This window comes from Vombatus ursinus, unplaced genomic scaffold, assembly GCF_900497805.2.
Source record: "Vombatus ursinus unplaced genomic scaffold, bare-nosed wombat genome assembly UNPS02014179.1, whole genome shotgun sequence".
Classification (NCBI taxonomy): Eukaryota; Metazoa; Chordata; class Mammalia; order Diprotodontia; family Vombatidae; genus Vombatus; species Vombatus ursinus.
In genome coordinates, this window is record NW_020953957.1 from 1,786,105 (window position 1) to 1,858,193 (window position 72,089).

Sequence of the window (72,089 nt, forward strand, 5' to 3'; positions counted from 1 at the left end):
GGGGTGAGGTGGAAGGAGAATAAAAGAAGGGACGCTACTACCGCACGGGGTGCAAGGTGCAGTAATTACAGATGACTAAGAGAAGGTAGAACTACCCAAGTCTTATTTGATTCTGTTTTTTCTCTAAGGAGAAAATTCTTGAAAAGACAGAACAAAAATGGATAATAGAGAGTTGAAACGCAGGACAAGTAGGGAAAGAATATGAATACACTTGCTGCTTTTGTTCAAGTCAGTAGGCCCTCAGACCAGGGTGCTGAAAGAAAGGGAAGGTGTGATTGCTCAATCAGTCAGTTTGCTTTGAGAAATCAAGTAGGAGGGAGGGACTGCAGGATTGGAGAAGGGCAAGTGTTCCAATTTTCCCCAAAAGGGAAGAGGGTAGAATATGTAAACTTTAGGCCTATGGGCTTGATTCAATTCCTGGAAAAATTCTGGAATATATTATTTTTACAAAGATGATTAGTGAGGTTCTAGGAAAAGGAAGGAATGATTTCAAAAAGTCAGCACTGCTTTAAGGACAGGTCTTGACAGATCAATTTCATTTCCTTTTTTGATGAGGTTTCCCTGACTCACAAAATGCTTCACGTATAGTTTGCTCGGCTGTTGGCTACACATTTTACAAAATCTCTTATCAAATCCTTGCAGGTGAGATGAAGTCATGTGGGTGATATGATACCACAATTAGGAAACTGCTAAGTGGTGGTGTGGTTAGAGTGCTGGGCTTGGAGTCCAGAGGACCTGACTCAAATCTTGACTCAGATACTTACTTGCTGTATGATGCTGGGCAATCAGATTAACCTCTGTCTGCTTCAGTTTTCTCACTTGCAAAACAGGGATGATAATAGAAGCCAATATCAGAGGGCTGCTGTGTGTATCAAATGAGATAATATATGTATAGTGCTTTGCAAACAAACCGGACATCCCAGTTGAGGAATGACACTGATTATGTGATGGGTGACCAGGATGGTGCAGGTGCTTGAGTCTATGTCATGAAGAACATTTGAAAGAACTGGGTATATTTAACCTGGAGAAAACAAGACTCCAGGGGAACGTGACAGTGAATATGTCAAGAATATGGTCACGGAGGGAGGGGTTACTCTTGTTCTGTTTAAACCTGAAAGGCAGAACCAAGAGGAGTGGGTGGAAGTTGTAAAAAGGACACTTTAGTAAAAACCAAACCAAACCAAACTTACTCTACCAAAACAACAACAAAAAAACTGCTTAAAATTAGAAATGGGCTACCTCCAGAGGTGGCAGCCCTCCTTGTCCTTGGAAGTCTTCAAGCAGACACTAGGTGACCATATGTCAGGTATGGCGTGCATGGGATTCTTCTCAACAAGATCTCTCACATCTGCTACCTTTTCTCACCTGACTCTGGTGCAGGCCCTCATCACCTCTTGCCTGGACTATCGCCATAGCCGCTGATAGGTCTGCTTGGCTCAAGTCTCTCTCCTCTCCATTCCATCCTCCATTCACCCTCTAAAGTGATTTTCCTAAAGCACAGGTCTGACCACGTCACCCCCAATCCCCTTCTCAATAAACTCTTTCGGCTTCCTACTGCCTTCAGGATCAAATACACAATGCTGTGTTTGACATTCAAAGTCCTTCATAACCTAGCTCCCTCCTACCTTTCCACCCTGACACATATTCTTTGATCCAGTGGCACTGGCCTCCTGGTCTTTTCATGAACAAGACACTCCATTCATCAGCTCTGGACATTTTTTCTGGCAATCTCTCAGGCCTAGAATGCTTTCTCTTCTCCACTTCAACTACTGACCTTCCTAGTTTCCTCTAAGCCCCAATGAAAATCCCCCTTCTACAGGAAGCTTCCCCCAACACCTCTTAATTACAGTGCCTTCCTTCTGTTAATTATCTCCTACTAATCTTGTATATAGCTGGCTTTGTATATATTTGTTTGCAAGTTTCTTTTCCTATTACATTGTAAGCTTTTTGAGGGCAGGGACTCTCTTTCGCCTCTTTTTGTATCCCCAGCTCTTAATTCAGTGCCTGGCATATAATAAAGGCTCTTAATAAAAAAGGATGGGGCAGCTAGGTGGCACAGTGGAGAGAGAGCACCGGCCCTGGAGTCAGGAGGACCTGAGTTCCAATCTGGCCTCAGACACATAACACTTACTAGCTGTGTGACTCTGGGCAAGTCACCTAACCCCAACTGTCTCACTAAAATAAATAAATATGGATTTATTTTCATGTATGGGCTGCACTAGACTATAGCTTTTGCTGTAACAATTCTGTACAGCTCTCACCTGCCTATCTTGTTATTTCATCCAGATGAGGAATTCCCACTTAGAAACTTCCTCTACCAATGCAAACTGACCTCTTCTCAAAATTTGTGCTTTTAAGACTTTAAGTTGCCTAAGAGTACTAAGAGGTTAGCCTATAGTCTCAAAGCCAGTATGTGTTGGAAGAGTTACTTAAACTCAACTCTTCCAGACTCCAAGGCCAACCCTCTCTATTCTAACATGGCCGCCATGTTCAGTAACTGGAGGCTAATTAGGAAGAAGGCACCTGAACTGCTCCTCCACATTGCTTATACTACTGATCTTTCCCTTCAAGGCTTCCCCAACCAATTAACCTGTTAGGATCTTCCCCTTACCCCACCCCCAGTCTGACCTGCCTCGTAGCATTCTGTACCTTGTCTAGTTACATTCTAATTTGTACTGCAGTTTTATGTTGCTGTCTTATCTAGTCTGCTAGATAGACTTTGAACTCCCACTGACTAATGCCTAATGAAGAGCTTTACACACAGCAGACAACGGACAAACTTTTGCTGTAAATATTTTTGTTAATGGCAAGAATCTGTTCTTTTACTTTGCATCCCTTGACTCCTCGGAACAATGCCTGGCCTGGCTGACAGCAGCAGCTCTGTTTTAAGAATCTATAATGGCTCTTGCTGTGGGAAGTGTGGAGTAGTGGACAGAGGGCCCGTCACGGGGTCGACTAGAACAGCATCCACCCCCTGCCTTTTGTCACATATTGGGGACATGACCTTGGAGAAACCTCTGAAATCTCTTGAATCCCAGGCAACTTTCTAAAACTAAATTAACAGAAGAGTTTAGTTTTCAGAAGAGGAAGATATCTCTATATCTAAAGCTCCCAACACCGATGAAATCACATGTTCTAACCAAAAAATGACGTAACACCTCACATCCAAATTCTTCTGCCTATTTTTTTGCTTTAGATTTAAAATTTTTAATTTATTCAATACGAACCAAATGATCTAGTAGTAATAGCTAGCATTGATATAGCACTTTATAGTTTGCAAAGGCCTTTACAAATATCTCATTTGAGCCCCATAACAACCTTATGAGAGTGGTGCTATTATTGTACTGATATACATTTTAAAGATGAAGAAACTGTGCCTGGGGAAGTCAAGTGATTTCCCCTGGGGCCATACATACAACCAGTGTTGAAGGCTGGATTTGAACTTAGGTCTTCTTGACTCGAGGTCCAGCACTCTCCCTCCACTGTTCCTCCTAGCTGCCCAAGTTTTCTGTTTTTCTGACCCTAAGGAGGGAACTAAAGTCCAAGATTCATGAATAGAAAACACCAGATACATAAAGGTCTGGCAAAATCTGGCCAAACCCACAAAAGAATCATCGAGTGGGGCAGAATTCCCTTCTCACTGGCCACTGCTGGAAGTCAGTACTTCTGTCCTTCACTGATGTGGTCACAACAGCCACTCTGCCTCATTGTGAAATGATCTTGACTTGGGTTCTGGGAGAAACTTTTCGCACCCATAGGTCGGTCAAAAAGTATCTGCACAATGGCAGCATCCCCAGATTTTGGGGCCTTGGGGATTGTTCTCCAGCTTGCCAACATTTTGAGTCAATCTTTTACAACTCAGCAAACCTGAACGAGAGGTGAGCCATACGGTAACATAACAATGGAGAGAACAGGCAGCTAAGTGACTCGGTGTCAAGAGCATGGGGCCTGGAGTCAGGAAGACCCAAGTTCAAATCCAGCCTCAGACACTCGCCAGCTGTGTGACCCTCAGAAAGTCCCTTAACCTATGTTTGCCCCAATCCACTGGCGAAGGAAATGGCAAACATTCCAGTGCCAAGAAAATCCCACGGACAGTGGGGTCACTAAGAGTCAGACCTGACTGGACACCAGCACCACTGAAGAGTAGACAGCCTGGACCTGGCCTGGCTGGGTTAAATGATCATCTGCACCACAGAACTGCAGACCTCTACCAGGGTTTTCCATCATTCCTAATGTCTCTAGTTACTTTACTCTGCTGACAAGATCTTCACCTTAAAATCCACATTTGCTGTGTTGAAGAATTTCTCAACCTGAGCTCCTAGAGAGCCCAGGGAGCATCTCACCCACTGGCCAGATCACATGGCTGAAGGTCAAACGGAGAGAGCGGCCAAACTGACAGGATACCACTTGTGGCCAGCAGCATTTGCAGCATTTGAATGGACTCATGGGATACACTGTCCCCACAGAAAAGTTAGACAGGGAATTCTCTAGTTGTGGGTTAAGTGCAGTATTTGCAGGGTCCAGTGCAGCAGGGTTTTGTATATTCAGCCTAAGGTGGATGGAGATAGTTGGGTCAGATTCTGTTACTCATTCTACGGTTTTTGTTATTTAGTCTGTAGTAGAATGGGTGGTAATTTGGTCAAGCAGCACATCCTGATGACCAGGTTATTTTTCCTCCAGAAAAAGCCTCATGGCTCATCTACCGAGCCCTGACTCTATGGTAGCATTTCTGGGAGTGAAGGTTACCATCATGTCTGTCTTCAAGAAACCAGTCTTCACCCTGCCAACAGGCACAGTGGTAATACCTCTGCTCTGGTAGGCATCCTACGGAGGCAACTGGAGATAATTTGATGGAGGAATGATAGAGTCCAGGGCTTCTATCAAATGAAGTCCACCGGCATTGCCCTTGTACACTGCTGCCAGCCAGAGATGGGCGTGAAGGTGGCAGAGGCTGGGGTAGAGCTAATATTGCTAAGTAAGTGCTTACTTCCATGGCAATCTGCTGGAAAGGTTTCTAATGTATGTGGACCTGGTGGAGTACATCTTAGCAGCAGCTTTAATGACTGGCTTCACATAGTGTAGGTCAAGGAGATGTGCTCTTAAAGGGTGAGAGAGGATTACACTGGGAGAAGGAGAAAGGGAAAGGTCGAATGGGTAAGTTATCTCACATAAAACAGACAAGAAAAAGCTTTGACAGTGGAAGGGAAGTGGGGGAAGGTGACAGGGAACAAGGGAATCTCACTCTCATCAGATTTGGCTTGAGGAGGGAATAACATACACACTTAATTGGGTAAGAAAATCTATCTTACCCTGCAGGAAAATAGGGAGGATGGAGATAAGAGAGGAGGGGATGATAGAAGGGAGGGCAGATTGGGGGAGGGGTAATCAGATGCAAATACTTTTGAGGAGGGACAGGGTCAAAGGAGAGAATAGAATAAATGGGGGTGGGGATAGGATGAAGAGAAATATAGTTAGTTTTTCACTGCATGTGTATTATGGAAGTGTTTTTGCATGACTACACACAAATAACCTGTATCCAGTTGCTTGCTTTCTCAATGGAGGTGAGTGTGGAGGGAAGAAGGGAGAGAAATTTGGAACCCAAAGTTTTAAAAACAAATGTTAAAAATTGTTTTTACATGCAACTGGGAAATGAGATATACAGGCAATGGGGGTATAGAAATTTATCCTGCCCTACAGGAAAATAGAAGTGGAAGGGGATAAGAGAAGGGGAGGGTTTTAGAAGGGAGGACAGATTAGAGGAAGGGATATTCAAAATGGACGCTTTCTTGGAGTAGGAGGGAGGGAGAGATAGGGAGAAAATTTGGAACTCAAAATCTTGTGGAAGTGAATGTTGAAAACTAAAACTAAATAAATAAATTAAAAAAAAAAAAGGAGACATGCTCTCCCAGGTCTGCCCTTTTTTGGAGATGCCTCCTTCATACTCAGCACTACACAACTGGCCTATCAGAGACCAAGGGCCACACATGTTTTCTCCCTGTCTCCTCCAGTAGTCCCAAATTCATTCGAGCAGCCACTAAGGGCCCTTCTCTCCTTGCCCTCTGTCTTAGACCAGGCTGCTGGACTATTCCCAGGAATTGGCTGGGATGGGAGTCCACAACTCTCAAGTGGAGATAAAGGACCACCACCTCTCCACCTTCTCTGTCTCTAACCTCTGAAGTCTCCTGGTACTGTCATTGGACTTACTTATGTAACCTAAGGACCTTTTCATCCAACTGACTTCGGAACCTTCAGAATTTCCAGGCCTTTCCAGCTGTGGTGCAGTAGGACTTTCTCTTCTATGTCCTCTCCCCCAAGCAGAGGGGGAGCTCCTGGAGAACTAGCGACTCTTTGTAACCCCAGCATTTAGCCCAGAGTTTGACACGCAGTAAGTGCTTTTTTATTAATTCATTCATTAACTCATTCAATCTTGATGACATTCGGGTGGCCTGGGGCATCCCTTGCTGGTGATGAAACACTTACTAGTCTTAAATTTCCACAAGGAGACGGATGTCTGTGGAGGTGTGGTGGTCCTGCTGATTCTCCATTTACATCACACCGCATGGCTACGGTGTCCCTTCAAGGCTCTGTCTTAGTACTTTTCTTTTTCCTTCTCTACTGGGGGTTTTTGGGGTCTGTAAATTTGTGTATTTTAAAATATACATATGTATGTATATATACATATATACACATGTATTTATAATTGTATTTCAATGTAATCAGTTTCCTTTGCAATCCTATGTATTTTATTTTGTGCATTCAAAAATATTATTCTGAGAAGGGGCCCAGAGCTAAGAACTATGGCTCACTCAGTCACCTCCTCAGCTCCTATCGGTTCAACTGTCATCTCCATGGAGACTCACAGATTTATGTAAAGCCCTTGTCTCTCTCCTGAGATCAAGTCTCTCAAATCTCAAACTAAGTGCTTTTTGGACTTTTTGAACGGGATGTCGTGTAGTCACCTTCAACCCAACCTATCCAAAACAGAACTCATTATCTTTTCCCCAAAATCCTCTCCTCTGCCAAATTCACATGAGCCCACTTTCCAGGGCACCCAGGTTTCCAACCCCAGTGTCATCCTTTCCTCTTCCTTCCCACTCATCCCTCGTATCCAATCAGTTGCCAAATCTTACTGTTTCTCCCATCCATCCCCTTCTCTTCACTCACATAGCTGCCGCCCTGGTTCAGCCTCTTATCATATCCCATCTGGACTACTGAAATAACCTTCTAATTGGTCTGAATGAAATCAGTCCCCACATTTAGGTGTCAAAGTGATTTTCCTAAAGTGTGGCTCTGATCATGTTACACTCTCCCCGCCCCCCCTCCCATTCACTAAACTCCAGTAATCCCCAACTACCTCCGGGATCAGAAGATAAAACCTTCACAAGCTGGATCTTCCCAGCATTCCTATATTTTGCTCCCGTCCAGAAACTCTGTGGTCCAGGAAGACCGCCACACGTTCTGCTGCTCACTCGCTGAGGTCAGTCCATCTCCCGTCTCCAGAATTTTGCATCGCCTGTCCCCCTCCTCCCCATGCCTGGAATACTCCACCCCCTTTTTCCCCTGGGCGTCTTTCCAGACTCCTTTCCCTGGCATCCTTCCAGACTCGGTCCAAGCCCCCCATTCAAATGCTCGTGTTTTCTCCTCTCAGATGACTTTCCTTCTACTGGGGCGGCTAGGTGGGCCTAGCTAGCACCGGTCTGGAGTCAGGAAGACTTGGGTTCAAATCCGACCTCAGACACTTACTAGCTGTGTAATCCTGGGCAAGTCCCTTCACCTTGTTTGCCTCAGTTTCCTCGTCTGTAAAATGGGCTGGGAAGGAAATGGTAAACCACCCCTCCCCCGTGTCTTTGCCAAGAAACCTCCAAATGGGGTCTCCAAGAGTGGGACAACAACTCTGTTATCTACCTGGTATGCACCTATTTAGACGCAGTTGTTTGCAGTTAAAAGGCGAGCTCCCGGAGGGCAGCGGCTGTTCTTTTGCTTTCCTTTGTAACGCAGGGCTCTGAGCACGAGCCAGGCTCGCCGTAGGCGCTTAATGATTGTGGATTGTCCTGCAGAGCCCGCCGGTCCACACGGTCCACGCAGTGTCTTCCTCCTCGGGGATTCTCCCGTAATGCTCCTTCTCGGAACATCCACCCGTGCAAACTCTCCCTTCTGTGCGGGGGTGGGCTTACCGGCGATTCTCCGTGGGGACCGGTGTAGACATTAAGTGACTTCAAGCTGGGAGGGGGGTTAAGCAGCTACGCCAAGCACACCCCGAGCAGAGGCGGATTGGGAGCTGAGGCTTTCTCCCCAGGCTCCTCCATCTCGCGTCTCTCGGCAGCAGAGGAGGCCCCGCGCGTGGGGGCGGGGGTGACGGGAAGCCCAGCCGGGATCACGTGGCAGGGCCGTGGGGAGACGCTTGTGAGTGTGGATGTGTGAGTCGTCCTGGGCGGGGGTGCGGAGGTGTGTGTGTGTGTGTGTGTGTGTGTGTGTGCGTGTGTGCGTGTGTGCGTGTGTGCGTGTGTGTGTGTGTGTGTGTGTTGAGGAGCGGTGGGCGGGGCGGCGGGGGAAGCTCCGCCCCCTTGCGCATGCTCCCGCCCCGGGCACATTATAAGGCAGGGGCAAGCGCTCTAACGGGCAGAGCTGCGCGGGCGCTTCGAAGGGGTCGGGGTGCCGGGCTCTCGGGGCTGCTGCTGCTGCTGCTGCTGCCGCTGCCGCCGCTGGGGGAGGGAGCGAGCGAGCGGGTGACGTGAGCCAAGCCTGGAACCGGGGCCCAGCGGAGCGCGAGCCCGCCCCTCACACCCTCGCTCCCGCTCGCTCCGGATCCGGGCACATAACGGTTAGTCGGGTAACGACCGTCTCGGAGCGTTCCTTGGTTCGGTCCGCGCGCGCGCCTCGGCTCCGCTCGGAGCGGGCGGGGGAGGGGGGACGAGGAGCCGATCGCGCTGCTGCTCTGGGGGGTTGCCGGGGAGGTCCGCGCCCGCCCGCGCGCGCGAGCACAAAGGGCTTAGCTCCGCGTGGGGATGCGGCGTGGACGGGCACCTGTGGAGCGGCGGGGGGCTCCGCGGGGCCCTGGGGCGGTGCGGCCGTGGAGAAGTCAATGCCCCTGGGACAAGGGAAAGAGTCTAGGACATGGGTGCTACGTCCCTCGTCAAGGAAGGCGGGATGGCGTTCATTCACCCAGGCCCTCCAGCCAGAACTGGGGGCCAGCCCCGCGCGGGCCTTCCCCACGTGGCGCCCGTCCTGGGCTCTGGCATTGCCTGGCCCAGCGTTGGCAGCGAGGCTTTGCCCGGGACCGAGGTGGGCTGATCCAGGCCGGTGCCCGGGACCCCCCGCGGAGGGCTGTTTGTCATTGCCCCTCGTGAGCGCGGGGCTCTACGGATCTGGAGCTGGAAGGCTTCCTTGGACGCTCGAGCAAACTGAAGGGGCTCGCCCACGGTCCCTCGGGGAATGAATGGCAAAGGGTAGATCTGACACCAGAGCTAGTAGTCATCTTTGCGTGTCACGAGAACGCTGCTTCCGAGCCATCCTGGGAATGGATTTTAGTGACTGTGCGGCCCCGCCGAATCTGATGGAGCTGGCAATCTCTGCAGTTAGAACCGGGTCCGAAGAGTGCGAATGAGAAATCCCTAGACCTGGTTGCGTTATTGCAGTTTGCACGGCGTCTTTGCCTTGGGCTGGAACCAGTTACCGTTGTTGTACTACACGAGGAGTACCTCGTGGCCCCACTTGGGGTTTTCTTGGCAAAGATGCTGGAGTGGTTTGCCGTTTCCTTCTCCAGCTTATTTTACAGACGGGGAAACTGAGGCAGACAGGGTTAAGTGACTCACCCAGGGTCACACAGCTCGGAAGTGTCTGAGGCCAGATTTGGACTCAGGAAGTCCAGGCCCAGCGCCTTATTCACTGTGCCACCTAACTTCTTCAGGTTACTTTATTTTCCATGACTATAACTTCTAAATACACGTGCCCGCTTAATGGGGACCTGGCTGTGTCAGGACTTGATAGAACCTTTTTCTTTATTCAAATGGCAGCTTTCGGACGTTGTCACTTGTTACTGCCCTTGTAGTGAGATGAGGTATTTGCCGCTGAAGTTGAGTTTAACAGTTAGGGGAGTTGTTATTGCTTTATAGTTTACCTAAACTGCCAGTTAACAGTGTTTGCTAATGAAAATGAAACCTTTGTAAATTCTTACTTTGCTTTCTTTGGGAGATAATTCTGTGCTTATTTTCACCAGTCTTAATTAACATTTCCAAAAGCAACACAGTGTGACCTTTTTGTTGAAGATTGTTTATGCTTTAGGAATAATACCATTTTAATAGCACAGTTTTGGAGTAATGGTGATTGGAGTCAAAACTGTTGCTGCAATTTAGTAATAGTGGGGTGGACTCTAAATTCTGTATTCTAGTGGGTCTTAGTATAGCTAATATAAGTCCTGTGAGGGGAGCCTACCTATCTACCCAAGCTCAGCTTGAGGTATGTATAACTTTACATGCCTTCAAGTAGGTTGATAAAGTTTCAAAATCCAGTTACTTACAGTTTTGCCATAATTAGCCTGTCTCCATCATTCTCAACAACAAAAATGCCAGAAGGAAAATTCCAAATGTCTTAATTACTTTCTAGAGGCATAGTGGATTGAGTGCTGAACTGGAATTAGGAAGGGATGGGTTGAAATTCTGACACTGCCCATTACTAGGTGGGTGGGGGTGGCCCTCAATAAGTTACTTAACTTATGAATTTGTTTCCTCTTCTTAAAATAGATATGATATGCTTATAATAGCCACTTCTAGGATTTGTGAGGTTCAAATGGAAAAATTAAGGTGCCCTGCTAATTTTAAAGTCTACATAAATCTAATATTATTTTAAAACACACGCTTTTTGTTGGTAGCAATATCCATTTCTTTTTGTCTTTATAATATTAATCAAAATCATCTTGGAATTTCTCAATCTTGAAAAAACTGAATTCAAAGTCCAAATCCTTGATTTTACATGTGAGAAAATAGATCCCACCCCTGACTTCTCTTTAAAAATTGCCTTTCTTACTAGATCTTGATTCAGTTACTAAGTATATTCATTCAGAAAATATTAGATGCCTTTTAATATGCAGAGCTCTCCCTGTGAGCTCCTAGAAATGAATGTGCCTTAGTGTGATAATTCCCCTAAAACTCTTGTTTTAGTTTAAACTGTTTTGAATATGTGAACATTCGAAGTCACTTGGTCTTTGAAAGTTTGAAATGCTTAGAGGATATGCAAAACGTAGGGGTGGGGTAGGTCTTTTTTTTATCACTGATTTTTAACTACCTTTTGGGGGCCTCTATGGTCCTAGGGAGAAGCATAAGCATTACAGGGGGCTGAACATGGGTCCTTTTCTGGAGCATTTTCAAAAGTAGACTTGATCCCCCACAAACTGTGATCCCCTAGCATTCTAATTACTATTAGAGGCAAAATTTAGCAGCCAGTATTTTACCTTATTTCCTTTTCTACTTCACTAAAATCCATCCAGCTCTTCTGCTAGGTCCGTCTATCTTTTTCTCTTGTCTGTGTGAAGTTAGCTCCAGGCTATGATGCAACACAGAAGAGTCTTACTTGCTGTGTCATATGGGAGTGGTATAGATTTGTTAAGCAGATATTCATTGGTCATTGATTTATGTGGTAGATTATTTATGAATCTGACTTTTAAAAGCAAATGATATGAAAAATACTAATGAACCTTTGTCAGAGAAGTGAAGGTGGCTCTGGCTAGAAAGGCTTCCAAGTACAGGTCTGGTGACTAATTGTGTATCAGTCCTTTGAGGGCCATCTTGGCTGTTGGGAGACATTTGTTACCAAAAGACTGCACCCCCCCCCCCCCGGAAGGTGGTTCATTTTTGGGCCACAGAAACTTGTGAAAAATGACTAATAAAGTGTGGAGGGCCTTTAGTCTGCATTGGAAGAGGAAAGTGATAAGTAGCCTTGCCAGTGAAATCACGGACCTCCCAAAGCCCTGAAGTGAAGAAATAATAATTATCTGGGTAGGAGAGAGTGTGTCAGCATTAATGGAAGCCAGGCATTTTCCTTAATATTTCGTAAGTATGTATTTATTCCCTCAAGTCACTCAAAGTAAAGCTTTAATGTTCTTCTTAAGGAAGGCTTTTTAGGTGAAACTTATTTAATGAAACAGTAGATATATATTAATTTTTTTAATAGGCAACCCAAGGAGAAAAGAAATATTCTTTGTGGAGATGAAAGATAAACACCCCAAAGTGCTTTTCTAGAGTAGAGTGCCTTTATTTCAGTCAGTTGTGGTTCTGTGATATTGATGTCTGTGTTTATCTTTGTTCCCAGAAAAACTACTCAGAGGGAAAGGAAAATGAATTCAACAGGTTGTTGTTGTTGTTTTTTTAAAGCTTCCAAAAAAAAATTAAATGATAGTTTGTCTAAATTTGTAGGTAGAATTCCAGTAAAGAAAGCACACACTGATTTTTATCAATAATGTTGGCAAAATCTAGGTGTTCTATTGTTAGCATTTTAAAATGAGAAATACATTTATACTAGTTACATAAGGGACTCTGTGTGTGTTTTATTAAGAGACTTGGTCTGGCTGGAAATAGAATAGCTCCTCCTGGGTTTGATTCATACTGCTCATCATCATGGCATCTTTTGTCTTGTTGATCTGGGCTGATTTACCCCTCCCTGGCCACCTGGTGGCCCCCTGCACCTGGAGCCACCATAGTGTGGTCACTGAATCCGCTTTAGTCCTCCTTGAGCTCAGGTGATCCACTGTCCTCAGCTTCCCCAGCAGCGAGATTTACAGGCTCATGCCACTGCACCCTGCCAAAGAATGCTTTCTAAAATTCACTTTGCACATTACCACTTGCCCAAAGTAATGATTTGTGCCAGGAAAATAGCAAAGCAGCCTGGGTTTACTTCTCACTATTTTTACATGGTATTTAAAAAAGCACTTAATTCTTGTTGATCAACTGGTAATGGGAGTCAGAAATAAGAGTGACAATCGAAATTTACAACTTCATTTGTTGAACGTTTATTGAGTAACTGTCAATGTGTACAGCTTGAACTCCAAAGACCAGAAAAATAAAACCAGGAAAATATTAGAGGGAAAAGGCTTGCTGCGCCCTCCTCCCCTGCACCCTACCACCATTGGATACTAGGGGAAGAGGGTATTGGAAAATTTACAATTACCTACTTTTTCTTAGGCTGATGAATAAAATCCTTAAAAAATATGCTCATTTCCTCTGTTCCTCTGAAGTGCTTCTAAAATTACCCAATAGGATAACTAAGTTGGGAGAAATAAATCCATCCACATATCAGATGATTAGAATTCCTTTCCACAGAGAACAAGTAATGTAATACAACTCCTAAATATAAGAATGAGATGTAATTCCTCTTCCATTTGCACAAAATGAAGTAACCAGTGTTTTCTTTGCTTTGATTGGATTGTAGAGCATGTGAAGGGTGGTAATATTATAAAAAGGCCAGTAAGGTAAGTTGGGTCCCAGAAAGCTGAAAAGGAGACTAGGAGCAGGCCTCCAAACCCTCATCTTCTTTCCGTTTTGCCATTTTATCTCATACAATTGATGATATTACTGAGTACTGAATTTGACTGGATTACAAAACAAGCACCATACTTAGTGTAGTGAGGTATAGATAGTTCATTGAAATGTTGTAAAATAAAGACTATCTTCAGATGTTTCAGGGATCAAGTCTGGGATTCTGCCACTTGTGTCTTATAACACATACAGCCTCTGACTTTTCACTTACCTTCATATACAGCATATGAAATAAATTATATCTTTAGAAATACAGCAATGTAAACAATAAACTAACAAGTGAAAGGATAGAGACGTTTAGTTCAATCCAGGCAGGCCTTTAGTTTTCAGAAATATAGAAGGATGATAAAAATACATCATAAGAAGCAGAAACTATTCATAATAAATGAGAAAATGAGACAAAAGTTTATGTCACAAAAGTTATAGTTGACTTTTTCACTCAGCTTTATTTCCCAAAGTACTTTCTCTGTCTTTTTAATACTAATGGATTTCCAGAAAATAAAACTTTTTTAATGATGTTGATGGTTTCTTCTGTTCATGTTCTACTTGCTGCTTATGAGCTGGTACAAAATAGGATTTCTCAAATTTTCACCACCTTTATAATTGTATATATCTGTGCTTATTATTTTGTAAACTATAAATTTCAATTTAGCATACCAGAAATTATAATATTGCAAGCAAAGCAAGTAGTAAACGATACATTTTTGTGTGCCAGCTCTAACAAGGTTATGTGGTAAATGTAAAGAATGCTTTTCAAAAAGCATCAACTTGGGGCAGCTAGGTGGTACCATGGATAGAGCACAGGCTCTGGAGTCAGGAGGACCTGAATTCAAATTCGCCCTCAGACACATAACACTCACTAGCTGTGTGACTCTGGGCAAGTCACTTAACCCCAATTGCCTCGCATAAAAAGAAAGAAAGAAAGAAGGAAAACCCATTAACTATTTTTTTTTCATTTTCCTTTTTAAAGAAAAAATTTTCTCTTCACCCCAGGTTTCAGATCTTCCTGAAATTTTTTAAGTTATGCTCTTATTTTCTAGCTTTCAGTTTCCTGTACCCATTTTACTTTCTGAGAGGCAGTGGGGTGTGTTGCATAGTAGACAAAAGGCTGAACTTGTAGTCTGGAGACTAGCATTGGGTCACAAACCTTTTTGTGACTATGGTCATTTAACATTTTAGAGCCTCAATTTTCCCCATCTATAAAATGGGAGTAATAATAATTGTATGGCCTACCTGACAGGACTGTTGTGAGAAGGGATTGTTGGGAATGCTTAAATGTGAGTTATTTGCTAGTTTGTAAGCTTAAGAACAAGGAACTACTTTCTCATTTGCCTATATCTTTACTAAGTGGTAGCACAGTACTTTGCATAGAGTAGGTGTTTAATTTTTAAAAATTTGTTGTTGAATTTGAATATACATAGCAGTAAGCTGGAAACAAAAGCAATTCTTGTCTTTTAGGGATTTAAAATTCAACTATTTGGGACAACATAGGGAACAATTAAATACATTTAAAATATATTCACCTACAAAATTGTGTAATCTAAAACCGTATTTTGAAATTCTTAGTCCAACACCATATACATATATATATCTATATATCTATATATAATACACGTGTGTGTGTATGTGTGTGTGTGTGTGTGTGTGTGTGTAGCTCTCTTGGACAAGCATTGCTGACAGTGCCCCAGGCCCAGAATTGTAGAGGAGAAGGAACTCAGGCCGGATCACAATTATAAAACTGCATAGCTCTTTGATTGAACTGACCCTGTTGCAGAAGCCATCTTGTTAATACCAGCGTTCTCCTGTTAATGTTGTATGGCTTCAAAACATGGAGTGCAGTTTTCTCAGAAGAATCAAAGTCATAAACCAGAGGGCATTGAAAAGACACATGGTAGGGGTAAGCTGTGTCACATACAATCAAAACTTTTGCACAAGAAGTAGCATAAAAGAATATTAAGGATGTTCCTAACTGGAAAACGAGGTAGAATGCTCACAGATTGAGGGGAGATAAGAGGGACTTTCTGAGCAGGAAGATTGGTATCTTTGATCTGGCCTTAAGCGCACTGGGTAATTATGGCAGATGTGTAGAAAGATATTGGCCAAAAATATACAATGGGAAAGAATGGAGGGATTTTGGTTTACCTTGATTTCGCACACCTGTCGCAGGATTCTAATTTCTAGTGGGATAAAGAGTAATAGAATGTTATAACAGGGAGAGACATGAAAGATCACCTAGTAGTATAATACTTTGATTTTATAGACGAAAGTGGCAGTGTTCGGTGACTTAAATTCATACAAACAGTTTATAGCCGAACCAGGAGTCAGAGCCCAAGTCTCTTAATGTAGTACAAAGGCATGATTTGAGTTTAGTGGTATTAGGGAAGATTTTTTTTTTGGTGGGTTTACTCTTTGAATCAGATTTTGAAAAAAGTGACTAGATCTATGCATAAGAATGATGAGTCTGCCAGTGGGATGAGGAATAGATTGGAGATAAGAGGGTCTGTAAGAAGACTAATGCAGAGTCTGAGTAAGTGGTAACCTAAAGTACTTATAATATATACTTATATAGGTACTTAGGTAGTTGTTAGCTGACTGCATATAAAAATAATGAGTCTTGAATAATCAGAAGTTGTCCCTGTAAATTAGGACAGAGACTTCTTTTTCCCTAAGCCTCAGATTGCTCGGTGAGCATTGCCACCATCTAAAGCTGAAATGTTTTCACATCACAGAATTGAAGGGAGCCTCAGAGGTCGTTGATTCCACTCCATTACCACAAAGGAATGCCTGCCATAACATACTCAATGTATGGTAATCTAGCCTCAGTATGCATAGCTTTACTGAGGAATAACCCATCACCCAGGGCAGCCTCTTCCACTTTAGCATGGCTCTACTTGTTAGGAAATTTTTGTGAGCTGAGCTGTAGCTTCCACATACTGCTCCTGGTTCTGCCCTCTGGGGCCAGATAGAACCAGACTAATCCCTTGTCTGCATGATAGGTCTTCATATACTTGAAGACAGCTAGCATATTTCTCACAAGTGATCATTAGTCTAAACATTCCCAGTTTCAACAGAACCATACATGCATAGACTAAAGGTTTTTAAGGAACAGTAGGGTTGCCCTCCTTGACACTAACTTAACAATGTCCTTCTTAAGCTTTTTTGTTTCATGGACCTCTTTGACAGTCTGTGAAGCCTGTGGACCCTTTTCTCATAAGAATATTTTTAAATGCATAAGATTACAAAGGAAATTAATTATAATGAATTATAATTTTTAATTAGACCACAAGTTAATCCCAACTTTATTGGGTGTACATTCAAATTGAGTGTAAATTCATAATAAAATGTGGGCAATAGATACTCTTCGTCCATTTGATCTTTTCTGTTTGGATGGACAAGCCAAATTCCTTTGGGCTATAATATATCTCTTCTAGGAGATTTTGTAGTATCTGTACAACATCATTGGAAAAAAGGTAGTATTTAGAGGACCTCTCCATCAACTATGTGAGATCTCATCTATCACAGTAGTGAATCTTTGTGACCAGCAAAAGTCTCTGTGTTATAGGCCAGCCTGACAAACAGTAAGCACAGTGGAATCTTATGTTTTCCATACCTTTCAGTCACTTGAGTTGGTGGTAGAGATATGGTCCATTGTGGAATATTGTACATGAAAACCTACTTGTTCCCTAGTATTACTTAACATTTAGAATGTTCTTAGTGATTGATTAGATGACTCTCATAAAGATTTTGTATAGAAAAGAGAGCAGTCAGGTTGGTGGTGGCTGATATTTTCTCAGCTGTCCTTTTTTGGGGTAACAATTACTTACAGAATTCCCCCCTCCATACCTTTGGCATTTTCTCCTCCTTTATCTACCTTATAACTTGGTCCCTCAATGACCTCACCATTTTATTGCCTCCAGCACAGATCTCCTGTATTTCTGTTTGACCCAAACCTAGCTGCTTTTCCCGCTTTTGATTTTTTAGTGCTATTTTTACTTCTCAAGGATTGCCTGTGATGTTGGGGTCCAAGTGTGGTGTTGTTGACCAGTGAAGGCTGATCTGACTGGTATGGCTAAAGCCTCCCAGGAGGCAAGTAGGCCAAGGCTAATAACCCTTTTCAGTCTCTTGCTAGATTGGTTAATTCCTCTACTTCCTACTTCTTACTTCCCCACTCCTTATTAGGTAATTTAGGAAATATCTTCACTTTGCATCTCCTATATGTGATAGGCAAGTCTCCCGTTGGTGTCATATTGGCTTTGTCTCAGACTTTCAGCTAGAGCATGGATACTATCCCCAGCCACCCCTGTGGGCTGTCCACTGCTGAAAATATACAGCAGGCATGGAGATCACACACTGAAGACTGTCCCTGCTAGAAACTATTCTCTTCCCCTTGTAAGTAGCAAAGTTATCTTTGTGTGGGCTGCTGCTTTTCATCCAAACTACTCTGCACTATGTGTGGTTCTACTATTCTTGATGGAAAAAAGCTTCTTGTAATTTTTACCTATCTTTTCCATTTTTCTTCTATTTTTGTCTTTTTCTAGTTTTTATCTTTGAATATTCTTGGGATGCTTTGTGTATTTGGTTATCTTGCTATGCTTTCTTTAGATAGGTCTTATGTTGAATTACTACTCTATTACTACTCTGCTTTATTAGATGATTGATGTTTGTTTAGTCATTTCCAGTTGTCTGACTCTTTGTGACCCTTTTGGAGGTTTTCTTGGCAAAGATTTCGGGGTGGTTTGCCATATCCTTCTTCTGCTCATTTTACAGATGAGGAAAACAGGGTTAAATGACTTGCTTAGGGTCATGCAGCTTGTAAGTGTCTGAGGTGGATTTAAACTCAGGTTTTCCTGATTCTAGACCCAGCACTCTATCCACAGTACCACTTAACTGTCTCTTACAAAATGACATTGCTTTTAATTACCTGTCACCCTTCTTTGTAAGATTTTAGAAATGAATTTACATTCTAGTTTGTTGGCTATGGCAGCCATTTCTCTCTGCAAGTAAGTCAAATGTCTACTGACTTGAGGTGCAAAGAATCCCTTCTGTGGGTCTCCTCTTTTTCCATTATAGTTAAAACACACAGAATTTTTTTGTTATTTTAATTTTGCTCACTAGACTCGGCTCATCCCAATAATATTTTTATAAGACCATGCCACACTTTTATATTCATACTCTATTACCTGGCCTTGCCTCCATTTTCTACATATTTCTTTGTAAATCTAAGTTGGTTGTTGAATTCCCTGTGCATCTACACTGGTCTCTTCAAATAACTCCCATTTTCCTTACTCATTGGAATTGTGTCTTCAGAATTTCATTCTTGAATTTCCCGGAATTCCTGGCTAACCTCTCCCTATGGAATTTTGTTATGTTTCTACCTGTTCTTCCTGTGAACCCTCTGAAGTTTGCTTTCCTAAAATCTAGAGTTTATGACAGACTACACTTAGCTTTCTTCTCCTCTGTTACAAACTCTAGAGAGGGAGTGGTCACTTCCCCATAAGGTTCCTAGCATTTTCACACCAGCAGCCATATCTCTCTGTTAATAAGCAGCAAATCTAGAATAAAATTTCTCCTTGTTGATTTCCTCTGCTATTTTGAAGGATATTATCTTTAGAGCAAGTCAAGACATTATTCCCTCTTTTGCTTTTGACATGGATAATTCCAGCTGGTGTAGATAATTCAAATTTCCCACTACTACTCTATCATGCCTCTGTGACAGGTTTGTAATCTGTTTCTTGAATTTCTCATTTTTCTCTTTTTGTCTGGGTAGTTTGTAGAATGCACCGCTAAGAAAAGCTCTTGTGCCTCTTCCCACATTGAGATTTCACCCAAATACTCTGCATCATCATTTAGAGAGGGTGTTGGGACTCTGTGCTTGAATTCTCTGGCTCTCACTCAATTTCTAACTCAAAATTTAAACAAATGAAATTTTTGGTAGCTTAGGGTTTTTTTTCCTAGTGGACATTAGTTTTAATTTTTCTAAAATCTACATGTTCTTTGACTCTGTCTATTATAGACTTCAGTTCATATATTAGTATACTTTTTCTTTTACTGAACTAATAACTTGCAATTTTGTTTTGATTAATCTTTGTCCTTTGGGAATGTAAGGGTTTATGGTCTGTCTAATGGTTTACCTGCGGTTTGTGTTTAAATTATGGTAAAGAGGGGGCAGAGTGAACATGATAATGATAGCTAACCTTCCTTTGTCACTTTAAGGTTTGCCAAACTCTTTACGTTTCTCACGTGAGCCTCACGCCGGCCCAGTGAAGTAGAGCTCGGTGGTGTCCTTATTTTTGAGGCAACTGAAGTTGAGAGTCATTAAATGACTTGATCAAGGTTACACAGAGAGTAAATGTCTAAGGCGGGATTCGAGACTGCAGGTCCAGCCCTTTTTTTACTATGCCACTTAGTCTTTACATGGTGAAGTGAGAGGGCTATGAAGGGACACTTTTTCTGTGTCAGATATACAGGACGTATATTATATCAGAAGATTATGGCTTCCTGGATATTATATAGATGATAATTCTTTGGAGCTTATAGAATTATTAATGATTTAACATTTTTTTCTCTCACAGTAATTTGCTGGTTACCACAATATTTTAAAAATCTGTTTCATGGATTCACTGTGGCCAAATAACTCAACACTAGTGACAGAATTCATTGGCAGCAAGCTTTTCTATACTTAGCTAACCAGGATCTTAGATCATGAACACAATATCACTCAGACCATACTTGAAATCTGGTAGTAATGGAAAATGGCAGATTAGTTCCCAGTATCTTTAATGCCCTTAAATAATGAGTTCTATACCTAAAACACTGAAGGATTTTTTACTGAGTCTTGGAACTAGAACCAAGTTAACTAAGTAACTTAACTTAGGTCCCATTGCTGTACTTTGTTCTTATGTTTTACTGACTTTTCTGGCTGGGGAAGTTAAGAAAAGAAATACCATTAATATATTGAAAGCCTGCATAACTTTCTTCTAGATAAGCATTTTTAAATATATTTAATTTTTTCCATGGAGTCTCATAAATTTAGCTTCAAGTTATGTAATTAAAGGTCATATGATTTTTTTTTGTTCAGGTTTTTTTTTTCATTATCAGAGTTGAAAAAGTAAATGGAAGTCTGTATGATTCACATTTTGCAAAGTAGCAGAGTTCATAGAAATTTTTTTAAAGAAAAAGCATAAACAAATTGTTCAACTGTTTGCCTTACCAATTTATGCATATTTTATTTTCATCTCTGACAGAAACTACATTGATGTTGGTACAGGGGAAGGACAAGCAATAAAATAGACCTCTGAATTGGAGAATGAGAACCTGTGATTCTCCAGTACCTGTCATTGAAACATCTGTTGACTAACAGGATTTCCTAACAATCAACAAGTATTTATTTGGCACCTACTATGTGCTAGGTGAACCCCTCCCTTCCCCTTCTCTTCTACCATAAAAGATTAGCAGCCCTTATTCTGATGGTCAGATCATCATGGTTAAAAATAGCTCAGGTTTATTATAATGCTTTATAGTTAATAAACTGCTTTCCTCCCAAGAACCTGGAAAGGACAATGTTAAGAAATTTGAATTGGTTCATTTTCATGTAAGGAGAGTAGAGATCTGGATGTCAGTATATTCTTATATGTATGGCCAGACTACCAACATGCCAACTGCTTTTTTCTTTAACCAGAGCATATTAATTCACAGATGAACAGTAACATTGTTCGTGTTTAAACAATATCATTGTTCATTTTAAGAAAATAGGCTAGTAAATTGAGTGGATGTGTCTAGATATGTGTACCCTAACCTAGATCAAATCAGAAGTAAATATATTGGTGGGTAATCATTCTTTAGTTTTAAAATTATATCTTTTGAGCACATCATAGTTTTTGAGTTTTGAGCACATCGTAGAATACTATTGGAGGAGGAGGATGGAAGAGATCAAGTATTTCCTTTGTCATTTTCCAACAGCTTGCATGGTTAATTAGACTGAGTTCTACTTGGTATTCTTAAAGTAGCCCCACCTCTTTACTAAGTGATGAATTAACTTCAAACTAGATATCAGGAAAATGCTATCTATTATTCAGGGTTCAGGATCAATGTTCATATGCACATCATTTCTCAGTTATTCTGCCTCTTGAGGAATTTCAGTTAACAGCTTTCCTTAGTTGGTGGTATTATACTTACTTATAAAGTGTTGAAAGTATCATATGGCATTTAGGGGACACGGTGTGTGTGGGGGAGGTAAAAGGTAAGTTTTGACAAAAGAGAAACAAAGGAATAAAATAGTGAAGTGACTAGAACCCAGGGAAAGGACTTGATTATGAAGACAAAGAACTGGACATAAACGTCCAGGATATAGTGTGCAGAGGGTTTAGGAAACAAGCTGTAATCAGTTCATCAATGAACATTAAGAATCTTTTATGTGCCTTTTGGCCAAAAAAATCAGAAAATTGTAGAGAAAAACACGATTCCTGGGACAAAGTTGGGGCACCATCACCAAATGAGTTGGGAGAGACTGCAGAGGTCATCTCAGCCAATCTGTGCATGAACAGAATTCTTTTCTATGATGTTCCTGAAAGACATAATTCAGCATCTAAGACCCCCCGTGATAGGAACTCACTGTGTCCTCAAGCAGCCTCTAATTCACTTTTCAACAGCTTTAATTGTCAAAATTTTTTATCTTTTTTCTTAAAATTCTATCCATCACTTCTAATTCTGCCTTCCTTCTGCATCATAATAGCCCTGAGTCTTCTGTTTTCGAGGCTAAACAATCCACCATTTTTTTTTGCGTCAGATCTCTTATGGTACTATTACAATTCCCTCAACATACTGGTCACCACCTTTTAGTTGTACTCTAATTTATCTTTCTCTTTAAATTGTAGCATCTAAAACAAAATATGTTATTTTAGATGTAGTCTCGCCAAAGCAGAGTAGAGTTTCTTCATTCTAGGCACTATCTCTTAATGTAGCCCAAGATCTAGTTAACTTTTTAGATGACCATGTAAAATTGTTGACTTATGTTGATCTTGCAGTCCATTAAAACCCCCATTTTTTCCCATTAAAAAATTGTCAGCGTCTGTTGAATTGGTGGTAGAGGTGGCTGTGCAGACAATAAATTGGACCAGAAACCATTTAGGACTTGCATAGTAAAGGAATTTACTTTCCCAGAAACCCAAAGGAACAACTAAAGGTTTCAGTTCTCTCTGGGACTAATAGTAAGGAAGAAATATGGAATATCCAGGAGAAACAAAAAGTATGGTGCAAAGGAAGTTTTATAGTCTATCTTATCCAACACAACTTCTTGACAAAGATATGGAAAATGTACTAGACAAAATTCTGGTGGGAAAGGCCAAGAAAAAGTCAGAGTCATTTTTCCAGCCCAGGATATCTTGAGACAGACAGAGAGGTCTATAGGCACTAGAGACAAGATCTTGCCAGGAGCATGTGGTAGGGAGCATTTCAATGTCTAGGAACCAAAAGAGTGCCAAGACAGGGCACTGGAGGAGAAAGAGATCCAGAAGGAACTCTTTATAAGCACCGAGTACAAGAACGAGTTCCATCTGTCAGATCTGTTCCCCCCGTGCTGGGCTCTGGGTCACAGATGCAAAGAGGAGTGATTGTGAGTGTTGGTCCTAGCTATATATACTGAGCTAAGAACAAATTCTGGAAGCAAACAGTAGCTGTGTGGCTTCAATTCCAGGAGCAGAGCAGCGACTTAGTTCTAGCCTTTGACTTAGGACTTAAGCCTGCAGTGGAAATAACCAGAGCAAGAGTCCCAGACCAAAGGGTAGCAGGCACTTGGTTGCTCTACACCTGCAGAGCCTCCCAGTGGGCTAATAATGCCTGAGTCTAGCAGCAGTCTACTGAAACTTCCAACCAAGGACAAACAGATAGATTCAAACCTGGATCAGGAACTTAGAGAGCTTAGACTAGGGGGACAGTGAATTGACCTCACTCCAGATCACACCAATTTGGGAACTTTGAAACTTTGCAAGCCCCTCCCCCCGTTGTGTGAAAGCAGCAAAAGGACTGTAGGACAGAAGCTCAGACCAGATATCCCTCACAAGTGTTCAGAGCTTAGCCCTAGCATAAAAGGAGTAGGCTGGAAGAATGAATAAATTGAAAAAGAATCCCACCATAAAGAGATTATGGCAATAAGGAAGCTCCAGACACACAAGAGGATAATGACTTGGAAACGTTTACGAATAAAGCCTCAAAGAAAAGTACAGCTTGGACCCAAGTCCAATGAGAATTTCTAAAAGTTAATAAAACAAGAGGTTTGTGGGTTTTTTAATTAAATATGATTTTTAAAAGCAAGTGAGAGCTTAGAAGAAAAAATGGGGAAAGAAGTGAACTAGAGAAGAAAGATAATAGCTTAGAAAAAAAAGATTTAAAACTTAAGAAAGTAACTTTTTGAAAATTAGAATTGGCCAAATGGAAGCTAATAACTCTGAGACATCAAAAAAAAAAATAGTAAAACAAAGACTGAAAAAAAAAAGAACTATTTCTTAGTAAAAACAACTGACCTAGAAAACAGATCAAGGAAAGATAATTTAAAAGTCATTGTACTACATGAAAGCCACAAACAAAAAAAAAAGAGCCTACACATTTCATGAAATCATAAAATAAAAATCATAAAAGAAAACTGCCCAGATAACATAGGATCAGAGTTGGAAGAATCCACTGGTTACCTTCTGAAAGAGATTCCCAAATGGAAACTCCCAGAAATAATCTAGCCAAAATCTAGAGCTCACCAGGTCAAGAAAAAAAGACTGTAGGCTGCCAGAAAAAAAAAAAAAAAGAATTTAAGTATTTGAGGAACCACAGTCGGGCTTCCACAACATTTAGCAGTCACCACTGTAAAGAAATGGAGAGGTTGGATATTCCAGATGGCAAAGGATCTAGACTTAAAACCTCAGTAACTTAACTAGCAAAACTGGATGTGATCCTACAGAGGGGAGAATGGATCTTCAGCCACATAGAGGACTTCCAAAAATTCCTGATGAAAATACCAGAGCTGAGGAGAAAATTTGATATGTAGACAAAGGAATCAAGTGAAACATAGAAAGGTGTGCACCTAAGCTCTTAAATACTACAAAGTTTTTTTTGTAGTATTTGTAGTAAAGTAATTGTCAAAACAAATTGGTACCGGGTAAGAAATAGAGAGGGTTGATCCGATTAGTGGAACAGATTATATACACCATACAAGCAAATGAACGCAGTAACCTAGTGTTTGATAAACTCAAATGTCCCAGCTTTTGAGACAAGAACTCATCATTCAACAAAAACTGTTGGAAAATCTTGAAAGTAGTCTGGCAGAAACTAGGTATAGGTATCTCCCACAGTATACCAAAATAATGTCGAAAGGGTGCATGATTTAGACAATAAAGGGTGACGTCATAAGCAAATAAGTGGAAGAATGGTAGAAATTACCTGTCAGATTTATGGGTAAGAAAGAAGTTTATGCCCAAACAAAACAATAGAGTTTCACAGGATGTCAAATGGATAGTTTTGATTACATAAAATTTAAAAGCTCTTGCAAAAAGAACTAAAGCTAAAATTAGAAAAGAAGCAGTAAATTTTGGGGAAAATATTTACATCAGGTTTTTGTGATGGTCTCATTTCTAAGATGGTAGGAAACTGGATTGAACTTATAAGAACAAGAGCTATTCTCTAGTTGATAAATGGACAAAGTATTTGAATAGGCAGTTTTCAGAGGAAGAAGTCCAACCTACCAGTATCCATGTGAAAAAATGCTCTAAGTCAGTAACACTTAGACACATTCAAATTAAAACAACTCTTGAGGTACCAGTTCATACCCTTCAAATTGGCTAAGTTGACAAAAAAAAAAGGAAAATGACAAATATGCATGAGGGGCTATGAGGAAAAACAGTACTTTAATGCCTTGTTGGTATAGAGCTGTGAACTGGCCCAACCATAACAAAAAGTAATTTAGAACTATGCCTCAAAAGAAACTGTGGATACCCTTTGACCTAGCAATACCTCTTCTAGATCTAATTCTCCAAAGAGATCAAAGAAAGAGGTAAAGGACTTATATGTACAAAAATATTTGTGGCAGCTTTTTTTGTGTGGTGGCAAAGAATCGGAAATTGATGCCCATCAACTGGAGAATGGCTGACTAGCTTATATGAATGTTATGGAATACTTTTGTGCTGTAAGAAATGACCCAAGGGATATAGTTTCAGAAAAACTTGGGAAGACTTGTATGAACTGATACAAAGGGAATTGAGCATAATCAGGAGGACATTTACATAATAAAAACAATATTGTAAAGATAATTAACTGTGAGAGATTTAAGAACTTTGATTAACACAATGACCAACCTTAATTCCAAAGGAGTCATGATTCAACATGCTGTTTACTGCCAGGTAGAGAGATGATGGACTCAGAGTGTAGATTGAAGTTTATTTTCTCTATTTCTCTCTCTCTTTCCCTTCTTTCCTTCCGTACTAATGCTTTCTCCAGGGACCATTGCCGTATATTTTACTGAAAAGATTGAGGCAATTCCCAGAGAATTCTCTCTTCTCCACCCCCCCCCGCCTCATATCACATCACCCAGATGACTTCTGTCGCTGTCTCCTCTGTCACCCATATCTCACATAAAGAGGTTACCCTACTCCTTGCCAAGACAAATGGGCTACATGCCCAGATGATCCTATTTTCCAACAGATTGATCTCTCTATCATCTTCATTCTCACTTATCTTCACTCTCTTCCTATCTGCTGGCTGCTTCCCTGTTGCCAAAAACATGCCCATCTCTTCCCCATCTTCCAGAAACCTTCAGATGATCTGTTACTATTCCCATTACCTGTTTTCCCATTTCTCTCCTCTCTTTTGTGGTTAGACTTGAGAAGGCTGTCTACAATAAGTGCTTTTACTTCCTTTCCTCTTAACTCTCTTAACTTTCTACAGTTTGGATTCCATTGTCATCATTTACCCATCAATGCACTGGCATTGCCATCGCTGGTGGCCCCTCTTTCTTAGGGATCCTATAGGCTTCTGGCTGACTTTTTGTGTAGAAAGCGACCCTATGGTTTCTTATTGGATTTCTTGGTCCTTATTCAATGTGGTGGAAAATTTTAGGGTTTACTGGAGTAGATATGTTGGAGCTGGGTGGACTGCTTCCCATTTAAGCAATGATCTTTACCAGAAGTCCTTCTAACATCCTTTCCAATTCTAAATCTGTGATCTTATGAAATATATTTACAGTTGTTGGGTTTATTATTAGACTAATAGGATTTTTGTTTACATTTCATATTTTTTATTTTAACTAAAACAGCCAATTTTCTATCTCATTGATTTTTCTCATCCTCACCTAAATAGAAATATTGGAAGGGGGAGTGTTATTCTTTCTCCAATCATTAAATCAGTTCATAACCCTTAGGGCATCTGACTTCAAAGTTCCAAACAGAAAGGTCTTAAAGGTGTTTAGCAAGTTAATGGGGAAGCTGCTGGGAACTCAGGGGTGGTAGTTTTCCGTCAATCCCTTTTGAGATTATACAGGTTAAAGTATAACAACACACTCACCAGTTATTGATGGGACAGTTTAGTTATTTAGATAACGGCAACTAAAACCTATTTACTGCTACCTGTGAAACAAATTTAGATTTTTGAATTGCAAATAGGTGACCTTACTTTTATTTAAAATCATGATTTAAAAATAAATTAAAATTCCTCTTATGAAGGAAAGATTTTGAAAAGTTTTTAAACATTCTAGATGGTATGTAGTATATTACAGTTTTCTCCAAATAGCATTTAATAATATAATCATTTAGCTTGCCTGTGAGTTTCAAGACAGGAAGCAGTTTGCACAAGCTTATTATAGCACAACCAGGGTTAGAACTTTTGAGTCTCTGATCATTAATACTGTCATCAAAACATATTAACAGCTTTCACAGCCCTTGGGTTTTGGCCAGCTAAGTAGGATAAAAAGCTCAATTTCTTCCCTCGTCAGCACTTCTGCTTGCTTTCTTACAAGGATGTATGTACCATTTACTTTTACTCCGTTACTTGAAGAGAGATAAAAACTAGGATGGGGAGAGGTCATAGAAGTTAACTTGGGTTGAGTGGTATTAGATTCTGTGAAGCTAGTGCAGAGGCCACTTGTAGAGACAACCAGCTGTGTCAGCTACTTTTGAAACTCGAATTCTCCAATAAAACTGGCTTTTCTATTAGGGTAGAACTTAATCAAAAAGAAGTAAAATTTCCAAGTGAACCTCAAACTTTGCACTATATTTCCCACATTATAAAAATAAGTTTTTAAATTTACTGATTCTGGAGTCTTTTCTGCCATAGTATTAAGTTCAGAAAGAGGTCATCCTTATCACTTTGGAAAATATCACATAAAAGTCTTTGTGTTAGACTGGGGTGGAGGAGGGAAAAACATAAAAAAACATAATGAAGACTGTTCCCAGCGTGCTTGGCTATTTTGTAACTCCTTTCTGGGAAAAAAAAAATACAGAGAAGTGACTGGCTTTTCAGTCAGTTATTTCTTCACATGAATTGTAGAGCTAGAGATTTGGAAGAAGCCTAGTCTAGTTCAATCCCCTCATGTAGATTACAACCTTTTCATACACAGCCAGATACTGCATTAAAAAGAAAACAATTCAAAAAAAAATCTTGAAAGGCACACCATGTCTTACTCATCACTTTTAGGAGTCATAGGATGACCAAAAACAAATAAGCTTTTCTTCACAAGGTGAAATGACAAAGAGCTTCCTCTCTATCATTTTTAGGCTATATACTATGAGGCAGTCATAAATAAGTTAAATAGCAAGGCTAATAGGAAAAAGACAATGTAGGATAAAATCTTAAATTTTAATCCCCTTGAGCCTTGGGTTTTAGAATATTAATAGTATCTGTGTTCCCTTTTCTCAGAGGGATATTGTAAATGAGTTATGAAAAGAGTTTCACTCTGGAAATTTTATCTTTTTTCAAATTACTTATTTGTGTTCTTTTAAAAAAATGTTTTTAATTCTTTTTGAACTTAAGTACAAAAAGCATTTCCACGTATACAGCATAACACAAAAAGAGGATTCAATATGAAACCATGAATCTCCATTTTATACTGTTTACTTTAAAAAACAATTTAATAAAAACTATACATCATTTTTTAAAACTACCCTGCTTTTCTGTGCTTCCTTCTGAGTTTTCTTTTGTTTTCTGCTATGTACTTTTTATTTTTTTTCTCCCTCCATCCCCACCTTGCTGTAGAGAAGGCTACCATTTGACAAGAATATATGTGTGTGTGTGTAAATATAAAACCATACTATACATACATCAATTCTTTCTTTGGAGGTAGATAGCATTTTCCTTTATAGATTTGAGCATTTATAATACTCAGAATAACTTAGTCGTTTACAGTTGTTCTTCAAATAATATTGGTGCTACTGTATACAGTGTTCTCTTGGTTCTACTCATTTCACTCTTCATTATTTCATGCAAGTTACTCCATGTTTTTCTGAAATCAGCCTTCTCATCATTTCTTAGAGCACAGTAGTATTCCATCACAATCATATACCACTACTTGTTTAGCCATTCCTTAAGTGATGGGCATCCCCTCGATTTCTAATTCTTTGCTACCACAAAGAGAGCTGCTATAAATATTTTTAGAACATATAGGTTCTTTTCCCTCATCACCTTGAGAAACGGATCTAATAGGGGTATTACTGGGTCAAAGAGTATACACAGTTTTATAACTCTTTGGGCATAATTCCAGGTTACTCTCCAAAATGGTCAAATCAGTTTACAGCTCCATCACCAGTGTATTAGTGTCCCAATTTTTCCACATCCCCTCCAACTTCTCTCATTTTCCCCTTTTACCATTTTAGCCAATCTAATAGGAGTGAGAGACTTCAAAATTGTTTTAATTTGCATATCTCTAATCAATAATGATTTAGAACATTTTAGAACATTTGTTCATATGACTATATATAGTTTTAATTTATTGAAAAACTGCCTGTTTGTATCCTTTGACCATTTATCAATTGGAAAATGACTCATATTCTTATAAAGTTGACAAGATTTTCTATATATTTGAGATATGAACCTTTTATCTGAGAAACTTTATAAAAAAATTCCTTCTAATTTTCTGCTTTCCTTCAAATCTTGGCTGCATGGGGTTTTTTTGTATGAAACCTTTTAAATTTCATGTAATCAGAATTTTCCATTTTACACCTCATGATGTTCTCTCTTTTTTATTCATAAATTCTTCTGCTGTCCATGAGTCTAATAGGTAATATGTTCCATGTTTTTCTGATTTCTTATGATACCTCACCTTATGGTTGTAACTGATGTATCCATTTTGACCTATTTTTGGTAAATGGTGTAAGATACTGGTCTATGCCTAATTTCTGTCAGACTGCTTTCCAGTTTTCCCAATAGTTTTTACCAAATAGTGAATTTTTATCGCAAAAGCTTGAATTTTTACATTTGTCAAACACAAAGTTACTGTAATGATTTACTATTGTGTATTACATGTCTACTCTGTTCCACTGATCTACCTTTCTATTTCTTTTTCTTTTTCTTTTTTTAGGTCAAAAATATTGAATAAAAAAAAATGGGGAAGAAGGAGGTTTAGCAGTACCAGATCTGTTACGTGTCTGAGGCCAGATTTGAACTCAGATCCTTCTGACTCCAGGGTCAGTGCTCTGTCCACTGCACCACCTAGCTGCCCTTACCTTTCTATTTCTTTGCCAGTACCAGATGGTTTTGATAATTGCTGCTTTAGTTTCAGATCTGGTACTGCTAAACCTCCTTCCTTTATATTTTTTTTATTCGGTATTTTTGACCTTTCAAAATGAATTTTGTTACTATTTTTTCTAGCACAATAAAATAATTTTTGGTAATTTAATTGAGATGGTATTGAGTAAGTAGATTAGAATTGTCATTTTTATTATATTGGCTATGGCCACCCATGAACAATATTTCTCCAATTATTTAAATCTGACTTTATTTGTATAAAAAGTGTCTTATAATTATGTCCATGTAATCCCTAGTTTATCTTGGTAGGTATACTCCTGGATATTTTATACTGTCTACAGTTATTTTATTTTTTTTGTTTATTTAGTTTTAGTTTTCAGCATTCACTTTTATAAGATTTTGAGTTCTAAATTTTTCCCCCTCCCTCTCTTCCTCCTTCCCCAAGATGGCATACAATCTGATATAGACTATACATGTACAATCATATTAAATATATTTCTACTACAATTTTTTTAAGTGGGGTACCTCTTACTATCTCTTCTTGCAGGGTTTTGTTGGTGACATATAGAAAAGCCGATAATTTTATATCCTGCTACTTTGCTAAGATTGTTTGAACGTTTTAGTTGAATCTCTAAGATTTTCCAAGTATACCATAATATCATCTGCAAAAAGAGATAGTTTTATTGACCTCATTGCCCATTTTGATTCCTTCAATTATTGTTATTATTGTTAATGCTAGTATTAATTAAATAATACTGGTGATAATGGGCATCCTTGTTTCACTTATCATCTTATTGGGAAAGGCTTCTGCTTATCCCCATAATAAATAATGGTTTTAGGTATGTATGTGCCCCATGTGGAAATGTAAAATTTTATAAACTTTTAAAATGGCAGTTTTATGTTAATAGCATGATCATAAGAATGGCATTTCATAAGAGAGTATTCTTATTCTCTGCTTTAAGAGCTTTGAATAGATGCAGCCAAATTTATTGTAGGACATTGATAGAATTGTGCTTGAATTCCTATCTAGCTTTTAAAAGGTTTCTCTCATTGTTTTTTTGAGCATGTTATTCTTTACCATTTTTTCTTTCCTCTTGTTATTTTCTGAATTCACTTGATAATTTGGAGGTTTTAAAAGTTAATTTTGACATGTTTAAAGAAAGATGTGTTGAATATAGAAAAATGCTTAGGATGAAAAACTTGAGGCTTGATCTTAAATACTAATAAGTATGGTTATTTAAATCAAATCGCAACAAATCATAGTTTTCAGTTAAGCTTAAAGTGTAATTATGTATTAGCTTTTCTAAAACATTTTGAAATGTCAGACAGCTTTGCTTTATGTTTATTCCATGATAAATTAACCTTGTTAATCAGTTTGCTTGATTGCGTAGAAAACTGGGGCTTAGAATGTTTTAAATTAACATCATTTTAGAGGGAAGGCAGGTCTTTTTAGCAGAACTGTTAGACACAGTTCCAATATTGTGTAATTTGAAGTTGAATTTTTAATGGATTTTAAGTCGAAGGAAGACAGTGTGAGGGAGTTGTGTCAAAAGCATTTTCCAGGGTGAAAAGGCTCCTGAAGAATGGGAGAAAAAAGTCTAGAGGGTTGGGAGTGGAACCCTGAGAGGAATCAGCAGGGGTGATCATGGCTGGCATGGCACTTAATTAAAATGGAAGTTTCAGGGGGAACTGACCAATCAGTAGAAGGGGCTGAGAAGTGGGGACAGGAACGGAGGTGTGGGGCTGTGGTGTCCTGGGAAGCAGCTGGTGATTGACTGGTAGAGTAAGAGGGGGTGTGAACCCTAGAACCATAGTGCATGAAGCCAAGGCAAAGGAGCAGTGGGTAGTAGATGGTACAGCAGCAGCGAGTAGAATTTCTTGGCCAACCCCTTTGAGGGGTGGCCTCTCTCAGCAACAGGGCTGATCTTGGCAGTGAACTTTGACGCTATTTCTGGCATGTGTTTCCTGCTTCTCCACTCTCCTTGCTACCTCTCAGGCTTCTTGACCACTTAACCTCTGCTGTTGTCTAGCTTCCTGATTAGCGTCTTTGATTCTTCCAGGCTATTCTTTCTTTTATCCAGATGCTCAAATAGTTTACCCAATGTGAAGCATGCCTAGGTCACAGGCTTTTGAGCTAGGGAACTAACCGATACTTTTCCAGAGTCCTGTGGAAAAGTCATTCTCCATTACCTATTGGATAAAATACAAAATCCATTTTGTTTTTGACATTAAAGATTCTTTACTGTCTGGCTCCAATTTAACCTCTCCAGCTTTACTTTAATTTACTTCTTTTCACAAACTTTCCATTCTGATCAAACAAGCCTTCTAGTTGTACACTGTTTTGTGACATTTCATTTCCACCACCATTCTTTTGTCACACTGTATTTCCCTAGGTCTATAGCGTACTTCCTCGTCGCCTCCATCTCTTACAAAGTAAAGCTGTGGGTACCATATATTTTAGCCCTTTCCTGAAACATACTGTACTGTCTCGCACCTCCAAGTTACTAACCTGTTTTTCACTCTTTTGTACTTTGCTTTTATTTGTGTACAAGTAAACTCTTTGATTTCAAGGACTATTTAATTTTTTGCCTTTTTATACCCCATTGCCTTCTGCAAAGCAGGCACTTTAACATGTTTGTTAAATTGAATTCAGTTCTGGACAAACCAGAATACTTGCCGTCCCCTGATCCCCTCTCTTTACTGCCTCTGTATATTTGGACAGATTGTTCCTGCTCCCTAAAGTGTACTGCTTTCACCTCTCTGCCTATTGAAATCGTCTCCAAGGCTTGACTCAGGGACTGTTTCCTATATGAAGCCTTCCTCTGTCAGTCCTTTCAGATCAATATAATTGTTATTTTATCGAGGATATTGTTGTACTTTGTCAGCCCTCTCTTTGCACTTAATCACATGCTACCTTGTATCATGTTTAATTCTATGCATTGCATCTTCTCCTTTAGGTTTTAAGCTCCTTGAGGTCAAAACCGGGTTTTTCATTAGGGTTCTTGTAGAAGTTGGATTTTGATCTGTCTTGAAGGAAGCCAAGCAGTTCAGAAGACAGAAGGAAGGAAGAGCATCCCTGGCAGATCAGTGGTGCTGAATGATATGAAATAGAATGGGTGATCAGAGAGATTGAGTTTTCTAAACTCTTGAAATACCCTATACAAGAGTTACTATTGTTGTTTATAGTTAACTGGATTGTTTTATACACTGTAGAGAGCTTATTTCTTGTTTAGGGCAGGATGCAAATGGGGCAACCTGGATCATTCACCTCATACTAGGTTGGGGTAGCTTAGCCTTTTAACACTGGTGATAACCCTAGACAGTAACACAAGTATGTTATTGTGTTTGGGTCTAAAGCTCTGGATTGGCCTAGTGTACTTGTCCTCGTTGCTTGTGATGTTACATAACAACTTGGTTCTGTAAAATCGGCTTCTTTGGAATCACACAGTTGGACTGAAATATTTATGAAAGTTTGCCAAAAGAGGAACTGCTGACAGAGTTTAACTTAACTTGAATAACTACAGCTATACAGCCTTGGCCAAATCTCTCCCTAATAGGTTCAGTTCTGCTTGTATTAAAATGCCTCTCCTGTTCTTGAGATGTTAGGGGTCACTTGCCCTTTTATTTTACTGGAATGTTGTTTCCAGTCCTTGCTCCTGGGTTCAGAATTGATTTTGGTAGGGAAATTTAGAGAATAGTTTCTAATTTAATGTTAAACATGCCTTCTTGCCAAATACTATCTTCTGTGATTGTATTTTTCTAAGTTTATATAGGTTCACAGATTTTGAGCTAGACAGGACCTTAGAGATTAACAAAGGTGAAAACATTTTCCCCATTCATTTTCTTAAATGAATTTTCTCTAAGGCTTGTTTCCTTCTCACCTCCAGAAAGTTCAGATTTCTGCATTAGGAATGAAAAATAAATAAATCTATGATCTGTGATCCTAATTATTATGTATAGTTGGGAGAAGCTTCATTCTTTTAAAATTTAACTGCTTTGGCCATAACATTGAAACCTGGATTCATGGATTTTCAGGAATGAGATTGTGATCTTTAATGTACCATTACTAGCACAGGAATAGGCTGAGTATGTGGGCTTTTTTCAGAGGAGAGCAATTTGATACAGGAAAGTCTGAGAACAACCCCTAGATATACCATTGGAACCTAGAAAGAAGCACTCAAACAAATATTAATTGAATGTTGGTCTTCTGTGTCAGTATGTAAGAGGAAGTTTTCCAGAAGTTCATCCCTCTCAAGTAAAAAGTCTGCTGTTGTAGGAGCAGCTAGGTGGCACAGTGGATAGAGCACTGGCCCTGGAGTCAAGAGGACCTGAGTTCAAATCCAGCCTCAGACCAGACACTTGATACTTAGTAGCTGTGTGACCCTGGGCAAGTCACTTAACCCCAATTGCCTAAAAACAAAACAAAAAAAAGTCTCCTATTGTTACCTCACAAGCTCCAGCTTTGTGCAGAATGGTTGATAGTATTTGTTGAATTGCATTCACATCTCCTCTCCAACTTCTTAATATTGTGGGGTTACTCAGTTCATAGTTATGTATGCCACTGGCAATTGCTAAAACTTTTGGTTGCTGGACCTACTATATTAGAGTAAGCTCCATGAGGGCAGGGGTAAATTAAACATATCTACTTCAGAATCTTAGCATATACCTCTGCACGTGGTAGGTGGCACTTATATGACTTTTTTTTTGTTTTTGTTTTTTGTTTTTAGTGAGGCAGTTGGGGTTAAGTGACTTGCCCAGAGTCACACAGCTAGTAAAGTGTTATGTGTCTGAGGCCGGATTTGAACTCAGGTACTCTTGACTCTGGGGCCAGTGCTCTATACACTGCACCTCCTAGCTGCCCCCACTTATATGTTTAAATGAATAAGTGAGTGAAAGAACAAACCTTCAGAGTATATTTCTTATTGGTCCTAGGAGAAAAACTTATCTTTGGTCTTCCTTGGTCTTTGACATCGGTCTCCAGCTTTCTAGTTGTACAGGAAAAAATATACATTACATCTTGACAGTCATCATACACAAGGCTGATTTTCCAGATGTTTATGTGTGATGTTTGTGTCAGCTCAGTGTTCTCTGGGTTCACTGTAGTCAAACCCCTGTGAGTTTCTTTGTCGCCTACCTTGAAGTAAGACTCCAGGAAAATCTCAACAATAAAACTTAAGTACAGCTTGTGTCTGTGATTTCCCCAAAATGGGTAAAAGGGCTCCCAGCTCCTACACAGGAACTCTGTAGATTTCATCGTTACGAAAAAATGCATGACACGAAGATATAGACGATTTCATCCTTTGTATATGGGTCCCCAGTACTCTATACAGTATCTCTTTATATTAGGCCCTTAAGAAATGCTTGTCATGTAATGAGTGACTCAAAGTCCATGTACAAATTCAGGAAAATAAAGCACTAAAATAGCCCATTAGGTTTGTACTAGAAGGTAAAGACTCTTTGTGGAATTGCTGGACAAACTACTCCTTATTCACTTACATCATCTGAACAGTCCATAGGAATAGCATGGATGGTTGGTGAAGCCAAGCTCTTCTGGCCCCTCATGCCTTTAGTCTCCCCAGTGATAGACAGTTCCCTTAAACTGTACACTGCTCAGCAAATTTTCTACCTTAGAAGTCTTTACTTTCAAATCCAAGAGCTCCTTATTTTGGGGAAACTTGAGAACTCAGAATAACCTATTTGGTTAACCTTCAGGTCTGGAAATATACTTTGTAAACTAGTCTCTAAGCAGGGGATTCAAATATAAAATAAAATCATCCCTGTCCTCAAGGATTTTACATTCTACTTGGGGAGCAACAGCACAACTTGAGTAAATTCAAAATATATAAAAAATGATTTTTAAGAGATAGAGCCACTGTTATGGGAGAGCCAGAAGATGGTCAGGAAGAGTCTGTTTTAAGAGGTGGCAGAAGGGCTGTATTGTGAAAGCTGAGACGCTAACAGAGGAGAAGTGGTAATATATTCCAAACATTGGGGACAGCCTATACAAAGGCATGGAGGTGAGATTTGTAATGTCCTGAATTGAGAACCACTAATAAGCCAATTTGGCTGGAATGGAAGGGAGTGATGTAGGTGTTTATTGTAGAATGAAAATGTTATATTAAATAGAGTGATGGTTTATAGCTTTTAAAATAATATAGTAACCTTTTTCCTTTAAACTGGTTAAAAAGTTTTATAGGGAATATCTTGACTCTCTAAGAAATCTTTAACAATCTGTCTTTTATCTGACTTAACCACCATGATTATACTTGGTAGAATATTGCTGGCTGTGTCTTTGCTCTGTAACTGACTGGTGAACATTACTTTATCTTCATCTACCTACCTAGGGGTAGTTTATCTAAACAGCAACTAGGACACTTAGAAATGTAAGTGTTAGGGAGAGGGTACTTGCTAAATAGTGTTTGAACATTGTATTTTGCAGATCTTTGAAATCCATCTTTAGTTAAGATGGCACCAGCAATTGGAGGTCCCCAGGGATATACTCCACCAGAAGGAGGCTGGGGATGGGTTGTGGTCTTTGGAGCTTTCATCTCTATTGGCTTCTCTTACGCATTTGCCAAATCAATTACTGTTTTCTTCAAAGAGATTGAAGTCATCTTCAATGCCACTTCTAGTCAAGTCTCATGGATATCTTCCATCATGTTGGCTGTTACATATGGAGGAGGTAAGTACCCACGCCACAGAGGGCCTTGAACCCTCATTAGTTTAGAAAAGATTCCTGGTTAAATAGTGACATGTTTGAAACATCAGTGTTTATAGTTATGACTGCTGTTTTATTTGCAGTTATCATTTGCCAGAAGAGCTCTGCTATTGTGTGCCTTGTAAAGTCTAATATAATGTACAATTCTAACATAGAAATCAAGAGATTTGAAGAGGCTGCAGGTGGTTAATGGAAGGAGCCATATTTGGCTGGAGAACTATGGCTGTTGGAATGTCAGTGCTTTGAAATTTGTTTGTTTTCCTCAATTGGAAAATGCTGGTAGCTAGTTTCTTATTGCTGCTGTCAGCTAAGTTTTCTCAAAATAAATTCTAAGTATGTGTTTATTTTTGTTGGTATTGGAAGAGTTAAAATTCAAACTAATTTTTTGGTTTCTCTGAAAAGGTTTCAGGTAAAAAGTTTTCATGATAATACAGTATCAAAATTGAATAATCTCCCTTTGTGTTTGTGACCTCATAAATATCAGAAACTGTTTAGCAAGACCTCAGACTTTCTGCTTCCTTATCTTCCTACTTTTTTTGGAATTGTATAAAAAGAGGATCATTACTTTCAATTTTTGTAAAGTAGTAATTTACAAGGCACTAATAAGAATGGCGGTTGTTTGTGTTGCCTCTGGGCATCAAGCGGCATTCTTTTATATTTAAAAATCAAACTACCATAAGCCTTAATTTCTGTAGCATTTAGTGTTGTAGCAAAGCCCTGGCAGAGGATCTACTGCGGACATTTATTAGATTTGATAAAGTAGATCTTCTTTATTTTATTCAAGATTTGACTTCTGTTTCCTTGTTGATTTTGGTAGCAGTCTAATGTCTCAAATTCTATTTTTTTCAGTTGAATATAGATAAACTTGTTAGTTTTGGGGTCTCTGTGCTCCAGATGTTAATAACATGAATAATATTGATAACAGCAATAATTTATAGAATGTCCTGTAGTTTTCAAAGTACTTTGACGTATATAGTTTCGTGACTTACCCTAAGGCCCTGAATTCGTGGCAGAATCAATCTATTAGTCTTTTCTAAGTACCTACCATTAGCTCAGTACTGTGTAAATTGCTATTGGAGGGATGCAGAATAAGTTAGAGATATGGTCTTTGCTTTTAAGGAACTTATTTAAAGAACTTATGGCCTAATCAAGTACTAATAATATAAGCATAAGTGAACAATATGATAGTATAAAGGGTTATGTGGTTTATTAGTGGCAGAGCCAGAATTTAAACCCAGGACTAATGCCCTTCTGACCCCAAATCTGAGACTCTTTTCACTATGCTTTTCTGTTTATTTATAAGAAGTACCTGAGAGTAATACATTCCAAGCAACCAAGATTGCCAAAAACATACTTTGGGTAACCAGAATCTGGTAGAAAGCTTAGAATGTCTTTCCTGAAAACAGTCTTGAGCTAGTAGTCTGAATTAATGGGCTTTTATCATGTGTATTTTCTACGTGAGGAAACCAGGGCCAAAGAAGAGAAACAACTCCTCCAAATTCTGCCACTTAATGGCAAAGCTACAGGTATAACCCAGGGCTCCTGATTTCTCGTCTGGTCCAGTGCTCTTTTTGTTGCATTATACTGTCTATTTCCGGTTAAGTTAGGTTAGGACCAATGGATTTGGAAAAGATTATGGGAGCCCAGAACTCTGAAGTCTTGCCCTATGCATCCCAGTATTCCAACAGTTTTCTAAAATATTTTCCCCTAAATTGTAAAAGTAGCTATTATCTTTTGGGAAATGTATTGCTTAATTTTTGAAATAGAGTAATATGACCTAGAGGTAGTCAATCCCATGTAGTTACTTGTATGTGCTTATAATTAATACTACTGAGCTCAAGTCTGGACTGGCAGAAAGCTTAAAATCCATTTGCATTTTGCATCAAAAGCAGCTGACATCAGCAGACTAATTGCACATGAAACTTTCCTCTGGGAAACAGTTTCTTCTTTGTCCCCTGTTAGTGAGGTGAAGTGACTAGCATATATTTCTGAACCAGTGTTATAAAGGTCTGGAAATTATAACCCTTTTGATTTTTAAAAACTGATTGATGCCATCCTTCTCCTTGGCTAATGACCCTGATGAACAAATTGTCCTAATGAGACTTGTTTCAGTTAGTGGCACGTGTTGTTTTTAAATGGTATGTCTTTTTTATAGTTGTCATAACATTTTAGTTTGAGTACTTCTGTGCCACACCCTGAACACTGACGTGCTTTGGGCTTTATGAAGAGGCCCTAATTGTTTTTCCTTCTCAGTGATCTGAATCAGAGACAACCCTGCCAATACACTTTTAGAGTAGATGGACTGCTTCTTGGGAAGTGTGAAGAGAAGGGCATATTCCATAGAATGATTACCCAGGGGAGAGAGAACATTACCTTTCCGGTTAAATCCCTTCAGTGTTGGCTCCTGAGCTCAAATAAGAGTGGGAGAGAAAAGTATCAATTTATTCCATATGCCTCTCAATGCTTTTTCCCCTAGGTCCCATTAGTAGTATCCTGGTGAATAAGTATGGCAGCCGGCCAGTAATGATGTTTGGTGGCTTCCTCTCAGGGTGTGGTTTGATCGCCGCTTCTTTTTGTAACACTGTGGAAGAGCTGTACTTTTGTGTTGGAGTCATTGGCGGTAAGTGGAGGTGTTCTTCTCCGTGTTGTGATTCCTAGCATTGGTTGTTCCGCCAGCTGTCTGCCGACATTTTTAAGGAGTGTCTTTTGACATAGATACCAAGACACCTTGATAGAAGTAGAGAAATTGGTAAGTGCTCAAAAGCAACCTCACAAAAATGATGTGCCTGACACCCAGAGCATTATTACAAGAAGTGCCATCTCTCTGTCTTCGTAAAGAACAAGCTATACCAGGCTAATCTCACTTCATTTTTCGACTTTGTTAGCAGACTGGTAGATCAAGGGAATATTGTAGATGAGGACTTTAGCAAAACATTTGTCAAAATCCCTTCTAATTCTCTTTTGGACAAGATGGAGCAATGTAGGCTAGATAATAGTACAATTAAAAGGACTCTCAGTGAATGACTGGTTCCAAAGAGTAGTCATAATTGATGTGAACCTAGAGGGAGTTCTCTTTAGAGGAGTACCCCAAAGATCTGTCTTTGGCCCCGTTAAATGATACTGGTAAACATTTTTGCTAATATCATGGATGAAGGAAATAATAACTGACATTTATGTAATGTTTAAAATTTTTCAAAGACTATATTCATTATATCACTTCTGCTTAACCCTTTGAGGTAAATCCTATAGATATTTTTATCCCCATTTAACCAAATAGGAAACTGAGACTAAGAGCCTATGCTTAGCATATAGTAAGCCTGACTTGCTGCTTGTTAATAGATTGATAAAGTAGTACTTCTTTGTAGGGTGATCAGATACTAACTCCTGGAGGTGATTCAGCCAGAGGTGGAGAAAGCGTAATAGATTTGAGGGAACAACACTCGTGATTATTTTTAATCCATTTACGTTACTTACCCCTTAAACATATTTTGAAGTTAATTGTTTCTTTTTCCTCCTCTTTAGGTCTTGGGCTCTCCTTCAACTTAAATCCAGCTTTAACCATGATCGGCAGATATTTCTTCAAAAAGCGTCCATTGGCAAACGGGTTGGCCATGGCAGGGAGTCCTGTGTTTCTCTCTACCCTGGCACCCATAAATCAGATTTTCTTTGATATCTTTGGCTGGAGAGGCAGCTTCTTAATTCTTGGGGGTTTGCTACTAAACTGTTGTGTGGCTGGATCTCTCATGCGACCTATAGGACCCAAACCAGGGGCAGTCACAAAAGAAGTATCTAAAGAATCCCTCCAGGAAATAGGGAAGCTGGACTCCAAAAAAGGTGCTGGTGATGCCAACACCGATCTCATTGGTGGAAACAGTAAGCCAGAGAAGCGTTCTTTCTTCCAGACAATTAATAAGTTCCTAGATTTTTCCCTATTCAAGCATAGAGGCTTTTTACTGTACATCTCTGGCAATGTGTTCATGTTTTTTGGATTATTTACTCCCTTAGTTTTTCTTAGTAATTATGCCAAGAGTAAGCATATATCTAAAGAGTCTGCTGCCTTTCTGCTCTCCATTTTGGCTTTTGTTGACATGGTAGCCAGACCCTCGATGGGACTTGTAGCCAACACAAAATGGGTGAGACCTCGAGTGCAGTATTATTTTGCTCTCTCAATAATCTGCAATGGTATATGCCACCTATTGGCACCTTTATCCACCAATTATGCTGGGTTTTGCGTCTACGCGGCATTCTTTGGATTTGCATTTGGCTGGCTCAGCTCAGTATTGTTTGAAACACTAATGGACCTTGTTGGAACCCAGAGATTCTCCAGTGCTGTGGGTTTGTTGACGATCATGGAGTGTTGTCCTGTCCTCCTGGGGCCACCGCTTTTAGGTATAGCATGTCTGTTTTAAAATATGATATGCATAAGTATGTAACCTATATAACTTCTATAAAGCACTAACCCTACTACCAGTACTAACTACTACTGCCAGGAGTAGATGGAGAATTTTACTAACTTTACTTTAAAACTTAAGTAGAATTCTCCCTAAGTCAGGAAGTGAAATTAGCTCCATAGTAATCATTTCAGGATTCAAAAATTTCTTGATAGGCTAGAATGTTATGCTGATTCTGAGATAAAATTCAACATGGATAAATGTAAAGGGATAAATGTACTTGGATGAAAAAAAAAAAGAAAAAGAAACAACTTTAAGTACAGGATGAGGGAGGCACAGACAGCCATTTGTCTGAAAAAGATCTAGGTGTGTTAGTGTCCCACCAGCTTATTATGAGTTACTGTTATGCCAAGGCATCAAAAAAGGTAAAGCTTTTTATCTTGGGATGCATTGAGAAGCATAGCTTCCTTGATGAAGGAGATGATAATCCCTCTGTCATCTGGTCAGGTTGTGTCTGGAGAGCTGTGTTCAGTTCTGAACAGCACAGTTTAAGAAAGCCTTTGGTAATCAGGAGAGTATCCAAAGGTGGGCAGACAGGGGTGGGGGGATTTTCATGTGAGAATCAGCTGAAGGAACTGAGAAAAGGGGAGTCCTCTAGCAGGACACTCAGGGGGAAGGAGGACAGGATAGCTGTTTTCAGATATTTGAAGGGCTGTCATGTGGAAGAGTCTCTTGATCAACAAGCATTTGTTAAACAACTACTGTGTACCAGGTCATGCTATTTGATGATGGGGATAAAAAGATGAAAAAATGAAACAATTCCTGCCGTCAAAGAGTTTGTACATTCTACCAAGAGGAGCCAATGTGTACTTAAATATTTCCAAATCATGTATAAAATAAATACAGAGTAATTTGGGGGGCGGGGAAGGTTGAAAATTATTAGACTCATTCTACTTGTCCTTAGAGGGAAGAACCAGGAATGTTGGATGGAAAGTCATAAGAGAAATACTTGTATTTGATGCCACGAAGAACTTGCTAACAGTTAAAGTTGTCTGAAAGTAGGGTGGGCTGCCTTCAAAGGTGGTGGGTTCTCATTAAGTTACTTCAGGTAGAGGCTGGATGTAGGGATTCCTTTGGGGTATGGGTTGGATAGATGACCCATGAGATCCATTCCACCTCTTCAGTTCTGAGATTTTGTAAAAGTACATAACTAATGGAAGAACTTGGTCTTTCTGAGAATGCTTCATGCCTTCAGGGCTATTTATTAGTTGTGCAGGATGGAACTCATGGATTTGTTTTGGCTTCTTTTCTGTGGGAGGGTGGGTAAGTAGTAAAGGAGCAAATAATACTAGACTATTAAATTGTCTTAAATAGACAAAATTGAATGCTCAAAACTAACTGGAGGTGTAATAGAAAGGGGTTCTAATCCTAGTTTTTGTTTGTTATTTTACTGACTAGAAGAATGTTTAGGTATTTCTTCTTTCCCTAAGCGTTAATTTCTTATTCCTTAAAATGAGATTGTTGGGCTAGATGATTTCTTTAGTTCTGTCATGTTTTTCATCCTAAAACTTCTAGGAGTAAAAAACTTGTAGAATCTGCTTCAGAAGCCCCAGTAGGGGTTCACATGATCCATGTATGTGATCCTCAGTGATCTATGACCCCTAACTAAATCTCACTGCTTCTAGTGTGAAAATTGTAGTTTGCAACTTTGCCATATCAAAATTCAGTGGTGGCATCTTGGGAGGCTGGTGATATCTCATCTTGCTAACCATGGAACATCTCTTCTTTTTTGATTTATTGTAGGTCGTCTCAATGATATGTATGGAGACTATAAATACACATACTGGGCCTGTGGCGTTATCCTGATTGTGTCAGGTATCTACCTCTTTATTGGCATGGGCATCAATTACCGCCTTTTGGCAAAAGAACAGAAAGCAGAGGAGGAACTGCAAAAGGAAGGAAGAGAGGAAGAAACCAACATAGATAACATTGAAAAGCAGAAAGAAGCCAATAAGGTTGTGGAGTCTGCCCAGCAAAAACCTCCAGAAGAAGGCCCCAAAGAGGAAGAAAATCGTTTTTAAGACTGCAGCACTGCAGAGGTGGGGAGATAGAAAGGAGACCTTAAAATGGTCTCCTGGCTGACTGGTACCAGTGGTGCTTAATGCAGAAAAGAGTATTTCTGTGCAAAATTGAACCAGGTGTTCCATGGAATTTTTCAATTTTGAGTTTTTTCCTTTTATATTTAATATCATTACAAACTAAATCTGCCATATTTTGGAGGGGAGTAAGGATGTGAAGGAAAGGAATTAGTTTTTACATATTGAATTTTAATAGTGACTTGAAGATACTTATGTGCCTTAAATGTTTGTATGTAGACCTCCTCATAAAAGCCTTAACTTTTTAAATAGTTTAGTTTTATTTTGTCTTTAAAATTATCTCGGTTTTTTAAAAATCAGGCAGCAAACATACCTGGAAGAAAAGTACACAAAACCCCATGTGATGATTAAGGCAGCAGTCCAAGCAGACTAGTTGATCCTAGTCTGAAACCAACTCTGCCTGCTTCATGGTACTTTTGTCATGTTCTGCTGGCATGTTATCCCAGGGAGCCATGTTGGAAGGACTGACTAAGAGCTTTGAAGTTATATTCTACTGTTAACATTTTTCCTTGTATAATTTTGCCTCCCATCCACATTTTCTAACCATGTATTTGTGTGAGTCAGAATATAGTTCTAAAAATTTTTTTTCCTTTAATATGACTTATTCTCAGTACTCCAAATTTTTTATTATTATTTTTCCCTGGGATAATAATTAGAAATTAAAAATGCTCATGGGAATTTTTTTTGAAAACACTATTATTAAAATTCACTGTTTTTTTAAAAGTGTATAGTGGGTACTTTTAACTCTTTATTGTCCATTAGCCCCACTTTTGAGATCATTTGGTTTATTTCTCTTTTTTTTTAATATTAGAAAGTGGAGTGTTTTTGTTTTTGTTTTTGTTTTTTTTTTAACAAACAAGTCTGTCTTTGGGCTGCCTTAGTAAACATCTTGAATTCCATTAAATGTAGAGTAGCATTTGAAGGAATGACTGAATTTAGCTCAGGTTTTTTTTTCCCCTTGAAACCTCAGTTAAACTTAGTGAGACTATTGGAAGCATTTTTTCTGGCAACTTGACTTTTCCTCTATTCACACTGGTTGCCTTTTGCTGTGCTCTGAGCTTTAAGTGTGTGTAAGGTTTTATTTTTGTTTGAAAGTTTTTCCATATTTGCATACTAAACCAGGCCAGAGGAATTTGGCATTGTAGACTGACTATTCAGGAGAAGATGTGAAGGAATTTGCTGCCGAACTTAATACTCCGTAAGAACTTTCACTGTCTTTCTCATTAAAGTGAAGATAATTAGTCAGAAACAATTAGATTTATTCTCTTCCCAGTAGAAACCTGAAGGGTTTGTGAGCCTGTTTATTCACTTCAAGTTAGAGAATTGGAGTTTGAGGAGATGAGAGATGGGGGAAGGGAAGATTAGGGGAAAGAGTTATCCCTAATGTCTTGTATACAGGGAGGAAAGAAGAGACTGATAAAAAGGCGGTCTGTGAATAGAGTTAACTTAGAGTAAGTGACATAGTAAAAGTCTTGATCCAAAACCTTGTAAAAGGCTAACTTTCCAAATAAATACTTTTTAAAAAAATTCATTCACCAAACTCTGATTTGTCTGTAGGAACCTGAGTCTTTTTTCATTTTTTATAGCTAAGTTCCAGAGTGTCACTTGTCAATATTAAACCAAATCATGCCAGCTTTTATGTGCCTTGGAGGTTTGTTTATGTGGTTGGTGTCCTTCATTTTTTTCATTCTCTGCTGTCCTTATTTTAAAACAGGCAGACAAGAGGTACATTTTTTTTTTTAAACTTCCTCTGTTACTTCAACAGCGTTCAGATCACTTAGACTTTGGGGAAAGATGCAGAACTCGCTTTTCATGTACAATGTGCCTGTATGGTTATCCTCCACCCCATCTCCCTATCCCCAGAATACATGTTTAGAAACAAAATATAATTGACTGAATAGGGTATAAATTTTGTTAGAATTCATAAAAAATCAAGAGGCTGGGGAAAGAGGAAGCTCTGTGGAAAGAGGCACTTACTGTACTCTGCAAGCAGAGATAAGAGTTCCATAGCCAGATAACAAAAATGACAGCACTTCTGTGTAGATTCATAGCATCTCATAACAAAAGAGGACCTTGGCAATCATCCTGTCAAATCCTCTCATTTTAAAGACACAGAAACTGAGGTCCCAAAAGCTAAGTGATCTGTCTTGTGCCAGGCAGCAAATGGGTAAGAATGTTGGAGTTCAAACCAGGCCTCCTAGCTCTCTTTCCTTTGGGTCACATTTCCTGTTCCTCTCAATGACCAGTTGACTTGATGTAAGTCAGACAAACAGAGGCTGCTGGTGCTTTCTGTCCTGCTGTGGAGGCTTTTGAATGTCGGAAGTGTAGGAATTCTTCAGTCGTCATTACATTTCACAGACTATTGCCCATTGCTTTAAGAAAACAGATATGTATGCACAGTCTGTTAGTCTGGCTGCTTCATCCTTTTTTCCCCCCATTCCCCACATTTCTTCATAGACCAGAGGAAAAAAAAGGCAGGTTTATTTGTAGTTGCAGTGCCAAATTAAAGAGAAATCCCAGGAGTTTCTTTTTGGCAGTGATTTCAACTCCATGCCTAAGATGGGGATCCTGTTACCGGTCATGTCTGATGAATGTCAGTAAAGTTTGTAAATTTAAAAGAAGAACAAAAATAAAGTTGAAATGAGTCAAGGGTAGAATCTGTCACCTAAGACAGAACTATTAAAGGATTTGGGGAAAATTCATCATTTTATTTCACTGAATGACTATTGAATTTAATAGGAATAAAGGCATTTTCTCTATTCTAGCTTAAAGCAACAACTAAAAAAAAAACCACAAGTTTCAAATTTTGTTGACAAATTTTACTAAATTCTACTGAAATTTGGAATTTTCTGCAAATTCAGCATGAGAAAATGACCAATATAAATTACTAGGTTATACAGAAAATTCTTTAGGAAAAGATAAGATAAAAAAATTATGAAAAACCTAGAGATATTCTTATATTAAATGACCATTTCTGAATATTTTTTTAAGCTCGACCCAGAGACAGTATTAAATGGTGTAATGTGAATAATTTTCTGTTTGGTCTTGATGGCTGACTGGGTTACTAGTTACATATGTACTGTATTTATGTGTGTGTGTGTGTGTGTGTATTTTTATCATTGTTGTCTTCCTAAGCTTTACAAAAGGAAAAGGACAATGTGGGTTAGAGTGTTTGCTTTTTAAAGCCATTTAATGTTTTGTATGAAGCAGTGTTTTATTGTATTGAATTTCGAACTTGTAAACTAGGTATTGATTTTATGTTTTAGTTCCAACTATTTAGGTTTTTTCTCCCTCAGTAAATGGTTCACACAATACAATAAACTTAGCAATTAGTACATGTGTTGTATCTATTTTTTCTTTTTAGAGGTAATTTGAAGAGGGAGAGGAAAGGTAAATGCTGAATTGATGCCTTCATAATAGGGCATTTTTACTACTAAAGTACACTTGTTTGAAATCATGTGCATAAAAGACCTCATTTTATAGTAGCTGAGGTACAGGTTGTTACCAGCCAAGCTTACCTATCATGCTCAAGTGTGGGCGGGCATCAGAAGTTTGGCCTTTGTAACAGTAGCCCAACAACCCAAACAAGAGGTCACCAGTGTGATAAACTGAGTTATAAGCAACAAGGATCTTCATTAACCTTTTGTTATGGATAAAATAAGTTAGTACTTAACAAGGTCCTAGAGTAGAGCTGGAAGGGCCCTTAGAGGTGATTTAAACCAACCCCTCTCATTTTACAAATGGGAAATTGAGGATAATAAAGTTTACACAACTTGCCTCTGGTCACAAAGGTAAAAGTAGTAGAGCCTGGATTTTGAACCCAGGTCTTCTGACTCCCAGCCGCAGTGCACTTTCCACAGTACCAGGCAGTCTCATTTGATTACTGTTCAAAGAGTTGTTGGCATGGCTTTGGGTAGGCAGAAAGGGGAATATTTATAACCAAGTTATAGCCGTATTCACTCAGAAGAGTAGGAAGAATAAGTACCCCACCTAGAAAGTTCAGGGAATTTTATAGCTCTTTGAAAAAAACAAACTAATAAACCAAAAATAGATCTGGCTACCTACCCAGCTTTCTGTATCTAACAAGGCCTTCTGAATATAGGCATTAATAAATGTTTAATTTCATAAGAGATCCATTCATATAACAGGCATGTGTTAAATAATACTAGGCATGGAAGATAGAAATACAAAGAAGGAACCATTCCTTAGCCTCAGGGATCTCACATTCTGTGGGGTTGGGAAATGAGGTAGCGACAATTAGGAGAATTGGAATAGGCCTAACTAGAGGATGGCAGGCATTTGTGCCAAGCCTTGAAGGAAGCCAGAGGTTGTAGGGGGTGGGAGGAAAGAGTCCATTCCAAACATGGGACAGGCTGTGCACAGGCATGCACTGTCATGTATGGAAGAGCAAATGGGCCAGACTCTCTAAGAGTCAAGTACAGGAATCCTGGAAAGGCAGCCTTGTGCCAGCTTGTGAAGGGCTCTAAGTGCTGAAGAGGGGAGTTTGTAGGAAAGCCAGAAGGAGACGCTGGAGCTTCATAAGCAGATGAATGACGTGGTGAGACCTATGCTTTAGGAAAATATTGGGTCATTGTGGGCAGACTGGAGGCAGGGCAACCACAGGTATACATTTGGGTGCTGTCATGTTAAGGAATTCCATTGGTGGTGACCTCTTTGGGCTAATTTATCTATGCTTACACTAGTCTCCTTTATTATCAAGATCCTGCATTTATAGGAGTCCTCTAACACAATGAATTGTATTTGGTTGCCATGGAACCGTATAGCTAAATAGCTTCCTGGCGTGCTAACTCATGTTTATAAAATAAAATATTATTAAACATTTACTGAGTGCCTTTGTTTAAGGTACTATAGTAGGCCCTAGGGCTACAAGGACAAAAAAAGTTCCTATCATCTAGCAGTGGAGGGAAGAATATTCTGCATGTACACAGATGAGTGAATACAAGGCAATTGGAAGAGGGAGAAAATGCTAATAACTTGAGGGGGGAGGCGGGATGGAGAAGATCAGGAAGAGAACAGGATGTGATACCTGAGCTGATCCCTTAAGAAGTGGGAAAAGGATTCTGAGAGGCAGGAGTAAGAAAGGAATACATCTCTGACACTGGGAATGGCCTCTGAAGGCCCAGGCGTGAGAGAGAGAGAATTCCATGCTAAAAGGTCACTTAGTGGTTCAGTTTGGCTGGAATAGAGTGCCTGAAGGGAAGGTAGGTTGGACCCAGATTGAGGGAACTTTAAATGTTAAGATAAGTAGTTTGCATTTTAGCATAAAGGTAATAGAGAGCCACTGAAGATTTTTGAGCCAGAGTGACATGATCAAATCTGCTTTAGGAAGACCTGTTATATATGGGGGATGAATTAGAGGCAGGGACAGATTGAAAGCAGAGAGACCCAAGTAGGAGTTTATTACGGACATGACCAAATGGAGGCCTACACGTTTTCTCTGACCCTCATAACCTCTCAGACTTTTCCAAAATAGGAATTATGTGAAAGAGACAAAGTAATTCTAACTGACTGACGTGGGACGAGAACTCAAACTAGATAAAAGCTAAATAAACTAACATTCAAGAAGGATAATAATCCCTAATTGCTCACTCAGCCATCCAACCCCACTTCCCCACCTGTTGCAATAGTAAGGCTGCACAACCCAATCCACTGGCTTTGAACTAAATTCAGCTCAATACCTACCTATGTGCTATAACAGAAATCAGAGAAATGAGGAACAGAAGAAACTGTATTAAGACCTGTGTAGCTGTATGACATCCCACTCAGCCTAAGGGAAAGAGCCTAGCACAGTTAGGGCCAGTTCTGTTTGCCTTCCCCACCCTGCCCCCATCAGAAGTAAAAAAGAAAACTCAAAAGACCTTGAACATAGGCAGATAAACCAATAGGGAAGATAATAATAAAACAAAATATGACCTTCCAGATCAGCTAAAAGATTGGCAAAATTGACAAAAAAGGAAAATGACAAATGCTGGAGGGGCTGTGGGAAAACAGGTATTTTAATAACTTAGTTAAGCTTTGAACTTCCATTCTTTGAACTTCCAACCATTCTGCAGAGCAATTTGGAATTTTACCCACAAAGCTCCTTACACTTTGATCCGGCAATACTGCTGCTAGGTCTAGACCACAAAGAGATCAAAAAAGGGAAAAAAGACCCACAGGTACAAAAATACAGCAGTCTTCATGGTGGCAAAGATTTGAAAACTAAGGGGGTGCCCAGCAGGAAATAGCTGAACAAGTTAAGTTACGTGAATGGGACAGAATGCTATTGCATCGTAAGAATTATGACGGGGGTGGGATGCTTTTGAAGAAACTTAGGATGACTTGATGAAGTGATACAAGTGAACAGAACCAGAAGAATAATTTTTACAACTGTGAATTGTAAAGTCAACTCTCAAAGACTTTGGAACTCTGATCAACATAACCAACCACAGCTCCAAAATACCCATGATGAAATATGCTGTCCACTCCAGAGAGAGAACTGATGGACTCAATGCAGATTGAAGCAGATTCTTTTCCTTTTTTTTCTGGTGGTGGTGGTCTAATATGGCTAATGCTGTAATTTGTTTTGTGTGACTGCACCTATTTGTAAAGGATGTTGTTTTTCTTGCTTTCTCAATGAGGAGTAGCAGGGATAGTAGAAAGGGAGAGAATTTGGAATGGAAAATAAAATTGAATAAATTTTTTAATTTTTAATTTTTTTATATTTATGCAATTGGGGTTAAGTGACTTGCCCAGGGTCACACAGCTAGTAAGTGTCAAGCGTTTGGTCTGAGGCCGGATTTGAACTCAGGTCCTCCTGACTTCAGGGCTGGTGCTCTATCCACTGTGCCACCTGGCTGCCCCAAAATTGAATAAATTTTTAAAAGATGCAACCCAAGGTGTCCTACCCTGCAAATTTGAGCCTAACCTTAAGTGAAAAATGATGGACATTGAATAAAAAAAGGTGTTCAAAACAATCCCAGGAAGAAAATTACACCTGAAGAAATTATTTGCTTCTCAGATGCCCATGACAAAAATATAAAGAGGATAAACAATAACCAAGGACAATAACAATGAACAGATCATTAAGATACTTCACTTAACCTCTGTTTCAGTTTCCTCAACTATAAAATGGGGATAACAGCACCTATCTCACAGGGTTGTTAGGATTAAATGAGATTTGTGAAGAGCTTAGCACAGTACCTGGTGCATATTAGGCTCTGTAAATGTTTATTCTCTTCCCCTTCTAAATTCACACCAAGAAAGAAGAACAAAAGCAGAAGTCAAAATGGAAGTGAAGGTGGACTTCCAGGTTACTTGACCAACAAGGTGGCAGATTAGACATTTACTCAAATTCCTAAGACCTCTCAAACCTCCCCAAAACAGAAATTATGTGTAACTTCATCTGTCTTCATGGTCTAGGACACCCAGAATCCAAAATAAGATTGAAAATAAAGTTAATACCTTAGCTCACTCAGTACCTTTCCCCCACCAATGACACCCAAAGTGAGGTTACATGGGAATTGCCCAGCCTGGGAGGAGGCTGAGATGCTTTGAGACTGAGCCTCCCAAGGACACCATCACCTGAGGGGAGGGAATCACCAAGTGAGCAATAAGGGAAAGTAAAGGGAAATAAAAGACTGAAATTACCAAATATCTCAGGAAGAAGAAAATTGAAGACCTTGAAGTAAGCAAATAAAACAACAGGGAAAACATTAACACAAGAAAATAAGGCCTCAAGATCTAGTTAGAGAGTTCAGGCAGCTTTGAATAAATACTGCAAAACACAGGAAAATACTCAGACACTTGATGAGGCTGAGGACCCTGTGAAGTGTGAAGAGAACACAACCACAACACACTGTTCCTGAGTGGTTCAAACAAGAAATAAAAATTATGAAAGCAGAATTGTGATGGCAGTTCTCACTGAAGAAACAAAAGAGAGAACCATTCATTGAGAACAAAAATATGCAAGTGAAGGACAATCTAGAAGGAAAGCAAAAAACCCAAAAATAGTAACACTGAAAAAATATATGCTTGACATGCAAGCAGAACATACTGATATTGAAGATAGGATGTCAAGAGACAACCTAAGGATCATAGGTCTCCCAGAAGAACATGCTAAATGAAAAACCTGAAAACCTTAATGCAAGAAATAATACAAGAAAACTACTAGAAATTTTTAACACAGAAAATGAAATGCCAGTTGAAGGAATTAATATGTTGCCTCGGGGCGGGGGGGGGGGAACAGCTCGAGGTTGCAAACTCCAAGATTCATAGTGGTTAAATACAGCGATTCAGTTCAGAAACAAGTTCTACAAGTGATCTAGAGAAAGATATTCAAATGGATAGGAAAGGAAATTTGAATAACAAGACTATTCTGTACCCACAGAATATGTGCTGAAGAGCAATGAAGCTCTGGATGCAGCCCAGCTCACCTGCCCTGCAAATCTGAGCTTAATCACAAATGAAAAAAAAAAGATGAATGTTCAGTAATGAAGAGGCATTTGAAACATTCTAAGAAAGAAAATCAGACCTGAGCAAACACCAAGAAATTCAGGAAGAGTGAATAAATGTAGCAGCTAAAGACAGCAATAGCAATAAAGTGACAGCAGAGAAAGGAGTAAGAGGCTTCTATCTAAATGTACACGAGGGAACTGGGTTGAAGGAAAACTCTGGTGGGGGTCACGATGAAGAGGTGGATCTAGGGCATTGTGGACAGAACTTGGTGATACCCTGCCCACAGGTGAATCTGTGTTTTTTGTCAGACTGTTACATGAAAGAGGTGATGGGGAGTCAGGGATAAAGGGGAGAAATGTAATGTGCTAGAGTCGAATCAAGCGCTAGCAGTGACAAGAAGGTGACTTCTGTGCTCTCAGAAAGAGGAGTCTACAAAGGAGTGAATGAGGAGAAAAGATCAAAAAGTGGGAGAGAAAAGAATGAGGGAGGCATTGCTTTGGTGGTGGGAGGGGATCCCACTGATGAATGTTTTTACAGGTGAAACGTTCTGTAAAGGGAGATGGAGACATTATTTTGGGTGTGGTCTGGGAGTCTTAGTGTTTTAAAAGACCGCCCCTCCTACCTCAGGAGTTGGAGCACCTGGTATTTGAAAGAATAAGAATACATGGACCCAAGGAAATTTTGAGACAAATGATGTAAAAACAACACCATGATAACCAGGGGGAGGATATAAAGCAGCAGTGGCCTGCATAATCAGGGTGGTTGGGAGGAAGTATATCATGGAACAGTGTCCTCTCTGACACCCACAAGAATTGGCATGGCTCTTGGAGTGAGGCACAAAGGTAATTTGTAGGAGAAGCTCTACAAGGCAGTGGCAGAAACTATCTAGAGGGGAGAAGTCAGAATGAGTACTTTGGAAGTTTTTATTGCAAGAGCAAATACAGAGAATGGTAAGAGACTAGTTATAAAAGCCATGAACTAGAGAGTGGGGACCTAGAATAGTTAAAATGAAAGAGTGGATAAAAATGAAGAGAATGAGAGAAATCCTCTCTGGAAAGTGATACACACAAATGAAATTTAAAAAACCAATGAACAGGACTAGTTGAAGGAAGGAGAAGAAGAGGGGATCTGTTTGACTGAGATGAAGAAAAAGGCAGGGAAAAAGGGAATTAAAGTAAAACTCCAAAGGGAAAGGGTTGAGAGGAAGAGATCAGGAGTTGGGGGAGAGGCTACTTCAAAAATGACAAGTTGATATAACTGAAGAAACAATACTGTGTCTATAGCACAAGGGTTGGGGGGTGGTGGTGGTGGTGAAATCACAATTAGAAAAAACTGTTAGAGACAAATGTACTCTTTACATATGATAATGCAATGAAAATAATAATTGGTTCAAGGACCATAAGCAAAAGACAGACCCAAATGCAGTCTGCACAGTCTAAGCAATGAAATCCTAAAAGATGGATGTGCCAAAGAACAAGCCATAAGAACAATTTACTATGAAACAACATATCAAAAGTTCTGGGTTGCAGTTAAAATAGTCCTCTGAAAAACAACTATAGCCCTATAAACAAATGTTAACAAAATGCAACTTAAAATTTTTGAAAGCCAACACCCCCTCAAAAAAACCCTCTAAAATAAACACAAAATAGTATTACCAAAAAAAAAATCCCAGTCCTCTGAAAAACAATCATAGCCCTACAAGCATTAACAAAATGTAATTTTAAAAATTTGGGAGGGAAAAAAAAAACAAAATAAGCACAAAGGAGTATGACCAAAAAAAAAAAAAAACAAAACAAAACTAAAGGAGAAATAGATAAATTGGAAACAAAAAAAAACCAGAAATGATAAAATTAAAAGCCAATATTTTGAAAAGACTAATAAAAGTTATAAGCCTTCAGCCAATCTAATTCAAAAGAAGACAGAAAACCCAAGTCAATAAAATGCAAATGAACAAGGTAAAATCACAACAAAACCAGAAGAAATGAAGGATAATCAGAACCTATTACGCATAGTTATATGCTATCAAAATTGAGGACACAAAAGAAATAGAGCAATACCTTCAAAAATAAAAAATACTCAAATGATTAGAAGACCAGATATAAGTCTTAAATAACTAAATCTCGTAAAAGGAAGTAGAACTAGTTGTAAAGAAAATGTCAAACAAAAAACTCCTGGTTCTGATTGGATTTACAGGACAATTCTATCAAATTAAAAAAAAAAACAATTAGTACCCATGCTTTGCAAATTATTCTCAAAAATCATGAGAGAAGCCAGAATCCTTTTATGAGACAAGTATAGCCCTAATAAAGTAGGAAAGAAACAAATTAAACTATAGATCAGTATCATTAATGAATATTGAAAATTTTTAAACAAAATACTATCAGACTACAGCAATTTATCAAAGAAATCATGACCAAGTGAGATTTATACCAAGGATGTAAGGATGGTTTAACATCAGGAAAACTCTGAACATAATTAGTCATATTAAAAATTATAGCATCCAAAACTACATGATCAACTCAATAGATGCAGAAAAAGCCTTTGACAAAGTACAGAAATCTTTTATGCTAAAGTATAGACATAAAGAGACCTTTTTAAAAATACCATATAAAGAGGCAGCTAGGTGGCACAGTGGATGGAGCACCAGCCCTGGAGTCAAGAGGACCTGAATTCAAATCCAACCTCAGACACATAACACTTGCTAGCTGTGTGTTTTATTTAATTTAACCCCAATTGCCTCACCCCCCCAAAAAAAATACATGTATCATATAAAGTGTCTCTCTAAAACCAAAAAACCAAGCATCATGCAATGGAAGTACACTTAAACTTTTCCAATAAATATAGGAGTGAAGGAAGTATGTTCACTTTGTCCACTATTATTTGACACACTTCTGGAAATGCTAGCAACAGCAATATGACAAGAGAAAGAAATCAAAGGCATAAAGACAGGTGAAAAAGGAGATAAATATGTTGGCTGATGATATGATGGTACACTTAGAAAATCCTAGAGAATCAACAAAGATGCTAATTGAGAATAGCTTCAGGAAAGTTGCAGGCTACAAAATAAGTCCTCGAAAATCAAAAAAAAATTCTATATAATAACAAAACCCAAGAAGCAGCAATAAAATGGGAAATCCCATTCCAAATAACCAATTCATAAAAATCTGGGAATTGACCTACCAAAGCACACAATAGATTAGTATAGATGCAATTAGAAAGTGTTCCTTAAAGAAAGAAAGAACAGATTAAATTGTTGAAAGTATATTCAGTGCTCGTTGTTGGATGTGGAAATATAATAAAAATGACAATAATATCAATGTTAATTTACATTTTAATGCAATACCATTCAAATGATCAAAAGCATACTTTACTTGTTAAAGCTTGTTAAAATAAGTACAAAATGCATTTGGAAAAACAAAAAGATCTAGAATATCAAAGGAAATTTTCAAAACACATAGGGATGAAGGAGGATTATTCAGACCTCAAACTATATCATGTAGCTGTAGTAATCAAAACCATCTGGTTTTGGTTAAAAATAGGGAGGTATATAGATGGAACAGACAAGGCTAGATCAGAAGCAATGAAACTCAATAACCCAGTATTCAATCAACCAGAAAAAGAATTACTTAGGACAGAACTCCCTATTGGATAAAAAACTGCTAGGAAAACTCGAAAGCAGTCTGGCAGAAATTGGGCTTAGACCAAAACCTTACATGGTATTCCACAATATGTTCTAAATGGATGTGTGATCTTAATATTAAAGATCATACTATTTTAAAAACTATATAAATAAAAGCAGATCATATACTTCACAGCTCAGGTAAGAGATAAATTCTTAACCAAGCAAGAGATAGAGGCAACTACAAAAGATAAAATAGATAGCTTTGATTACATGAAATCAAAAAGGTTCAGCACAACCACAATTAAGGTACCTAGGTAAGAAGGAAGCAGTCTCCTTCCAGTGTATATTCAAATAGAGGAGAAAACATGTAAAAGGTACATACAAGATGCATGTAACAGTTTTTCTATCAAAGGGGAAGGAGCAAAGTATAAGATTTTGTTGTGGGCATTCATTCAGATGGCTGAAACACTAGGGGGAAAAGTAGATTGATTTTGGGGAATGTGGGGAAAATTAACAAGGTTGTCACTATCATGGCTTCCCACAGCCCCTCTTGCCAGTATATCCTCTCTCTTCTAATTCTATACCCCAAAATTTCTTAAACTCCTGCTCTAATAGAAGATTCCATCCTCCAGTTTGGTTCCTATTCTAGCTTCCTTTCTTCCCCAGATGGGGAAAAAAGTACAAGTCCTAGTACAAGTACAAGTACAAGTACAAGTGCAAGTACAAGTACAAGTCTTAGTAACAAGTCAGCCAGTCAGTGTCCTTCTGGGACTGTTATATATGTGTAGAGTAGCTGAAAGATATCTGTGAGGGGAAGGCACTGGCAAATTGGAGGACCAGAATAGATCTCCTCTAAAAGTTAGGATAGCCTTCTTGAAGGCAGCCAAGGAAACCAAGAAATGGTGAGGAAGGAGTACATTCCAGGCATGGAGGACAGCCAGTGGAAAGATGTGGAAGTAAGATATGTGGTGTCATGTTTCAAGAATTGTAAGTAGCCTAGTGTGTTTGGATCATAGAGTCTATATTTGATCGTGGAAATAAGAGAGACATTGAAGTGAACAGGAGAGATGTGGTCAGACTTATGTTTTAGAAAAATCAATACTCAATCAACAAACATTTATTAAGTACCAGGAACTGTGCTAAGTGCTAGGGATACAAAAGGAGGCAAAAGACAGTCCCTATACTCAAGGAGCTTACACTCTAAAGGGGGAGCCAGCGGGCAAACAACTATATACAAAGTAAGCTTTCTGCAGGAAAAATAGTAGATAATTAATAGAGGTAAGGTACTAGAATTAAGAGGGGATGGAGAAGGCTTCCAGCAAAAGATAAGATTTTGTTTGTGACTTAAAGGAAACCAGGAAAGTCAGTAATCAGGATGAGGTGGGAGAATATTCAAGACATGGGGGACAGCCAGCAAAAATGTCCAGAAGTAAGATATGGAGTGTCTCGTTGATGGCACTGGATTGAAAAATACATGTTGGGAAATAAAATTACCTTGGCAGCTAAATGGAGACTGGATTGGAGTAGGGAGATACTTACGCATAAATGTCTATAAGACAAAATGAAGAGTAGTAAGATAGGCAGTATGATAATGGATAGAAACTAGAGCTGGGGTCAGGAAAACCTGAATTTGAATCCTGATTCAGACATTTACTAGCTGTGTGACCCTGGGCGAGTCACTTAATCTCTCTGGGCCTAACTTTCTTCATCTGTAAAATGGGGGGGGAAGGGGAAAGGAAAAGTGGCTTTTATTCTCTCTAAGATTTTTTTTAATTATGTATCTATGATTCCATAATACTAAGTGTTTAAGAAAGGTACAAATAGTGGATGGACTCAAAGCATGGAGAGGTTTGCCAGCCATATATACTTTTAATAGGGCCAAGAATGTCATTAAACCAGAAGAGAATGACTTGTCCCCTTGACTTAGTTTTGTTCCTGTGCTTTTTCCCCTTCCCCTTCATCTTCTTGGGAAGCAAAAGAGTTTTGGAATGGAGAAAGTGGGACCTCAGACCCCAAGGCCCCTTCACCATTTATTGGAAGAGTAGCATCTAAACAGATGCTGACTCAAAATCAGTCTATATAACGCTACAGACTTTCTGACCCTAAGTCAGACTTGAATTTTCTGACAGAGACCTAGCCCCTAGTGAACAAGAAATCTAAGTGGGAGAAAAAAAAAAAGATTTAAGCTTGAAAACATGTGTTAACTGAGAGCAGCTCTACTCTTTGTTCCAAAGGACACGGTTCCCAGAGCAGGGAATCTCCTTCTGGAAAGAAAAGCTCATTCTTAGCCAAGGCTCTGAAGGACAGAGTCCTTCTTATATGGAAAAAAAAAACCTAAGGAGATTTTCCCCTAGTTCTATGACTGGGTTCTGAGGTTTCTGCTTTTCAGCTGACCAGTAAAAACTCATTTGTCTAGGACAGCCTTAGTCCCCACTCCCCACCCCAAGGGTACAAGTCTCCCAAGGCTAATAAATCTACTGGGCAGTAACCCTTTTTTAGCTTCAGGCTGGAATGGTTGTCATTAGGGCTAAATTTCCTACTTTTTGCTCCTCATTCCTCATTCCTTATTAGGTAACTCTAAATATCCTTCCTTTATTCATCCTGTAGAGAACAGCATAGTCTCCTATTGATATCATATTGGCTCTGTCTCAGACAATAGATAAGTTAACTTCTAAGGGGCTTGGGCCTTTGCAGCATGGCTACAGCTCCCCACTGACACCCCCTCCCCCACCTCCTTTGTGTGCTGCTCACTGAACACCAGAGGACCACACTTGACCAAGACTGTTCCTACTAAGGGCTGTTCTTCTTCTCCACTTGTGAGTAAAAATAGAGTTTGTTAATATTCTCTCTATGTAGGCCAGTGATCTTTATCTGAACTTCCCTGAACTGTATTTTTTTTAAAGGAGCCATAGCAAAAAGTCTCCTTTCTCTAAGCTAGAAGAGCAAAGACAGAGCTGACTTATTCTCCCAGGAGGAACAGGGAGCACCCCAGCTGAGACTCCAGCTAAAGCCAGAAGCTAAAAGCAGAGAGAAGCTTTACAACCCTGCAACCTGGAAGATGCCAAAAGCAACCACTGAAACATCAAATGGCATCGGTATGAGACCAGTGGAGAGCAATGCCTGGCAGAGACTATGTGCCTAATACATTCATCTTTCCTCCAATTCAACTTCCTTCAAGACAGTTCAAATCCACCTTCTTCAGGGGGTCTTTCCCAGGTCCCCAGGGTTAGGGCCTTCTTCTCTGGTTACCTTCTTTCTACTATGTATGTGTATTTTGCATGTTATCTATTTAATGACATTAGAATGTAAGTAAATAGGACCTGGTTTAGCGCTTTTTCTTTTTGTCTCTAGGTCTTAGCTCAGTGACTGGTACATGGTAATCACCTAATAAATGGTTGTTCATTAATTCAATGAAATTGAACTGAACCCTATATCTTACCTCCTGATCTAGTAATTACCTCCCCACATTGGGGGGGGGGTAGCTCTTGGCTTCCTGCTTGTCTCTCAATCATTTGAATTTTATCATTATAAAGAAATCTTGGATCCAACCGGGCTGGCCTTTGGATTATGCAATCTCAGTCATGCTTCAGACCCTGTTTCTCTTTGCCTATGAAAGGATTGCCCTAGGTGTGCTCTTCTGCTTATAGCTGACCACAGAAAAGCTGCTAGTTCCTTTAATTGGTCTTCATATGGCATGAAGGTGAAACCCTTCATTATCCTACTTCCCCTCCAGTGAATTCTCTCCTGTTCATCAATGACCTTTTTTTTTTTTATTTTAGTTTTTGGTGAGGCACTTGGGGTTAAGGGACTTGCCCAGAGGCACACAGCTAGTGACTGTTATGTGTCTGAGGCCAGATTTGAACTCAGGTCCTCCTGACTTCAGGGCCGGTGCTCTATTCACTCTACCACCTAGCAGCCCCATCAATGACCTTCTTAAAATGCAGTACCCACAACTGAACAGGAACATGGGGTTCTTGATGTGGACTAAGGCAGGGTAAAACCATCATCTCATTAATCCTATGTTCTCTGTCTCTCGATGCTAGCTAATAGTGAATTATTTTTCATGGCCGCCATATCAGTTCAGACTAAATACTGAGTTTCCAGTCCAAGCAATAAACCAATCAACAAGCATGAAGTGCCTACTATGTGCAAAGCACTATTCAAGGATACCTGTTTGATCTTACATTCTATCGAGGAGACATAAGATATAAATGGATAAGCTGCCCCAAAGCCCTGGATACCAAACCTAATGGATTAGTCGTCTGGACAGTGTCATTCAACCAAATGGACAAAGGAGTGGGGCTGGGGAGAGAGGGAGATCTGGAAAATAAACTGATCTGGCTGTGAAAGAGTGATGAGTAGAGCACAGACTTCTAGATTCAGTATGATCTGTATGAATACTAGGCTTCTGGTTTATGTAATGCCCCCAACAATCTTTCAATGAATTTGAAAATTTAACGTTTCTATTCAATTTCACTAAACATATATTAAGCTCCTATTAGGTGTATGGCACTACAATAGGCACTGGGAATACAATTACAGAAATGTAAACAAAAAGTCACAGTCCCTGCCTTCAAAAAGCTTGCAGTCTACCGGGAGAATACCACACAAAGAACACAGAGACAAAGTAATTTCAAAAACAAGACAGAACTCTCAACAATGGTACTTTGTTGCTACAACAATGGTACACCTTAATAAGGTGAAAAGACAAATATGTGTAACTATAATACACAGTATCACATGTGCATTAGAGGGGTGTAAAAACTGCAAAAGAAATTCCAAAGGCTATTGGACCAGAGGATGATGATTTCTCACAATGCCCAACATGCCAAGTCGGGCCAAGTCTGGCACCTCACCCAATACTCACTATTTGCCAAAATGGAGAAACAAACATTTGAGAAGGAGATGGAATTCCCTGGGGCACAGAATAGTTCAAATAGGAGTCCACATAAAAGAGAGACCATATTATATTGGGGAATCTCCCAATCAGTGAAAGAAATTATACTTCATGAAGTACAACTGCCACTTTCTTTTTCTTTCTTTATTTATTTTTTGACCAGCAATGGGGTTAAGTGACTTGACCAGGGTCACACACCTGGTAAGTGTTACATATCGGTGTCTGAGGCTGGATTTGAACTCAGGTCCTCCTGACTCCAGGGCCAGTTAGCTGCCTCACAACCGCTACTTTCTCCCCAGGTTCTCTGCCCTGCTGAGGATTCTCAGTGATCTCATGAATCTAAACCTCAACCATGTCAACTAGAGTTAGTCCACCAATGGCAGTAGTTGTAGGTCTCAACTTAAGTGTAGCTAGCCACATTTCAAATGAACATGACATCAACACGTGTGAAGATTGTGTTAACTGTGTGAAGATTGGTCTCTGGCGGCCTTCTGCACTTCTGCTCCTGCCTGAATATTCTTCCTGGTGAGTTTCAATGGGCAAAATGGTCCCTCTCTTCTATAACAACCTGGCAATAAGCCAGATGGGCTAGTTAAATTTTTCTGGATTTGTGATTACATTAGTATAGGGATGTCCTGATGTGACGACCTTCTCCATTTGTGACTTACATAGTCTGATAGCAACTGTTAGGTTAAATGACTTTCCCACAGTCACACAGCTATTATGTGTCAGAGACAGGATTTGAATTCAGATCTTCATGACTTCGTGGCCAATCCTCAATCCATTATGACACACATCCATTCTACCTATGGTTGCCCATGGTTTCTAATAACATGATAGCTGCCAATATGTTGTATAACATAAGTGCTCTGGCCAAGAACCCAGTGGGAAGGTTGATGGGTTTGTTGTCCCCTTCCCCGCCCCCATCCCTAAGTGGCAATAACACCAGATTGTATCATAAACCTTACCTCACCATCCCAGAGGTATAGTGACATATTGATGGGAATAGATAATTTGATCAAGATGGCCTGCTTCCTCTCCTGTGCTGGGTTTCCTCCCACCATTCCCAAGGCTTTCCATCTATTCCTGAAAGAAATTTTCCAAATCCACAGTCTTCCTTCTCATATCCCTTTTGATTGGAACTTCCAGTTGATTTTACATTTCTAAACTGTATTATTCCCAGTCCTTAAGCTAAAAAGCCACATCTCCATGGTTTATTATCAAGGGTTCCAGTCAGTTCATACCAACTTGCAAAAGCCTATTGTCAAATTTTCAGTAGGAACATTTACATCTCAGAAATCAGCTGACTGTTAAACATTTGCCAGTACAGTCTTGCTTATCAATTCCAGTCTGATACATACAGATTGCTCATGAACCAAACCCTGGAATAGTATATTCAGTGTTATCCCACCTATCATGTCAAGTACTTTTGCTATATGATCAGTGATAATTCCATGTATTCTACCCTAGTCAGTTCAAGTTAGTTATTATCCGATAAGTTAACAAGTCTCATCAACTATACCATTGTAACATTTTTTACATCCAGCACCTTCTGTCCACTCACAATACCACCATCTTTGTTCAGACCTTCATCACCTCTTGCCTCCACTATTCTGATAGCCTTGGACTCCCTCAAAATGCCCAGCTCAAGTGACACCTTCTACACGTGGCCTTTCCAGAGTGACACAGTTTTTACTTCTTTTCTCTCATCTTGAAATTGTCTTTACTTCGTATACATTTTGAATTTGCTTATCCATTTACATCTTATCTCTCCTTGAGGGCAGGAACTGTTTGATCCTGTCTTGGTATCTTCGGTATCTTTGAATAGTGTTTTGTAGGCACTTAATGCTTGTTGATTGATTTATTGTTTGGACTGCAAGCTCAATATTTAGTCAGAACTGATATGGCAGCCATGAAAAATAATTCACTGTTAGCTAGCACCGAGAGACAGAGAACATAGGATTAATGAGATGATGGTTCTACCCTGCCTTAGTCCACATCAAGAACCCCGTGTTCCTGTTCAGTTCTGGATACTGTATTTAAAGAAGGTCATTGATGAACAGAAGAGAATCCATTGGAGTGGAAGCAGGATAATGAAGGGTTTCATATTCATGTCATATGAAGACCAATTAGAGGAACTAGGGATTTTTAGCCCAAAGAAAAAAGACTAGCAGGGAGATGATAGCTATCTTCAAATATTTTAAGAACCATCATGGGAAAAAGAGATGAGGCTTGTTTTGCTTAGCCCCATAGGACAAAACTAGGAAAAACAGTATGAGGCAAAACACTTCCTAACAATTAGCAAGTGTACCAAAAATGAAATGAATGTAAGGATTCTCTTCTCACTTGAAATCTACACCCCAAGGCTTCATGATCTTGTGTCACTTACATTGTATGGGCTTTGTTCTGGACTGGGTTGAACACAAGCAAGGCAAATGTAAACACTTATTAAAACAATAAGGCATTTAGGGACCATAAAATGGAATAAAATACATTTACTGGTGATGAGGGACAGAAGGGATTATATAATTCCTACAGTTAAAAAGATACTAATTCAGATAAAATAGCTACCTCCTCCACCTCTGTTTTCACTATAGCACATGCCTATGCTAGGTCAGATAGGAGTTCCCCACAGGGCAATAAGAACTCTAGTAAAAACTTAGGTAGCAAGGAAGCCCAATGCATGCTTAAAGGACCAGCCCAGTCTGAATAAAACAGGTCTCAGCGTCCAACAGTCACAACCCATTTAGGAAGAGAACCAAGATCAGAGGTGAGGGCAATCTTAGATATGTCATTTCCATTTAACAATAGAAGCCTCCTGTGTCCTGCCCATCTTGTTATAAGCACCATCTCGTATCACCCAACTCATGACGAACCATTCTGGATGAAGAGTAATTGATGTTGCCATTACATAGCTCTTGGTTGTAAGAGCCCCAGATATTCTAGGTAACTTGCCATCACTAAAATCATCTTAAAACAATCCTTGCATAAGCAGTTTTAGAGGAGAAACAATAAAATATGAAAAACAAAGCAGAAACCAACCTATAAAGAGTACAAATCATTCAGTGGAAGTAATGTTAGGAGAAATTCATAGTAGGTCTTCTGATATAAAAAAACAACCCAGATAGCTAACAGCAACACCAGAAACATCAAGTCCATGGTACAGCTAAATATACTTTCAACACTGTCACTGGTCCCCATCTAAGCAAGGTAGCTAAGAGGTTGGGCAATCTGTCCAGGGGCCTGAGTTGCTACCAGGGCTCACCCTGTACTGTCACCCCATGTTCTCAGGCTCACCAGCCAAAACCTCCCCATCCTTGGGAGCCCTATCATGGGAATGATACCAAATTTTGATCCCCTTAGAAGCCTCTGTTGAGAATTTATACCCCTCTATAGAGGTTACACAAAAACTTACCTTCAATCCAAGACCTCAAAATTACTGCCATGTCAACTATAAAATCCTTTTTTTTCCCCTAAAGGGAATTCCTATTTGCCAGTATTATAAACCAATAGTTCACTTCTCCCATAATATTAAAAAACAAAGCATCTTGTTATAATTCCACCTCTTGATTCCTTAGATCCTTTTCAGGAAGTTGTCCAAATCATCCTAAGGGAAAGGACCCCTGTAAACTAAGGGTGACTTGAATTGTTTCTATGGGTCTTATAGAACCTTCAGAGGGATCAAAAATCTCAAGGCCTGGATAACTCTGCATAGGGGTTGGAATAAGGAAGGGCTAGAGAAGAGTAATTGGAGCTAAAAGTAATCCAACTTTTTCAAGTGAGACTTCCTGAAGGACAGATCCAAGGAACAGCTGGATGAGAAAGCCCTCTCAGTTCTAGGAACAATAGGTTGTTTTTTTGTTTTTGTTTTTGTTTTTGTTTTTAATGAAAGACAGTCTCTGTAAGAAGAGGAACCCAACCCCAATAATCAGGGAGGCAGGGAAATGATAAGGAAGCTATTGTTTTAAAAGTCCATTCCTCAGCTCAATAATACCAATTGCCTGAGAATTGTATGGAAGATGGAAAACCCAGCTAATGAGATGACAACAGGCTCAATATTAGATCTTCTTCATGACAAAATGCGTGCTCTGATCAAAGACAATGATTCTAAAGGACCCGTAAGAGAAATATATTTTCTATGTCCTGTTAGGACTTTCATGGTGTCAGCTGCAGGGCAACAATTGTTATGGCAATGTGTATCTGAATGAGTATCAACTGCAGTAAGGGGAAACTTCTTGTCCTGAGATGGGGTAAGGGAGCCAATAGAATTAATTTGTCAATCAGAGGTAGGTCAGGAACTATGAAGGGTTGTGCCATATTGATCTTTCAAAGGCAAATGCTTTGATTGGCATGAAGATCGTTGATTAGCAGCTATGTCATCATTAGTTAAGGGGATCACATGTTTCCATGACCACTAGAACGTAGCATCAAAGACTTTATGTCTGATGGATAATGGATGCAATCCCCCAAATCTTCTGTTCTCATGAGAGCATCAATCTTTTTATTCAGGTCAACAGAGGGTATATGATGTCTCTGATTTGTGTGCAAGAGAGGCACCAAAAAAAAAATTCCTCCTCAAAATGAAGAGCCTTTAATTGTCCGATTCTTTTGTCTCCAGGTCCTAGACCTTGTTTTAACCAGATGCAAGGCCACAGTCCATGAATCATTATTAATAAAAACTTTATTGGTCTTTTCCCTCAAGTCTCTCTCATCTGTCAGTCATCCAGCTCACATATCAGTGTACTGGTAAGACTTGACAGGATTCCTATCCTTTCGGGGTATCTCCCATTGCTGGATTAATAGCTAATGAGGTCCTACTGTGTATATCTTTCTCATAATGGGCAAAGCCATTGGTGAGCCAGGCAAAACAGCATTCTTCAAGAGTTAAGTCCTGGTAAGTGGGGACCCATTTTGCTAGCAGAGGATATAAACCACTGGGTCTAGAACTGGACCTCCAACAAAGTCAGAACCAAATCATGAAGGCACCAAAATCTGAGAAGATAGGATGAGTACTGCCTAAATGTACCATTTCTATTTGACAATGAAAGCATACTGTGTCATGCTCATCTTGTTAGAGGGACCATCTTCTATGTTCCAACTGATAATGGTCACCTCTGGATGAAAGGTAATAGTATGACCCTGTATTATACATTTAGTAGCAACTAGGGCCCAATAATAGGCAAGCAATTACTTTTCAAAAGTGGCGTATCAAAATGATAGCAGGAAGAAGAGGGGGATAAAAGATGGTGCCTTCCTCCCTCAACATCCAGATTAAATTAGGCTTTTCTTACCCTACTTAGTTTTGTAAGGGAACCCTTATGTCAATCCCATACAACAAAGAAGATAAGGAGTAAAGCCAAGGGCCAAGGGTTTTATAGAAGTAAGGAGGGTCCCACTCAGAAGGATATGATTGGTTTTCCACCTCTGATGTCATAGGCAGGGAGTTGCCAAATACTGAAGTTGTGTGGGCATGGAAGCTTCCATAGTAGAAAGTTCCAAGTGTAGAGGATTCTAGAAAAGGGAGGGATGGATGTAGACAGGAGCAAGGATCGTATCCAGAACAGACAGTCTATTGAGTTAGGTTTCCCCAAGTCGGAGCAGTATTCTCATCTACCAAATAACTTATCTGGAGTCCACGGAAAAATAACATCAGGAGACCAGATGTGAGTTACTGATTTATAATAGCCCAGGTCTGTTTGCTTCAATGAATGGCATATGAATATCTGGGGAAAACTGCAGTGAAGGAGGAAGAAAAAGAACAGTCCTGTACAGGAAAGGTAATAGAAGAATAGAGATTCTTGTGCCTCTCTCTCCCCACACACGGACCTGCCTGTCATAGACCACTCATAGGCACATAGGAGTTAGAGGTAGAAGGAATCTTCTTGATCATCTAGTCTACCCCTCCCCCATCTAACAGATGAAGAAACTAAGTCACAGAGAGATGAAGTGATTTGTAAGGTGCCAAAGCCAGTTGGTGGCAAGACAGGGACAGGAACTCAGGAGTCTGCTTTCACCATACTGCCTGATCATTTTCTTGACATCTACTGGTGACAGAATAGGAAAGAGAAAACTAAATAGTTTAGGCTACAATTTGCCAGGTCCCAGGTAGCAAAGAAGAATCTGCTGGTTTCTAACTGATGTGGGGGATTTTTTTCCTTTAAAATTCCTGGATTTTGGTTTGCAAATGATTATATAAGGGGAACTAGCACATGAAGGGGCAGTTAGGTGGGAGTCAGAAAAAATTGAGTTGAAATCCGGCCACAGACACTTACTAGCTGGGTGACCCTGGGCAAGTCACTTAACCCTGTTTGCCTTAGTTTCTCATCTGTAAAATTAGCTAGAGAAGGAAATACTCCAATACCTTTGCCAAGAAAACCCCAAATGGGGTCACATAGAGTCAGACACAATCAAAATGACTGAACAACAACAAAGCACATATAGCCCTCTCCACAAGGAGGAGGGAGTCTGGGGAGCCTGCTTCCATTAGCCATAAACTCAGGTCTCCTGGAAGCAGGGAATTTGTATACTTTACATGTGGCACACCCCAATACATTCTTTCCTTTGTCTGAAAAATTTGCCATCCTCGGTATTTTTCACTTCCTTACCAGGATGCAAAAGTAGTGATGGCAGCCCCCTGGAGCCCCTGGAAATGCAATTCTGTGTCATGGTTTGGTAGCAGGGGGAGCTGAGCTGAGCAGTTCCATGGACCTTCCCAAGCTTCTGCTGGGTGCAGGCTCCAAGGTTCTAGTCAGATACTCTTGGCCCAGTGAGTTGGGGAGGAGGCCTTAACCTTCACCTTGCCACCCCTACCACACTTGGCTCTAGTATAGGTGTCCACTTGGAATACTCCTTGACCCTTCCCAAAGCTATAATACTTTTCCCCTCCACCCCCAAAGAGATTCCCTTAATTGCTCCTGGACCATAAAGGCTTTAGACAAGGACCATTCCCTCCTATAAACTTTATGACCTTCCATATTTACACCAGTACTTCTCCTGGCCCTACCCTAGGGGAAAATTTTTAACAGAAACTGATATAGGCTTGAAGTAGAAAGATGGAGAGGAGATATTGCTGAGATTTCTCCTAAATCCTGCCCTTGGCCCACTCTCTGGCCTTAGGGTTGGGCTGTAGAAATGATACTGGATCTCTCTACTCTGGCTGAATCAGGAAGGAGCCTTCACCTAGTTCCCCTCAGTACTATCAGAGACCGTGTATTATATGAAGACTGAACTGAAAGTCACTCAACGTCTGGTCCTTAATGTCTATCTAGAAGATAAGGAGCTTGGTCCTCTGAGGTTTCTTTCAGCTCTAACATTTTGTGATTTTATCTGGGGCCATAGATGCTGACTTCTGAGAAGGGATAGAATAAAGCAGGAGTTCCTGGCCTTGCTTGTGTCATGGGCCCCATTAGCATGCTGGTAAAGCCAGTGGCCCTTTCTCAGAAGAACAATTTTTAAATTCATAAAATAAAATATATAAAATTACAAAGGAAATCAATTATATTGAAATAAAGTTATATGGATATTTTTAAACCTTCACAGACCATGCCCCCCCCCGAAATACATCCATAGACCTCTTGGGGGTCCATGGATTTTCAGACTAAAAACCTGGTCTGAGAGGAGTAGAAGTCTATCTCATTCTGTGTGAGTTAAAGGGTGCTGAAAAGCCCCCAGGTCCCTAAATATCAGTTCACACCAAGCCTGGAAGTCTTCCTATTAGGGTCAGTTTGCTCGGTAAATCAAAGAATTAATTGGTGCTCAGGTTTGAATTACAAAGTGCCGGAAGTGACTTACTAGAGAGATGTTTACTGAAGGAGACACAAGGTAGGATCAGATTGAAGAGGTAACTAGGTGGCATAGGAAATAGAGCACTAGACTTGAAATCAGAAGACCTAAGTTTAAATTGGGCCTCAGATACTTGCCTGCGTGACCGTAGGCAAGTCACGTAACCTGCCTCAGTTTCCTCGTCTGTAAAATAGAGATCATAATAGCACCTAATTCCCAAGCTTGTTGTTGTGAGAATGAAATGAGATAATATGTGTAAAGTGTCTTATAAACCTTAAAGCACTACGTAATTGCTCACAATTCTATTATTCAATCAGTGGCTCTGCATTTATTCCCGATTGCCCCAAGTGGTAATTCCCTTGTAGCATCGCTAGCCTTAAGTCTCCTGTCTCTAGTTCTGACAACTGCCGGAAGTAATGCAAGGGTGATATGCAGTACCTAGTATCTAGAGAGGAATTAGCCTTGAGGTCCCCTCAAAGCAGGGCTGCTTCTACCTTCAAAGGAAGGATGAAGGGAAAACGCTGGCAGCCAGTGTCCCTGTGGCTTATCCCCTGGGCTGATTTCGGACAAGGCCCCCAAAGAGGATCACTAGATCTCGGATTTAGAGCTAGACGTCACCCTACAGTCTAACTCCCTAATTTTACAGATGAGGAAACTGAGGCAAAAGGAACTTTAAAAGTATTTGCCCAGAGTGACACCGATAGTAGGTGGCTGAAGCAGGGCTTGAATTTAGGGGGAGGCAAGAGCTTATGACGTGAGGACTCTTCTGGGAGAAGAGTCTAGGACCTGAAGATGAATAATACATGTTCATGATAAGAGAAATTATGGATTCGGGCTTTTGGAACCAGTCCATGAACTGCTAATTTTCAGCTCCACTTTGGCTCAAGGCATTGTCTCCAGAAGGTGCCTATTAATAAATAAATATTATGTTAGAGAAGAACAATGATTTAGCACATCAATATGTAAAAATCTATTATATGTGTGTGTGTGTGTGTGTGTGTGTGTGTTAGTTACCTGCCACCTTGAAAAGAACAAGGCCTTGAGGAAATTGAATATAGTCAGGCCTGTCTTTATAGGGGGTGCAGGCCCAGGGACATATTACAAGGGATTCATATTCCAGAAAAAAAAAGTGTTCTTGCCTTCTAGCCCCTCCCCCCTCGGTTTAGTGACTCATCAGAAGATCAGAAGGGATACAGACAGAGAGGCCTCAGGTCCTTTTGTCAAGCCTGTATCAGAATCTCGGAGGTCAGGCCTTCTTCATTCATAGCCACTCCCAGCACTCTTAGCACTGCATTGACCGCACCTGGAAGCTGAGATTTGTAGATTTTCTTTCAATCTGCAAATCCTGCTTTGTTCCCCCTCCTCCACACCACACCCACACAGATAAACAGATTCTCACCTTTACCGCTACAGTGCTGGGTGTTCTGACCCGTGGTATGCTTCTATAAAATGAACAGGGATCGTTTCACCCAGTGCCTGGGTGAAAATAGGGAGTCACTTCACGGGCCAATTTAATTTATTGAAACCCGAGATCATTTTTAACACCCATGGGACCTAACTCTTTCTCCTTGTTCTCCTCTTGGCTACCTCCTTAAACCCTTGCCCAGTCACCGAAAATCTGGTTCTTACAGAGTCCCCCGAAACACAGAGCTCAGGTTAACTGTTCCCATTTACCATAATAATAATTCCATGTATTTGTGGAATACTTTTTATCAAAGAGTTGTTACCATCCACTACTGGCTTTCCCCTTCCCGGCCACAATTCTGCAAGGCAGACAGGGCAAGAATTATCATTCCCATTTTGCATTTGAAGAAATGGAAAACTGATGAAAGTTAGGTGATTTGCCCAAGGCCACACAGTTAGGAGTGAAACTCAAACTAGAAACCAGGTTACCTGACTAGCTACAGCAGCACACTGCCCTGAGTAAGGGCCTTAAGCACCACCAGCGACTTGGAGAGGGAAGTCAAGATAAAAAAGCAGAGGGCACTCATCAGCAAAGGAAAAGCTAACTGGGGTTCTGTGCAAGTCAAATTGGGGTGCCTATGGGCACTGAGCACCCAGAGGCAAGATTGAGAGGGGTGTTAATCACTAAGGACCAACTCCACCCATTTCACAATTGTGCACTAAGTCGACCCAGTATGTCAAAGGGGAAAAAAAAGGCCCAGGCCCAGCCCCAAGATGCCAGGCCTGGGATCAATGTCTGCAGGGGAGTAAACCCCTGGTGTTTCTTTCCTAGTACAGAAAAGTGCACGAGGTTGAGAAGCTGCCTGATATAGTGGAAAGGACCTTAGCCCAATGGACAGCGCCGTGTCCTTATGTCACTTTCTCAGCTTCCTCATTGATAAAGTCAGGGGACTGGACTCCATGACCTCCTGTAGGTCAAAGTCTCTGATCCCATGATAGGGGCTGGATTAGCTGACTTCTAAAGTCTTTTTTAGTTCTGAATCCTATAATCTTATAAATGTAGCTACTTCTTTAAATGTCCCCATCATCCCCTTGGGATAATTACTATCCTTAGAAGCATCTTTGGTTCCTGTCCCTCTCTTTTCTCATATTTTACCTTCAGGGGTCCGGGAGTCCTACAATAAGGAACTGCTGCGGAGAGGCAGATTAAAGCTCAATGTAAGGAAAGCTTTCTTACAACTAGACCTATTCCCAAGTAGAATAAGCTGCTTCATAAGCTGGTGAGCTCCCCATCACGGGAACTCTTCTGCTGAGGGCTGGATGACCACTCATCAGACATATTGTAGTGAGGGTTGTTGTTGTTCAGTTGTTTTAGTCATGTCTCTGTAACCCCATTTGGGGCTTTCTTGGTAAAAGATACTGGAGTGGTTTACCATTTGCTTCTCCAGCTCATTTTACAGATGAGGAAACTGAGGCAAGCAGGGACAAGTGACTTGCTCAGGGTCACACGGCTAGTAAGTGTGTGAGGCTGGATTTGAACTCAGGAAGAGGAGTCTTCCTGGCCCAGGCTCAATCTATCCACTGCTGCTCAACAGGGATTGCTAATCAGGAACAGGTGGGATTAATTGACCTTTGAGGCCCTTTCCAATTCTTCAATTCAATTCTGAGAATCCACAGATTCAGTAGAGAAGTATGGGCTGGGAAAGCAGCTCTGGAGAAAAAGAAAGAACAGAAAAGGAAAGAGGCCAGACCTTTGGAATACCCCTCTGGAATCCAGGTCAGAGCTCTTTGTCTTATTAACTACCCTCAACTGCATATTCTTCTCCATTCCCCCACTCCCACCCCCAGCTCTGGGTCATGTCAAAATCTCTGGCATCCTGAAAAATCCTCAAAGTTGCTGTGCTTGCTCATTTTTAAGAGTGGGTAACTGAGGCCCAGGGGAGAGAAGGGTCTCCCATCATTAAGTGGCTAAGCAGGGAAGAAAATGCAGCTCTCTGGACTACCAGGCCACGGAACTCTCTGGTCCCATGGCAATTTGGGGATTTCTTCAATCCCACTACTTTGGGTTCTGCTTTCCAGATGGTGTTAAGGTTTACACAACACTTTCTTCACAGCAGCTCTCTGGGGTGGGTAGCGTAAGGATTATGAGCTCCATTTTCCTATCAGGAGCTTAGAGGTGATGACATGGTCTTCCCACAGTCACACCAGTAAGGGCCTGAGTCAACTTTCAAAGCCTCTTTTCCTGCTTTCTTAGTGCATTGCCTCGTTTGCCCAAACCGCTGGGCCTCTCGTGGTTTCCTCTGAAAACTTGGGTCTACCCCTCCCTACCTTCCCTGGCACACTTTCCAGGGGCTAAAGTTCAAGGAGGCCCGCCCTCTGGGCCTACTGTGCAAAAGGGCTTAATCCCCTCAATCTTTAATGCC

The 72,089-nt window shown here is 39.9% G+C and overlaps 1 protein-coding gene across 1 annotated transcript; it reads left to right on the plus strand.

Moving 5' to 3' along the window:
- The first annotated feature begins 8,727 nt into the window (after positions 1–8,727).
- On the plus strand, positions 8,728–44,143 carry SLC16A1 (solute carrier family 16 member 1). Its single transcript, XM_027860402.1, has 5 exons — positions 8,728–8,821; positions 36,679–36,921; positions 39,434–39,577; positions 40,480–41,346; positions 43,152–44,143. The coding sequence occupies exons 2-5, from the start codon at positions 36,705–36,707 to the stop codon at positions 43,427–43,429; spliced, it is 1,506 nt and encodes a 501-aa protein (XP_027716203.1). The 5' UTR covers positions 8,728–8,821; positions 36,679–36,704; the 3' UTR covers positions 43,430–44,143.
- The last annotated feature ends 27,946 nt before the right edge of the window (positions 44,144–72,089 follow it).

Coding starts and splice junctions, on each gene's coding strand:
- SLC16A1 (XM_027860402.1), top strand. CDS start 36,705: ATGGCACCAGCAATTGGAGGTCCCCAGGGATATACTCCACCAGAAGGA. Junction 36,922..39,433: donor GGCTGTTACATATGGAGGAG/GTAAGTACCCAC, acceptor TTTTTCCCCTAG/GTCCCATTAGTAGTATCCTG. Junction 41,347..43,151: donor CCTGGGGCCACCGCTTTTAG/GTATAGCATGTC, acceptor GATTTATTGTAG/GTCGTCTCAATGATATGTAT.